The sequence below is a fragment of the Lynx rufus genome, unplaced genomic scaffold, assembly GCF_022079265.1.
Source record: "Lynx rufus isolate CCGP_SWC_20201006 ecotype Redwood Valley unplaced genomic scaffold, mLynRuf1.p SCAF_12, whole genome shotgun sequence".
NCBI classification, from domain to species: Eukaryota; Metazoa; Chordata; class Mammalia; order Carnivora; family Felidae; genus Lynx; species Lynx rufus.
In genome coordinates, this window is record NW_025814826.1 from 52,743,797 (window position 1) to 52,815,885 (window position 72,089).

The 72,089-nt window shown below is 37.3% G+C and overlaps 1 protein-coding gene across 1 annotated transcript; it reads right to left on the bottom strand.

Moving 5' to 3' along the window:
• Positions 1–478: 478 nt before the first annotated feature.
• On the bottom strand, positions 479–53,478 carry TMEM65 (transmembrane protein 65). The gene is made up of 7 exons (XM_047074155.1): positions 52,754–53,478; positions 17,371–17,415; positions 14,640–14,707; positions 13,259–13,313; positions 12,115–12,157; positions 10,155–10,260; positions 479–3,259 (listed from the first exon to the last, which is right to left on the bottom strand). Exons 1-7 carry the CDS (start codon positions 53,037–53,039, stop codon positions 3,158–3,160), a joined length of 705 nt encoding a protein of 234 aa, XP_046930111.1. The 5' UTR covers positions 53,040–53,478; the 3' UTR covers positions 479–3,157.
• Positions 53,479–72,089: the final 18,611 nt, after the last annotated feature.

Genomic DNA, 72,089 nt, shown 5'->3' on the forward strand with positions numbered 1-72,089 from the left:
CAGCACAATAATGTCCATGGGGGTCACGCATAGCCACTAAGGAAAGGGTGACATTACATTTCATACATTCTTTTAAGAAGAGAAGAAAGTATAATTCTAAAATTAAGAAGATTTACTTCAAAATGGTTCACACAAACTATCCGTGTGAAAGATAAACCTCCATCAGCTTCAGAATTCACCTCCTACAGAAAAGGATAAATGAAGCCTTACTATACAGAAGGCTTGGATATCTCTGCTGTCAAGACCCATCAGTGTGATCTATGCTGATCTCTCTAGTGCTATTTTTGACATCCTATTAAAGGTCAAATTGTCTCAATATGGGATCATTCTTCTCTCATAATCTGTAGTGGATCTCCAGTATGGACTTCAGTGAGGCAGTAAATAGTTCCATTTCACTGTGTCAGTGACACTGCTACAACCATGTAAAAAAAAAAAAAAATCTGCACTTATTAAACCTATTTTCTTTAGTGACAGATTAACCAGGGCCCTCCCTCAGAGATTAGGAAGAAAATCAAATTTCAAAATCAAAACCACATTCCAAATTTCTTAAAAGATATTTTTTGTTCAATTCCTTTGTAAAAACATTGGTCACCATTTAACATACAGTGGCAACAAAATGCACCCAATTTACATGCATCAACAAGTCAATAAATCGTAATACACAGACAACATGATTTTCAAACAAACGGTACTAAAGTAGCTCATGTTCCATTTAAGTATAGGTATGGTGCTTCCAACAAAGAAGTAGCTAATATGAGAAATAAGATTCCAGTTTCAATCTCAAATAAGGTTATTTGTGACAAGTACCATGAAACAATGATTTTATGACGTCATTATCTTAAAGGGAACCATTTTTCAGAAGTCACGTTGTGCAAAGCACCAATACTCAGGTAGAATAAGATCTTGAAAAGATGTGAACTTAAGTTAAGGACAAAGGGCTCCATTTTTTGAAAACTAATTATCTGAATGATTCGAATGTTTATTATGTCCATAAATTAAAAGATCTTTCAACATGAAGGCTATATATACTACGTTTTGACACCTTAAATAATTCTGCAGACATTCAGCTAAGCTGAAAGCTTCTGTAGGACTACTTCCAAGAGCAAAGAGTGGAAACCAATAATTAAAAGCCCCTTCTATACTCACAGGCAAGGTTTCTGGATATGGGATTTAATTAATAAGAAGAAAATTTAAGCACCACAATAAAATACTTTTTAGAAAACAGAAAGGACTGGCAATATACAAGTTAGGAACAAAAGCACTTAAACGTTTACCCCCCGCCCCCCCCAAAAAAAAACTGTTTAAATAAGCACTTGAATCCTATCAGCTGAAGTAATAAAGAAATTCTTTTTGGTGTGTGTGTAGTACTAGGTGGAAGGTAAAACCACAATTCTGTTTAAGGAGTCAACTTCTGTAATTCTAATGTGATCAAATGAGACTATGGTATTATTTGTACATAATAAGAATGTTATATATTTTTACATTATATGATTTATTTTCTTCTTTTCCCTCAAAACCTATGATTGAAGGATACCTTTAAATTATTTTGAAATTCACAGAGCATAATTTTGAAATTCACAGAGCATAATTTATGACAAACTGCTTCGTGGGAAAAAGCAGCCCCTCTGAAAATAAGAGGTCAAAGTAATCATGTGCAAATAAAACTTCAAAATAAGGTAGCTGTAAATACAGCCATCTTAGAAGTTTCCCTTCGTTTGTATCTATTTAGCAATATAAATAATTTCAGTGGCCCAAACAGTAATTTTAACTTCAGTTTTTCTCCTCCATGATGTGTTTACTCTTAACAAGTAAGAGTAATTTTTTAGCATATGGTGTTACAGACCATATGCTAACAAACTTAAAGGTTCATAAAATTAAAATTTATGATTCATATATAGTTATACTATGTATGTCAGATATAGAAGGCTGAACATAAGTAGTTTCAACCTAGAATATTATTTGAACACCACAAAAGAAGAAAAAAGACAAAAAACAAAGATTTCTCCTCGCGTAACTTTTGACTACTAGACTATTCATAGCAAAAAAAGGCAAAATATAAAATATGTAGTTTTTAGCTCAAAGTGAGTTATCCCAAAATAGAATTCACTAAATGAGACAAGACATCAGGATTATGAGTATGGGGTACTCAGATTCATTCAAATCAGATGAGGAGACACTTTGGGGGAAAAGAAATCCATCCCAAACAATATAATTTGTATCTCATTAACCCTCTAAACACCACAACTTTACCGCTTATACCATAAGCCTTCTCGACAGTTCCCATTTTCTTCTTCTCTAAAAAGATGTTCTAGCCTCTTAGTTTCCAAGTGTCATGTCGAACCCCTTATTTTACCCTACTTCCATACTCCTCATTTATAAAAGACCTTAAAATAATCATTTTCTTCCCCTAAGGAGTTAGAAACCACCAGGTAATAATTCAAAATTGAGAAATTAAAGGTTAAAAAATCAACCGAAAATACACTTATTAACATTTGTGGTTTTATGTAGTAGGGACACCACATAATTACTCATTCTGATTAACCTCTTGAGACAGTGAGGTCAGAAAACTGAAATGAGTAACAGATACTTAAAATGCTTGAAGTGTGGTCTATCTTGAGTAGAATGAGTTAAAAAGGTGACTGAAATTATATGATTCTAAGTGTTTACTGTAAAACAGTACAAAATTGATGTTGCCAAATAGAGTAAAAAGAAAAGCCTTTAACTTATATTAAATATCGTCCATAATTTGGAAAAAAGTCTCAAGGCTGAATTGTAACTAGAGAACAACGGCCACAACAGAAGACCCTTTCATGCATGCACACACGTGAAATAACAAATAGGCAAACCCCAACTGAGTACAGTACACCAACGACTGATACTTAAATGATATTTTGATATGTAAAGAAAAAGGTAAAATGTTGACTGCTACTGATGAAAAAGCATTTCAACAATTTACACAAAATGATACTAAACATTTTTTTAAAAAGATGTCCTAAGAAAACCAAGCCACAATAAGTTAGTGTTTTCCATAATACATGCTGAATTATTTGATCCCGTATCTATACACTGTTATTGTCTTAATTCCTAAATGTTGTGACAGCATATTTAGTAATTGAGGTACATTAGTTTACATCTTTTTATAGATATTCTAAGAGAGTTAATTTTTCTTTTCCAGTTTTTCATCTTCTTCACCTCCTCCAAAGAAAAGCAAAGGAAACATTCCTAGAATGCAGCCAATAGTCACCCCAACAGCTTTGCCCTAAGGAAACAAAAGAAAACATTTTTTGAAAGTTATTTTATCCCTAAAAGAAGAATCCTTGCCTAAGTATCTATGATAAACAATTACTATGTATTATAAAATTCAACTGTAATTGCATTTCTTTTGACCACAATAACTTAAATATAAAAATAAGCAACATATGGGGCACCTGGGTGATTCTGTCAGTTGAGCGTCTGACTTGATTTCAGCTCAGGTCATGCATGATCTTGAGGTTCATAAGATCAAGCCCCACATTGGGCTCTGCGCTGACAGCTGGAGCCTGCTGGGGAATTCTCTCTTCCCCCCTCTCTCTCTGCCTGTCCCTCGCTTATGCTTTCTCTCAAAATAAATAAACATTTTTTAAAAAGTAAGCCACATATGACAAAGGAGGTAAGAATACACAATGGGGAAAAGACGGTCTCATAAATGGTGCTGGGAAAGCTGGTCAGCTACATGCAAAAGAAAGAAACTGGATCAATTTCTTACACCATACACAAAAATAAACTCAAAATGGATTAAAGACCTAAGTGTAAGACCTGAAACCATAAAAATCCTAAAAGAAAACACAGGCAGAAATCTCTTGGACATCAGTCTCAGCAACATTTTTCTGGATCTGTCTCCTCAGACAAGAAAAAACAAACAGAAAAATATACAATTAGAAACTACTTCAAACTAAGAAGATTTTGCACAGCAAAAGAAACCATCAACAAATGGGAAAACAATCTACTGAATGGGAGAAAATATCTACAAATGATATAACCAATAAGGGGTTAATATTCAAAATATATAAAGAACTACAACCTAACACCAAAAAACCCAAAATGATTTAAAAATGGGCAAAGGACCCGGAATAGACAATTCTCCAAAGAAGACATACAGATGGCTGACACGTGAAAAGCTGCTCAATACTACTAATCATCAGGGAAACGTAAATCAAAACCACAATGAGATATCATCTCACAACTGTCAGAATGGCTGAAATCAAAACCACCAGAAACAAGCATTGATAAAGATGTGGAGAAAAAGGAACCCTCCTGCACTTCTGTAGGAATGCAAACTAGTGCAGCCACTCTGGAAAAAAGTATGGAGGTTCCTCGAAAAATTAAAAACAGAACTATCATATGATCCAGTTATCACACTACTAGGTATTTACCCAAAGAATGCAAAAACACTAATTTGAAAGAATATATGCACCCCTATGTTTAATGCAACATTATTTATAATAGCGGAACTATGGAAGCAGCCCAAGTGTCCACTGATAGATGAATGGATAAAGAAGATGTAGTATGTATATATGTATGTGTGTGTGTGTGTGTGTGTGTGTGTGTGTATCATTCAGCCATAAAAAGGATGAAATCTTGCTATTTGCAACAACATGGATGGAGCTAGAGAGTATAATGCTAAGCAAAATGTCAGAGAAAGACAAATACCATATGATTTCACTCATATGTGGAATATAAGAAACAAAACAAACAAAGGGGGAAAAAAGAGACAAACCTTAAAATAGACTCTTAACTCTAGAGAACAAACAGATGGTTACCAGAGGGGAGGTGGGTGGGGGATGGGTGAAATAGGTGAAGGGGATTAAGAGTACACGCATCGCATCGTGATGATGAGCACGGAGTAATGTATAGAATTGTTGCATCACTACATTGTACACCTGAAACTAATATGGCACTGTATGTTAATTACACTGAAAATTAAAAAACAAAACAAAACAATAAGTAACAAATATTGGTGAGGATGTGGAGACAAGGAACCCTTGTGCTCTGTCAGTGGGAATGTAAATTGGTGCAGCCACTATGGAAAACACAATGAAACTTCCTCAGAAAATTAAAAATAAAAATACCATGTGATCCACAATTCCACTGCTGGGTATTTATCCAAAGAAAATAAAAACATGAATTTGAAAACATATACCCACCTCTATGTTTAGTGCAGCATTATTTACAATGGCCAAGATACGGAAGTAACCTGAGTGTCCACTGATAGATGAATGGATAAAGAAGATGTAGCGTGTGTGTGTGTGTGTGTGTGTGTGTGTGTGTGTGAATGCATACACAAACATACCTACATGCATGTGGATACATATGTATACATACACGTATATGTGTACATGTATATGCATTTGTATACTAGCATATGTGTATGTACACATGTGCACAAATATACACAATGTAGTGTTACTCATAAAAAAGAGTGAAATCTTGCCATTCGTGACAATGCAGATGGATCTAGAGGGTATTATGCTAAATGAAATAAGTCAGACAGAAAAAGACTAGTAACCTACAATTTCACTTACACATGGAATCTAAAAAGCAAAACAAAACAAAAAACAGAAATAGACTCATAAATACAGAACACAAAGTGGTGGTTGCCAGAGAGAAGGAGGTGGGGGGACAGGTGAAATAGGTAAAGGGCAACAAGAGGTACAGTTTCTAATGATAAAATAAATGATAAATGATAAAATAAATAAGTCATGAGGAAGCAAAGCACAGCACATAGTAAAAATATACAGCACATAGTAAAAACTATTATAGTAACTTTGTATAGTGACAAATGGTAACTATACTTCTTGTTTTGTAATATACATAATTGTTGAATCACTATGTTGTACACCTGAAATTAATATAATATGTCGACTACACTTCAATTAAAAAATAATAAGCTACAAAAAGGTTCTAGAACAAGTAATATTTGAAGTTCAATGCAACTAGGAAGTTTTTTTAAATGGCCACAAAATATCACCAAAGAAATATTCAAGTATAAAAACACTTTTTAGAAATCATACATATATTTTCATGTCTGAAGATAGGAAGAAAATAGGGAAAAAAAAAAAAACCTCACCAAATACTCTCAATAGATTTGAATGTGCTCCTTTTTGTATATATTCCTTTTCCATATTTATCCCCATGTATACCTAATTATATGTAGGTCTAACCATTATAGAAACATACCTTTGTGTTCTGCCCCACCCCTCCCCTAACAGCCACACATGTTATATGAGCTCTTTTCCAAACTGTTTCATAATCTTAATATAAAAACTTTTAAATTCCCCTAAACTGATAGCCCACAATCTGCTTAAAGCTCTCCTTACACCATTAAAAATCACTGCTATTTTTTCACCATTATAAGTGATATTACAATAAACATTTCTGTCTATAGTTCTTCCCTAATGGCTTATTTAAAATCAAACAGCATGAATACTTGTGCATATTCATAGGGTAATGAATGCCATGCTGTCTATTCCGGGCAAAATTGACTGCAAATTCATATATACCAGTTGAAATACAGTTGACACTTGAAAGACACTGGTTTGAACTGTATGGGTCTATTTATATGGGGGTTTTTACAACACAGTACTGTAAATGCAGTTTCTCTTCCTCATGATTTTCTTAGCAACATTTTTTTCTCAGCTTACATTATTGTAAGGATACAGTATATAATACACAAAATGTGTGTTAATTGACCATATATGTTACTGGGAAGGCCTCCAGTTAATAGTAAACTATTAGTAGTTACGTTTTTGGAAGTTGAAAGTTATGCGTGGATTTTCAACTGCACAGGGAGTTGGGACCCCTAACCCCTGTGGTGTTCAAGGATCAACTGTGTATGTATATACACACATCAATTTTTCTACAACCATACCCACATTATGAACATCTAAAATTTTTATTTTTGTAAATAATTTTTAAAATTTGCATTTCTACAATGACCATCAAGGTTAAATATTTTTCAATTAAGTTTCATTTCTTCATACAAACATTTATTGAGAATCTACTCTGTGCCAAATTCTGTGCTAGATACCAATGAGACAAAGACTAATTAGATGCAGTCTATCTCTCTCTTCTAGGAACTTCCAGTTAGTTATACACGGAAAAGCAAAGAAATAAATTAAGTTCTATCAAACATTACAGGTATATGATAGCTACCTAATCCAAAGTCTTGATTAAAATAAAACACATTTTGCCTATACAATGTCAATTTATCTATCAGACCCTACAGTTTTTCTAATAAATTTCAAGAGTAGCCACTAATGTTTTGATAACAGCTTGCATAAAAATTTTCAAGTCTATTATTTTTGGGTTTTGTTGGTGGGGGTAGTGATAGTGGTGGTGGTATGTCCATGCTTTGTATTACTAGATTTATCACTTTCATACCACCCCACTTAGAAAAGTATCGGTTCTACAGAGTTTTAATAAGCAGAAATTTTCTTCGTTCCTGATGCTGAAAAAGTTAAGCCTAGACCCTTATTTTGACCTTCAAGTTTGTATTCATTTATATTTATTTATATACGCATTGAATATTTTATTTTAGATTCCTGACTTCCCCATATACATGAAGTGACCACGGCAACAGGCTCCATGTCCACTTTCCACCCATTTGCTAGAATGCCTGTTGCAATATATTGTCTGTGGAACTCAAGCCTTTCCTCCCCACTCACTTTAGGATTGCCAGTTAATGAGTTCCAGCCCAATCATCTCAATGGCGTGTAAAGTCAACAGGGCAGAGAGGGAGGAAAGAAGTGAGATATCCTTTTCTGGCTCCATGATTCAGGCAACATTTTTCCACTGAAAAATCAGTTAATGAGGCACCTGGGTGGCTCACTCGGTTGAGTCAGCTCAACCGTCAGCTCAGGTCATGATGTCAGCTCAGGTCATGATCTTGCAGTTTGTGAGTTTGAGCCCCATGTCAGGCCCTGTGCTGACAGCTCAGAGCCTGGAGTCTGCTTCGGATTCTGTGTCTCCCTCTTTCTCTGCCCCTCCTCTACTCGTGCTCTGTCTTTCTCTCTCAAATATAAATAAACATGAAAAGAAAAGAAAAGTTATCAGGGCTTATGATAGTCTAGGCCCTATAATTAACTACACTGGAACTAACCCAAGAACTTGAGTACATCTGTAATATGGTTCTGCAAGAAAATATTTTCTGAGTTTCAAACAGCCAAATCATAAATGAGGTTTTAAAACACAACCTGTATCAACAGGAACCTGCATGTGTATTTGCATATATTGTATTACGGGTAAATTTCAGAGTTAGCTTATGTCATGAATAAATTACTGACCACTAACTTAAATTACTTCAGGCTGTTTGTTAACCAAATGTTATGTTACAGAGTAGATTTGACCCTAACAGAAAATAAGCAGAGTCAACAACTAAGGGACAGAATCACCTCATATACTGGTGGAAGATTTAGCAAAATATACAAACACACAAAATGCATTTATAAATGCTAGTTTAATAACTAAGGTGCTTTTATAATAGAAGAGGGGAATGGACCTGCTTGTAATACAGAAAGAAAACAGAATTACCAATTATGTGAGAAGAAATCCCAGGAAAATATCTTCTTTTGATCCCAACTGTACTGCTAAAATGTTAAGCCAAGCTGCTAGAATGTTAGAATATCCTGATTCCTCAATAACGCTGGCCGACATTAGCCAGCTAGTCTCACTTCCATTTATTTACGAATTGCAGGATATAGACACACACATGATTTTTTTACAGAAATAGGTCTAAGGAGGAGGTTGAGATATGCATTTCTAACAAGTTTCCAGGTAATGTTGATCCTGTTGGCCCTGGCATCACACCTGGGGGGAACCAGTGCCCTGTCTAATCTCACTTTCCCCCATGGTTTTAACTATCACCTTTTCAGTGTGGCCTACAGTAACCCTCCTATCTAATCCTGCAATCTGTCTCCATCTCAGCACTCCCAACCTCTTAATCCTGCTCTGCTTTTTTTCTTTAATTCCTGTAACATTTGCAAACTTCTAACACATTAAACATTTTATTTGTCAGATTGTTTTAATTGTCTTCTTTCCACTGCTAGAATGTAAGATCTACCAGAAAAAAAGATCTTGTTTTGTTAACCAATATATTCAAAACTCCTACATATGTACTGGACATATAGTAGGTAAACAATAAATATTTGTTGAATAAATGACTGATAATACTCATCATCTCTAATTCAGATCTCTCCAACTCTTCACTTTTAATCTAAATGCCTACTCAGTATTACCACTTCAATGTCCTGTTAGTCTCAAATTCAACTTATTGAAAACAGAACTCAATACCTTCCCTTACTAACTTGTTCTTCCTCCTTTTCTTCTTGACTTAATTAGTAGCATTGTGATCCATCCAGTTTCCTTCCTATTTAAAATTCTTCACTAGTACTCCATCAGCTAGGTATGAGATTCAAGCTCCTTAGCATAGCTTATACAATGTCTTTCCTGTCTGATCCATTTTACTTCTCCAATACTGTTTTTCTCCTGCTGCTTCTATCCTCAACTACTACATATTATAGTCCAGCAATGCCTAATTTCTTACTTTCTCTGAACATACCCTGTTTTTATCATGCCTTTCTACTTGCTAGTCAATGTATTTGGAATTCTCTAATGTCTCATCAATAATTCAAAAATCAGCTTAGATCCAATAATTGCCAAGAAATATTCCCACCAAAAGAAATTCCTCCCCACAAAATATTCTTACTTAATGCTATTTCTAGTGCATAATTCTATAATTGCATATGTCACACCAAATTATAGTTTGTTTACATGTTACACCTAAACAATTCGTAAAAATAACTAGTTTATATTCATTTTATATCCTTCAGTTTCTAGCACATGACAGATATTCCTTAACATTACCTGAATCATATAAAGAATACTTCAAAAGTCAGTTACACTATAAAAAATAGTCAATACAAAATTACCGTTCTCTGAAAACTGCTAAGGCTTACACAATTTGTGTTAAAAACTCCACTCAAAACAAGCAAACAAACAAAAAAACAAAAAAACTCCCCTCAAATAAATTTGGTCTCAAATTTCTCAGAGGACTGAACTATCCAGTGTCTTGGTCTGGCTACCTGAATTCATGATCATAAACCATATAAAGTACTTACAAAATGTGTACTAACACGTGTTTGCCACATGTCCACTTGTTTTGGTGTAAGATCAGGAATTGACAAGCCTAATCTGGAAGCCAAAGCTTCAACGTAGCCTGCAAGTCTTTAAAAAAACAGAAGGACAGAATATGAGTTTTTAAAGAGACACACAAATGTCCTCAAGATAATGAACTAGTTACTACAAAAGGAAACAAGATAATCTCACACCTGTAACTGGCACTCCAGAAACGGTGTAAATGTTTTTTACAACTTCCATTTTTATTGTGCATAAATATATCCAACTTAAAAATATTTAGTATTAATATATTCGATACACAGGTAAACACGTTGCCTTGGAGCAATTATTCTCCACAATTACTTTAAAAAGACCAATTCAAAGTATATAAAAAATTTTTGCAGCAATTAACAGTTAGGCGCTTATTCCAAATTCAAAGCAAAGCACTTTAACATACGATATAAATTAATAACTGTCACCAGAAAGCAAAAATTTCCAAAATTTATCAGATTGATATACTAAGATTGATATACTTGAATTTTCAAGGCCATCTCAAGTATTTATCAGATACAAACTTACTTTATGAACTGTAATAAAAAAAGAATTGCCAACTCATCTATGCATACATCAATTATAAGATGGATCCCAACAGCAGATATATTAAGTTCTAAAAAAAAACTTAATCTGTATATCTAAGAATCAATAAAATGTAGTATCTGTTATTTGATGATATTTTTTAAAGGCAGAGGAGAAATAGTTCTTAAATATAAAGACTCCCAACAAAATCTTTATCTCTGATCAAAAAGAACTGTTTCATGATGCAATCTAAAATTAAACGGCTTTAAATTCTATTAGATCATTTGGTTGTATTAACTATAAAAAGCTATCACAGTAGCTATAATATTACCATTTTTAACGTTAATGTTGGAAATGGAGAAACGGAACGTGTAAGGGGTGATATCATTATAAATTAATGTCACAAATCCCAGGAATATAAAATTTCTGCCTTGGCCCAGAAGCAAAGAAACTTTGTGTTTAGCAGTAGCTTTGGCCCTAAACTCCAGTACAGAACTCTAATAGACAGGGTCAGATCACTTATGAAGCTGCCTTTTCCGAGATTATAGGGCTAAGTAGACTACCACTAGACCCAAATCCAAATCTCAAAACTGACCACTCTAATACATGAAGAAAGGAAGAAATAGAGCCAAAGACTGGGCAAAAGAGAGTATCTTTATCACAGTAGTTAATGTCACCTTAGTCTAATTTATAATTTCCAGGCTTCCTCAAGCTCAAGAGGAAGCCCAGGCCACGTGTTGCTCAGAAGAGAGAATGTAAAGAGAGAAAGAGGAAAAGCTGGCCTTTTCTAAGTAGACATCCTCACTTTGTTTCATCATTCCTGCCACATGAAATAAAGGGAGCAAAAACTGGCCAAACCCTGTAATGCTCTGGCCATTCCCACATATGCTTCAGCCATCATGTCTTTTGAAAGTTTCTCTCTCCGGAAAACATGCCCAGTCAGTATCCTCACATTTGAGCCGTATCTTTTATCTTTGGGCTTAGTGGGAGAAGGGTGGGGTGAAATAATGATGGGGATTCTTGCTATTAATCCTGCCTCACCTTGGAAATGTCTATAAAAGACATATAAATACCTCAGTAAATGAAAATTAAACTCTGCTTACATTGTGGTCATCTTAGAAAACTTTTTTGCATGTATCAATCTCTTGAAAGGATTTTAAACACAAATTCCAGGTCCCTAATTCTGAAATGCAACCCAGGCATTCATATTTAATGTACACCAAAGATTTAGCACCACTCATTTAGAAAAAATAAATTTAAAACGTTAGTTTGAAAACACACCCAATAAATATCCCATTTCTTAATTCTTCTCAATTAAAGAATGGAGAAGAGAAAGAGAGCAAGGTCAGTACACACATGCACAAACGAATGAATAAATGGACCTACCCGAGTCCAGCTAAATCTGACACAAGATTTCCCAAAGCAGCAGCTAAAAAATTGAGAAGTGGGTAAGTGAATTGTTATCTGGAAATCAGAAAAATCCTTATAATACATCACTGTCTCATCAATAAAGCACTGATCTGGAAGAGTTATCACAGCTTCTGAAACCACAACAACTATATCCAAAGTAACTCACTGGATAGCTCTGAGTCAAGATTTCAAAATAGAACACAAGTCTTTCGAGATTACAGTGCTGTACTTCCATCAAGTAGTGGGTTTTTTTCTGTTGTGGCAGCCAGTTTCCATTCTGGTGTCAATACCCATACAATATTTTGTAGTTTTATCTTTCATTATATTTAAGGAAATTTGGATATTTGGAAGTTAGAGCAAAAGTTTTATGCATAGGTCTGAAATTCAAGAAAATCATATAGGGAAGAAATGTCTCTTTTATTAACTCATCTACTTCATACTTTTCTACATAATAAACACACCACTGAACCATTCCCAAATTTCACCATCATAAAAAATAGAGTAGTAACTGGGGGAAAGAAGGTAATAGAACCAAATTAGATTTTTAAACTTGTACTTCCTTCTTTGATTTTTCTACCCTTAAAAATAAATAACAGTAGAAATAAGGGTAAAAAGGTTTTAGGATAACACTGAATTAAGAGAAAAACTTATTGGGGCACCTGGGTGGCTCAACTGGTTAGGTGGGAGACATGATTTCAGCTCAGGTCATGATCTCAGAGTTCGTGAGATCGAGACCCACATCAGGCTCTGTGTTCACAGCTTGGAGCCTGCTTTCGATCCTCTACCTCCTTCTCTGCCCCTCCCCACTCGTGCTCACTCGCTCTTTCAAAAATTAAAAAAAAACATTTTTCAAAAAATTTTTAAAAAAGAGAAAAACTTATTTTAACGTAGTCAGTACAGCACTATTACCCATTAGCTAAAATAAAGTACCTAAAATTTCTCAGGAGAAGTGCAACATATACAAAATTAAGAATCAGAAGAATAGGATTAAGGAGATAAACTAATAGACATCTCAATGAGTAAACTTATTCAGATTAAGTATCTTCTTCTAAACCTAACCTACTGAAATGTTTTATAAGTATACAGACAATGGAATAATAACATTAATATTATTAAATACCTGCCATAGTTGAAATTCCCAAAATAATTCCAATAGACATCTCAATATGGGTGCCCTGAAAAATGATTACGAAGAAATTAATCTTAAACATTAATGAAGTGGCTACAAAAAATAGCAAAGTAGTAATAAAAAGTTAAAATAGTTAAACATGTTATTGCAACAAAATTATATACATAAAATATGCAAAAATATTCACATATAATATAGTAATGCACTTAACTATTAAATATATGCATTCACACAAAAATAACATCGATATCATTTTATTCATTAAAATTAGGCTTTCATAGAAATAAAAAATAGTAACAAATACAATTATAATATAAAGAGCAATATAATCCATAATTAAAGATCTAGAATTTATATTTTCCAACCACAAAGAAAGATGCTTTAAACCTCTTGGAATACAGGGGCATCTGGGTGGCACAGTTGGTTTAACATCCAACTCTTGATTTCAGCTCAGGTCATGATCTCACGGTTTTTGAGTTCAAGTCCCACATTGAGCTCTGCGCTGACAGCATGAAGCCTGCTTGGAATTCTCTCTCTCACTCTCTCTCTGCCCCTCCCCCATGTGTGTGCGCGTGCGCACGCTCTCTCTCTCTCTCAAAATATAAATAAACAAACAAACCTACCTCTTGGAACACAAAGAAGACCAACTCACCTAATTTTAAATTCTGAATGATACATCTATATAGATATCATTGTTATTTAGTCTATCAAAAACAGAGTTAAAAAACTAGTTTCTAGGCAACCAAGAGATCACAGACTTCAAAAATTACCTTTATAACCACTTTGTTCTTTAACCATTCAGTAGTGAGACTATATATGGTTCATTTATAAGCAACAACAGCTTCTTGTACAATAGATAGAGCCGCAGCGAAACAAAAGGCTCTAGCGCTACTGCATTTGCACTGAATTTATTGAGAGTTTCAGACGTGGAACGTCCATCCCATTCTGAAGACAAGAAGGACTCATATTTTTACTTCCATTTTAAACAGAAGAAACTGAAATGAAAAAGATTAAACTATTCTAATGGGTTATTACATAGAATAAAGAAGAAATCCTATGGTCTATTGTGCTAATATTGTGCTAATTCCATTCTAATACTTGGGCAATGCTGCCATAAGTAGACTTAGGTTTCCTCCTGAATACTGATGCTTGAAAATTTCTAAATAATTTTTTTAATGTTTATTTATATTTGAGAGAGAGAGAGAGAGAGAGAGAGAGAGAGAGAGAGACCACAGCAGTGGAGGGGGAGAGGGAGAGGGAGACACAGAATCCGAAGTAGGCTCCAGGCTCCAAGCTGTGGCACAGAGTCCCGACTCGGGGCTCAAACTCATGAGCTGAACTCAAAACAGAAGGGGTGAAAGAAAGAACTTACTGCAACAATCATAATTGCATTATCCAAAAAGCCAAACCCTATGAAAGGTATCGCATTGTGGATGAATACTGAAAAACACCAAAAAGAGAAAATATATGTTAAGATTTCTATAACCTAAAATGATAAAAACAGACCATATGACTAAAGTCTCCTAAATAGATCTGATAACCTTTGAAATTTGCTTTTCATTCCCCACAGCCAAAAGATTCTGCTCCTGCAGTAAGTTCAACTACTTCGTAGAAGCTATACTAGGGAAAAACACCAAAATTAAAAACGCTGTTACATGTAAAAATAATTGTGTTAGACTTCTGGGTTGTTTTCTTACTAGCTACAAAGTACATACAGTTAATGGCGGAACAAATAAGTAAATATATATTACGAGTACCATGTTTTACCTGTTTAATTGCTATTAATATCAATCTACTTCTTATACTGTAAAGACTGATATCATAAAATTAAGCTCCATATTAGAAATAATAAAAAATACGCTGAATCAAATTTCATGGAAACTATATGGTCGCTTTTACTCACTAAACAGTTTTTTGGACAAATATGATAAAAATGTTACTACCTCATCTATATTAGCCATCTATATCCAGTCTTTTCCCCCCTCACATCATCAGTATCCCTGAAAGCTTTCACAAACTATAAACAAACTATTTGATTTAAATCAAAATGTAATTTGATCTCTTCCTAACAAAAGCATACCTTACCTTATCTATCTAACATAAAATCTGAAAGACCTGACATAATAGAAGTGTAACTAGGAAGAACTAATACCTATATATTTTTTATACATTCAGCCTCATTTTTTTTTCATATTTGCATCTTCAGCATGTTGCAGAATGCCTAGTGCATAGCAGATACTCAATGAACATTAGTTAATTAAGTTGAGGACCACTAACCTGGAAAGGAAGAGAATTCCATATTAAGAGAATTGAAGGCAAACTGTGAAATAGATTAAAAGCTGGAATAGTTAAAAGATTTTATTCTAATTCATCTATAAAATTGCCAAGATATAGTCAACATCAATTCAACTAAGGACTTTTTTAGATAAACATCAAAACTGTGAATTTTATACCATATCCAAAAAATAGTCCCTTAAAACAATTGGTGGTATGTGTTCGGTGACTTTAGAGTGTTTTTCTTCTTTTAATGTAGTTAAGTCCACAGAAAGTATAATTAAAATATAATTCAGAAGTTATGAAAGTTTGATATTGCTACAGTCAGTTCTGCACCAACCCAGGGAAGGCTAATAAGCAGTGAACAGAACAAAACAAAAAATGCCTCTACCCAAAACAACTATCGAATACTAACATCACAAGAAAAGGGTATATATACATCCCAGATCATTTCAGATTTCTTTTTGCTATCAGGTAAGAAAGTTCAAGATAAAAAGCAGCATTTTTTAATTACAAGGAATATTATTTTAAAAGTTATTAAAGATGATAAAAATCAAATAGTGTATTAATGAAATGGGATTCTTCAATTAAAGAGTCTAACCTTAGCTCTTTGACTTTTTGCCTAAGTCTAGTTACTTAACTACTAGACATCCAAACTTCTGTAATAAGCAACTCCGAAATATAAAATATATCATGTTTTTATGCTTAGACCTAAATAAATGTGTCCGATATATTAAAATTTACTTTCAACACAAAGGAAAAAATACAATTTTCATGTTGTTAAGTAAACATGTACTGGCCACTCCACTGGGCATGAGATACAAAGATAAATAAGATTTGGTTACCAGCCTTCAAAAAGTTTGGGTATGGTAACACACCATACAAATGGCTCATTTCAATATGACAAAAAACTGATAGCAGTATTATACGGTGCTTGGATACAAACTGCATGAACCTAGGCTAGGAGAATCACAAAAAATTACCTGGGGGAAAAAAGTCTTAAAGAATTCTTAAATGTTTTGGTATTTGGGAAAAGTTACTTATTTCTAATATAAATTGTATTCTACCTCTGAGAGAAAAAAGAACTGGCTATTAATTTTTAAAAGTTATGTAAGTTTACTCTCCAGTATGTAATGATCTCCTATTAATTTGTGATTTCTTCAACTTCCTTTGGAAAATACTATTCTATAACAGCAAATCACATCTAATATTTAGCTTTCACTTACAATCTACTCAAATTTACTGCACCATTAAGACATTCTCTTCTTTCATTGTCTCTATAATAAGATCCCAAACTGTTTTACATTATGTCAGTGTTAGCCTTGACTATTTAATTCCTATCATAACAGTAAAGAAAGCACACCAGCACCACTTATAAGCTTCTTCTTCGTGGCAGTGTTAAACAAACTTAACTTTCTTCATCATTACAAACAGCACACCGTAAGTATTTTCTCCACCAGAGAACAGTTCTACCCAGCCCTGAGCTCAGACTTTCAAGTTCTGAAATTACCCAACTTAAATCCAAACTAAAGTAAACATATCCTTTTTACTGGGAATCAAGGAAACCTTACCATAAGCATAATTTTATTTCTACATGGTAACTACAGTTTAACAATGTTAGATACTGTTACAAATGTCGAAATTCCCTAACATCGTAATATGTCTTAAACCAAGTTTATAAACTTTTTGTTTCAGCATGATAAATAAGATAATCTACTCTCTCTGGAAAAATTAAATTTACTGACTCTTCTATACTATCAGTGAATGATACAGTTATTTCAAGTCTAAAAGACAGATGCGCAAATATTTAACAATTATAGAACCATTACCATATCTCAGCTGTCCTGGTGTGGGTGGTGGTGCTTCCAATTTTTCTAAAGGGGAAAAAAAGGGTTTAGGTCAAGAATTAGTTACCACAGCATGAGTTCTTTTTTATTACAGTGAAGAAAATACCAGCAGATTTACAAAGTGGGAGAATATCAAAGTTTATTCATACATTTTTGTAGGATAACAAACCAAAGTTATCCATACAGAAAATAATACTTGGTACGGATTACATCACAAGGCTAGAAAACAAAACTGAACTTTAGTTACAAGTCTACCATAGACCCTATGGCCTTGGGTAATCATTAGCTTTTCATTTTTCTTTTTTTTTTTTTAAATCTTTACATCTATATAATGGGCCTGATTAGTTACAGTAAAAACAAAACAAAACAAAACAAAACCCACCAAAAACACAAAAAACAAAAACCTTTGAAATATAGTTACCCTTCTTTAAGATGGCAATGATAGATGTCTTAAGAAATATATATACAAACAAACATTGATAGCAGAAAAAAGAATATTCAAATAGACCTAGATATCCTTAAAAAAACAGAAAATAATATTTTTAAAGCAATGTATTTCAACAATGACTTCACCGGATTGTGCTCTGTTCCTTAATCTCCCTTGATAATATAACGAAATATTTTCAGTTTTGGAACCTATACTATTGGATAATATAGAATATTCTACACAATAAAAAGTAGAGTGCTAGTCAAAATCACAAGTAACAATAAACTATTTATAATATATATCATAATAAACACACCAAATTTTCCCAAAGTAATATCTTTAACTGCCATCATTTAATCTAAAAATTAACAATTATTATAAAGAAGCAACATACCTCATCTCATAACAATAACCATCTCACCATTTGTGTAAGTACAAGAGTGAGCTCTGGTAAAATGGCAGAGAACTGTACTTTACCCTCCTCCTCCAGTCCAAAAAAATTAACACCCACACCATGGACCACACTGCTCTAAAGGTTTAGTACAACCAGACTGTCCAAGGAAACACATTACAAACTGGATATATATTTTCTAAAATTTTTATTTATACTCTGTGACAACATAAGAAGTGAAGAATTTAGCTTTAGAAAAAGTAAAAAGCAAATGTATCTCCATTGGTAAACTATGTAAAAAAGTATTGTCCATATTTGTGAATGGTATTTTACTAAAAGCGCATACAGTACCAAAATGGTTTTACAATAAGTATGCTAAAACCTTGAGTTTAATCAACGATCATATTATTCAGACAGTTCTAAGAATGCAAGTTTAAGTTTTCTTTTCCCCTTTTTAGAAGAGTTACGAAATGAAGATATACTAATCTTTGCAGAATTTCCCATCTGATTAAAGTATATTCGCCGTCTGTTGACTAACACCATTACCTCAAGATCTATTTTGAAAGCATGCAAATGGTTTTCCAAATTTTAACAAGGAACATAGGTTACTACATACTCCAGAGTTTTCTGCTGAAGTAAACATGCAAGAGTGGTTACATACCAGAACTATTTGCTAGATGCATTACTCTCATCATCACTACAGTTCTGACACTGTGAGGAGAAGTCCTTGTCAGTTGACTGGAACATCTTGAAATACCTAAAAATTCAACAAGCAGGACTTTCCCAATAGAATGAGAGTATACAGAGTCCTTGCTTTTACTTCTTCAAATTCCCTACATCTTCATATTGAGCAAAATATTTAAAATATTTTACAACTCCTAAGAAGAAAGGGTAAGAGGTAGGCAAATGTATAATGTGCAGCAAAGAGCAAACAATCAAATAATATAATCAATATTCTTCATCTCTCTTTCCTATTACACATACGGATTAAAAAACTAAAACTAATGAAAAAATAACTTTTTTAAAGACTGAGAAAGAGAAAGAAATATAAAGTAAAGGAGACAGAGCAGGAAGGAAAACCACTGGCACAGAGATTAAAGTAAAATCAAAGCAGAGACTTTGCCTCCTGCTTCACAAAGAACCTAATAAGCAGCAAGAGGAAACATGAAAGGAACATTTCCTAGAAAGTGGAAATTTTATTGGAAAGTATCTGTCAAGTGTTTTAAGCCATAAGTTGATCATTTTGAGGACTTTGACGCTGTTTATTACCTTATTATGTTAACTAAATCAAAACTATATATATATCAGAAGTGAAAAACATTAGAGGTTCAATGCACAACAGAACTCAATCTTGGAAGTAAGCCCACGCAATCTTATACAGGTTTAAACTGTACTGGCTGTGGGGCACCTGGGTGGCTCAGTCGGTTAAGCACCCACCTCTTCATCTCCACTCAGGTCATGATCTCACGGTTCCTGGGATCCAGCCCCACATTGGGTTCTGTGCTGACAGTGCGAAGCCTGCTTGGGATTCTCTCCCTCTCCTTCTCTCTCTACCCCTCTCCCACCCTCTGTCTCTTGAAACAAACTTAAAAAAAAAAAAAACCACCAAAAAACTGTAGTCGCTGCTAACATAACCTCCCTCAAAACAGTCACAATAAACCCCAGAAGCTTTTTATTTCCCTACATATGTATCTTAACCTTAAGAATTATCTTTTTTTATTAAAAAAAATTTTTTTAATGTTTTTTATTTTTGAGAGAGACAGAGACAGAATGCGAGTGAGTTAGGGGCAGAGAGAGGGAGACACAGAAGCAGAAGCAGGCTCCAGGCTCTGAGCTGTCAGCACAGAGCCCGACGCGGGGCTCGAACTCACGAACTGTGAGATCACGACCTGAGCCGAAGCCGGACGCTCAACTGACTTAAGCCACCCAGGCACCCCAAGAATTTTCTTTTTGAGGGCACCTGAGTGGCTTGGTCAGTTAAGCAATTGACCCTTGATTTTGGCTCAGGTCGTGATCTCACGGTTTGTGAGACTGAGCTGGTTTGTGAGATTGAGCCCCACTGTGGGCTCCGTGCTGAGAGCAGCACAGAGCCTGCTTGGGATTCTCTCTCTCCCTCTCTCTCTGTCCTGCCCCCTGCTCGCACTCTCTCTCATTCTCTCTCTCAAAATAAATAAATAAACTTGAGAATTTTCTTTTGACATATAGTAAACTATCGACACTTACATTGGAAATATATCCTAATCTAATGTTTCATTAAGAAAACTTTGGAGTTAGAAAAACCTAGTTCTTTCAGTTTGGGTGTGTATGTGTGTGTGTGAATGTATGTGTGTGTGTGTGTAATATACACCATTACTTTTTTCTTTTTCTAAATATCTTGAAATAATAAGATAATCATTAACACTAGACTGTATTTTACCATATCATATTTTCCAATGATTTTAACTTAAAAAATTCTGGTTCTACTTCCACTACTGGCTTCCTAACCTCCTGTGAGACCAATTTTCCTGCATAGAATATCTATAAACTATAAACAAATATGTAATAAATATATAACTACCTAAAAGCACTAGAAAATGTCCAAAAACAGGTTGATTCTGGAAAGGAATCAACACTTAGAAAAAGGAACGGAACTAAGTGAATTAGCTGCTTATTGTAGCTTTTGGCCTAAGGGCAGACCTCACCCACAATATTGGGGCAACTAAAACTCCAACAAAATATCTTCAGTCTTTCTGGCCTGCAGAAGCAGTGGCCAGGGTGCAAGGTAGCCAAAGCCACTAGAAAGTGAAAGGGGAGTCCTGGAAATGATAAAGACAGAAAGGAGGAGGAGCCCTAAATTCTGTATATACAGTAAGTTCAAATACATGGCTGACCTGTGAACCACACATGTGTGGTAAAAACCAAAACAAATCTCAGCTAAGGGTAAAATAACTGAAGATTTGAGCTGTACACCAAGATACAGTTTGTAGTATGAGCCTAACCATCAACTGCCTGCTAAAACAAGTAAAGAAAAATCAGTCTCTTTTAGAAGAATAAAGCACAATCCAGAGTCTCTACAACATGATAATTGCAGCAGTGACTAAGATATAATCTAAAATGCTTCACAAACAAAGAAACAGGACAAAATGACCCATCTTCAGGAGAAAAAAACAATAGACGAAGATAAATTCTGAAGTGACTCAAGTGTTAGAAGTAGCAGACAAGGTCTAATAAAGTAGCAATTAAAATTATATTCAAAAACATAAATGAAAACATAGTCAAATAGAAACTATAAAAAGAACCAAACTCATATGAAAATTATCTGAAATCTTAAAATTAATTGGATAGGCTTAAAAGCAGAATGAAGAGCGAACATGATAGACCAATAAAAACTATTCATCCAGGGGCGCCTGGGTGGCTCAGTCGGTTGGGCGTCCGACTTCAGCTCAGGTCACAATCTCGCGGTCCGTGAGTTCGAGCCCCGCGTCAGGCTCTGGGATGATGGCTCAGAGCCTGGAGCCTGCTTCCGATTCTGTGTCTCCCTCTCTCTCTGCCCCTCCCCCATTCATGCTCTGTCTCTCTCTGTCTCAAAAATAAATAAACGTTAAAAAAAATTATTCATCTGAAGAACAGAAAATAAAAGGATTGAGAAATAAAAAATCAGTCTCAGAGACTTGTGGCTAAATATCAAAAAGTCAAAACATGTATAACTGGAGTTCCAGAAAGCAAGAAGAAAAAAAACAAAAAAAAATGTTTGAACAAATAATGTCTAATAATTTCCCAAATTTGGTGGAAGACAAAAATTTCAAGAGTCATGAAAGTTCAGTGAACCCCTAGTAGAATAAACATGAAGAAAATCAATGATAAAAAAGAATCTTATATAGTCACAAAAAAATGACACGTTCACTAAAGGAAAACAATGATTTACATGATTCAAGAAGGGGGGAAAAAAAGCTATCGGCCATTATTCTGTATCCAGAAAGATTATCCTTCAAGAATGAAGGCAAATGTATTTCAGAAAAACTAAAACTATGAGAATATGTTGCCAGCCAACCTGCAATATAGGAAATGTGAGAGCGAGTTCTTCAGACTGAAGGGAAACGCCAGTTGGGCAGTAGGATCTTTAGGAAAGGATGAAGAGTATCAGAAATGGTTATACAAAAAACTACTTGTTCCCTGGTAATTTAATTTAGGTAGACCTGACTACCTATAGAAAAAACTGTAACTCTGCCTTATGGAGTTTATAACATACGTAGATGTAATACATATGACATCAAAGCATAAAGGATGAAATAGGTTACAAATGGACCAACTGGGTAATTTGGTTGCGATATTTCTACAATGTCTATTAAGTAGTACAATATTAGCTCTAAGTAGTCTATGAAAAACTAAGAATGAATATTTGTTTTTTTTAAAAATATTTATTTATTTTTGAGAGAAAGTGAGGGAGGAGCAGAGAGACAGGGAGACAGAGAATTGAAGCAGGGTCAATTCCAAGCTGTCAGCACAGAGCCCAACGCGGGGCTTGAACCCACGAACCGTGAGATCATGATCTGAACCAAAGTTGGACATTTAACCAGCTGAGCCACCCAGTGCCCCAAGAATGCATATTTGTAATGCCTAGAGCAATCACACATACAGACAAAATTTAATGAGAATACGATTAAAAAGCTAGTAAATAATTTGAAAGGAATTTTTAAGAATTAAGTAAAAAAAATGCAGGAAATGAGAACAGAGGGACAAAAAGCAAATAGTAAAATAGCAAACCTATATCCTACCATGTCAGTAATTTACATCCAATGTTAATGGACTAAACTAAACGCGTCAATGAAAAGGCAGAGTTTGTCAAAATGGATAAAAAAGCAAGACCCAACTATAAGATATCCACAAGAATTACACTTTAATAGGTTGAAAGTAAATGGATGGTAAAAGATATACTTATTATACAAACACTAAGCTTATAAAGGCTGGCGTGGCTATTTTAATATCACATGAAGTAGACCTAAAGAATATGACCAGAACCAGGGACATTTCAAAATGATAAAAGAGTTAATTCATCAAAAGGCAAAATAATAATTTGATTATGCCTAATAACATAGCTTCAAAATGCATGATGCAAAATCTGACAGAATTAAAGGGCAAAATAAACAATTCCACAGTCATACTTAGAGAGATAGAAACCTCTTTCTCAGCAACTGACAGAAAACTAGGCAAAAATATCAGTAAGATACAGATTATTTGAACAACACTACCAATCATCCTGATCCAATTAATATTTAAACAACACCCAACAACTATAGAATACATATATTCTTCTAAAGTGGAGATGGTTCATTCACCAAGAGAGACCATAAGCTGATCCACAAAACAGATGTTAATAAATTTATGATTAAAATCATAAAGAATACATTCTGTGACCAAAATGGAATCAACAATAAGGTATCCAGAAAAAAAGTTTTGGAAATTAAATAACATTTTCTAAACACATGGGCCTGGGGTGCCTGGGCGGCTCAGTCAGTTAAGCCTCTGCCTTTAGCTCAGGTCATGATCTCACGTTTGTGAGTTCAAGCCCCACACTGGGCTCTCTGCTGTCAACACAGAGCCTGCTTCAGATCCTCTGTCTCCCTCTGCCCTTCCCCTGCTCACTCACTCTCTCTCTCTCTCAAAATAAATAAACATTTTAACATAATTAAATACATGGGACAAAGAAGAAATCAAAAGGGAAATTAGACTGAATATCAATGAAAATACAACGTATCAAAATTTATGGGATGCTTAAATGGGATATGAATGCTTAAAGGAAAGCTTATAGTTTGAAATACTTACATTAATAAGAAGAAAGGTCTAAGATAAATGGCTTACAGTTTTATCTTAAGAAGCTATGAAAAAAAGACCAAGAGCGAGTTAAATCAAAAGTAAACAAAAAGGAAATAACAAAAGAAAAGAGCCGAAATCAATAAATAGAAAATAAAGGAAATAGACAAAGACAAAAGTTGGTTCTTTGAAATGATCAACAAAATTAATAAGCCTCTAGGTACACTGATCAAGGAAGAGAAAACACAAAATACTAATATCAGAAATGAAAGAAGGGACATCACTACAGATCCTAAAGAAATTAAAGAGAGTATTACCAGTAACTTTATGCCAACAAATTCAACAACTTTGATAAAATGGACAAATTGTTTGAAAAATACAATTTACCAAAACTGACATAAAATGAAACAAAAAATCTGAATAGTTCTATCTATTAATAAGATTGAATTTGTCACCAAACACTTTTCCATAACATATACACACAAAAATCCTCCAGGCTCAGATGGTTTCATTGGTGAATTTTGTCAAATGCTTAAACACACACACACACACACACACACACACACACACACACAAAATCTTATATAAACTCACAAATTATTTCAAAAAACAGAAGATATGAAAATACTTCCCAATTTATGAGGTCAGAATAATCCTAAAAATAAAACCTAACCAAGAAATCGCAAAAAAGAAAAATCTGCACACCAATATTCCTCATGAACACAGACACCAAAATCCTTAATTGAATGATGACTCTTCTGCTTTCTTTAAGTGTGTTTATTCATAATAGTGGCGAAAAAATAGCATCCATACTCCCTTGCATTTTCCCCTTTTTTTAGATATTTCTCATTATTGGAAGAAGTTGCTCTTACTAGAGTTCCATGTTTAGAAATACATAGGTTAGGGGGTGCCTGGGTGGCTCAGTCAGTTAAGCATCTGACTCTTGATTTCGGCTCAGGTCATGATTTCATGGTTTGTGGGTTCAAGCCCTGCATCAGGCTCTGCGCTGACAGCATGGAGCCTGCTTGCGATTCTCTCTATGCCTCTCTCTCTGCCCCTCCCCTTCTCTCTCTCTCTCTCAAAAGATAAACTAAAAATAAAATTAAAATAAAAAAAAAGAAATACATAGGTTAGGAAAATTATCTGCAAGCATTTATGAGGTAATATTTATATATAGGATTTTTTTCCTTTGGATGGTGCATTTAAAAGTCTGCCTGAGGAAGGGTAAATAAGAAAAGACAGTTGTTGCAAACAGCTAGTTTTTACTGTATCAAATCAAATGAAAATTATTTGAAATGGAACTCTCTCTTCCTCCAACATATCCTTGAGAATTTAAATATATTAAAGTATTATAAAACATAGACAAATCTTTTCCTAATATAAAAATATCTGAGATACTAATTACAAATCTTGAGAATATAAGAAAAACACTTGGTATGTTTAAATATAGGATTTTTTTTAACACTTTCAACATTTTGTTTTGCTTCAGCAACCCAGCAAGACTAGAGAAAATGATTTAAAATGTAAAGCAATTTTACTTTTTTTCTAAATGCAATGAAACTCTAACTTTTTAGATTGTATAAAGCATGAGGTATTCAGTTAGTTTGCTAATTAACTGAAGCAACCAGAGACCTGTCGTAGCTTCTAAAGATGCCGTTATTGCCTACGTAATGTTAACATTTTTTAAAAAGGAATTATTTCTTTGATGTATTAGAATACTATAGTGCATCACAATCATTTTAATGCTCAATTAATAGCTCTTTAGGAAGTATAAAAGTGAGGGCACTATCATATAAAAAAGAAATGAGAAGAGAGTCAAAAGAAAACACAAATTAAGAATTTTTTTCTCCTATTTCAGGAATAATAATGTATTTAATCCAGCTGTGTTTTATATTTTCCTACATAAATATAAGTATAAATAAGTTTGGTACTGTATTTACTTAAAGAAAGAGGAATGTTAGATTAGGAAGAGAGCAGCAGAGGGAGGAATGAGAAACAGAACACGGTAAGAAAAACAGATGAGCAACAAATGCAGAGATTTTTTTTTTTTTTAATGGAGAGGGAGGGAGGGAGAGAGATTATTTTAAAGGGAGCCTCAGAAAAGGCGACACAAGAAAGAGACTCCCTAGATCTGGGCAAATTAATTGCTGGAACATGGATTTTTTTCAGTCTCTCTACTGCGATGCTTTGTTGATCAGTCATCCAGCACTCTAAACTTGGTATCTTTGGATCAGACTCCATTGTGCACACAGAGAACTAATACACAGCACAATGCTGAGCACTATGAGAAAAACAGATGAATAAAAAGCATCTCAACTGTGCCAGAGGTTCTCAGGTTTTGCTGTAGGGCACAGGTCTAAATGTTTCTGCATCCTAGGTCACATTCTAAAAGCTTATTTTATTTTTTAAAGTGTATTTATTTATTTTGAGAGAGAAAGAGTGCACAGGAGGGGCAGAGAGAAAGAGAATCCCAAGCAGGCTCTGCACTGTTAGCACAGAGCCCGATGCAGGTCTTGAACTCACGAACCCTGAGATCATGACCTGAGCCAACATCAGAGACTTAACTGACTGAGCCACCCACGTGCCCCTAAAAGTTTATTTTAAAATAAATTCCTGAGTGGGGCACCTGGGTGGTTCAGTCAGTTGAATGTCCCACTCTTGACTTCAGCTCAAGTCATGATCTCATGGCTTGTGGGATCGAGCCCCATGGCCGAGCTCTGTGCTTATAGCACAGAGCCTGCTTGGGACTCTCTTCCTCGCTCTCTGCCTCTACCCTGCTCACGTGTGCACATGTGTGTGCACATGCACTCTCTCTTTCAAAATAAACATAAAAAATAAAATAAAATAAATTTTAAAGTAAATTCCTGACCAATTGTTTATCATTACCCTTTTTTAAAACCTTAAAATGGCATTTAGTAGGAGATAAGTTGGCTAATTGTAGGTTCTAATAAATTAATTTCCAGTTAATCTTTTTTTTTTTTTTCTTTTTCCTGTACTGGACGGTAACCAATAATAGTTTATTAGTAAGCATCAGGAGAAGCTTTTCCTAGGACATGTATTTGGGACAGTAATCCTACAACCAAACCTATATTATTGCAATGACAACAGGACCTCTAACCATAGAAGAACAACTATTACCACTTTAAAGCTCATATTTCCTTTAATCCTAGAAAATTCCTAGTAGGTTTTACTAAAATATTTTATACTACTTCATAACTAAAATGTAACTTTTGTATTCAAATATTTTTATCAGTGTTATAAGAGTAAATTTACACACATGTGTTATACTCTATAAGAGTAAAATTTACTCTTTATATTAGTGCTTAGAATAAAGTAGAAAATTTGTTTAAATTACACTTTTCAGGAACATACAACATGCGAGTTAAAAACAAATTTTTTTAATGTTTTATTTTTGAGAGAGCACAAGCGGGGGAGGGGCAGAGAGAAGGGGGCAGAGGATCTGAAGTGGGCTGCGCACCAACAGCAGCAAGCCCGACGAGGGGCTTGAACTCATAAACCTTGAGATCATGACTTGAGCTGAAGTCAGATGCCCAACCGACTAAGCCACACAGGTGCCCCTATATGCAAGTCTTAAACAGAGCCTCTGGAAACAGAACAACTGTCTGCAGCCTGGCCATACAATGCCTTGTGCCTCTGATTGTGCTTTTCAAGCAAAATATATTGCTTAAATAGGAATTTACTGTAAACATCTTACATTAAACAAGCCATATTTATATACACACATGCATGCATTATGTATATGTATACATAACTTACACAAATATTTATTTATTTGTATTTACATATATTAAAGAGATGTGGATATTGAGTTTGTTTTTTTTTGACTTAGGAATTTTTAAGCAAAATTAGAAAATAACATTTAAAATACTAATTATCCTTTGCCTTGTCTAAAGGAAAAAGTTACACTTTTCAAGTATGAAGATCATACATGTTTACTGCAGGAAGTTAATTGGATTCAGAAAAAAAAATTAAGTACCTATAACTTCTCAGAAATAAACATTTTGATGTATTACCCTTTGATCTTTTTTCTATAGAGATGTATACATAAAACATATTCTGCCATTTTTACAAAAGCATTATATGGTGAATATTTTCCCTTATCTTCAATTTTTTTAAGGTAATGATTTGATTGGTGGCATTTTTTTTCTATTTGGCCATGATTTCTATTTATGTTATTTTATTTTAATTTTTTCTTCCAAGTTTTTATTTAAATTCAAGTTAGTTAACATTTAGTGTAGTATTGGTTTCAGGAGTAGAATTTAGTGATTCATCACTTACATACAACACCAAGTGCTCTCCTTAATGTCCATCACCCATTTAGCTCATCTCCCCACCCGACTTGCCAACAGCAGCCCTCAGTTTGTCCTGTGTAGTTAAGAGTCTCTTATGGTTTATCTCCCTCTCTCTTTTTATCTTATTTTATTTTGCCTTCCCTTCCCCTGTGTTCATCTGTTTTGTTTCTTAAATTCCACATATGAGTGAAATCATATAGTGTTTGTCTTTCTCTGACTGACTTATTTCACTTAGCATAATACACCCTAGTTTCATTCACCTCGTTGGAAATGGCAAGATTTCATTCTTTTTGATGGCTGAGTAATATTCCACTGTAGTGTGTTTATACGTGTGTGTGTGTGTGTGTGTGTGTGTGTGTGTGTATTTCTTTATCTATTCATCAGTTGATGGACATTTGGGCTCTTTCTATATTTTGGCTACTGTTTGACAGTGCTGCTATAAATATTGGGGTGCATGTGCCCCTTTGAATAAGTTATTTTTGCATCCTTGGGATAAATACTTAGTAGCACAATTGCTGGGTCCTAGGGTAGTTCTATTTTTAATTTTTTGAGGAACCTCCATACTATATTCCAGAGTGGCTGCCCAGTTCAGATTACCGCCAAGAGTGTAAGAGGGTTCCCGTTTCTCCACATGCTCACCAACATGTTGTTTCCTGAGTTGTTAATTTTAAGCCATTCTCACAGGTGTGAGGCAGTATCTCATTATAGTTTTGATTTGTATTTCTCTGATGATAAGTAATATTGAGCATCCTTTCATGTGTCTGTTAGCCACCTAGACATCTTCTTTGGCAAAGTGTCTATTCATGTCTTCTGCCCATTTCTTCACTGGATTGTTTTTTGGGTGTTGAGTTTGATAAGTTCTTTATAGATTTTGGATACTAGCCCTTTATCAGATATGTCATTTGCAAATATCTTCTACCATTCCAATAGCTGCCTTTTAGTTTTGTTGATTGTTTCCTTTGCTGTGCAGAAGTTTTTTATCTTGATGAGGTCCCAATAGTTTATTTTTGTCTTGTTTCCCTTGCCTCCAGAAATGTGTCTAGTAAGAAACTGCTATAGCTAAGGTCAAAGTCTCTGTTGAAGAGACTGTCTTTTTTAATTGGATATTCTTCTTTAATTGGATATTCTTTTGTGGTAGATTAGTTGACTGTATAGTTGTGAGTCCATTTCTGGGTTTTCTATTCTGTTCTACTGATCTATGTGTCTGTTTTTGTGCCAGTACCATACTGTCTTGATGATCACAGCTTTATAATGCAGCTTGAAGTCTGGAATTGTGATGCCTCCTGCTGCGCTTTTCTTTTTCAACATTACTTTGGCGATTCAGGGTCTTTTCTGGTACCATACAAATTTTAGAATTGTTTGTTTTAGCTCTGTGAAAAATGCTGGTGTTATTTTGATAAGGATCACACTGAGTGTGTAGATTGCTTTGGGCAGTATAGACATTTTAATAATATTTGCTCTTCTAATCCATGAGCATGGAATGTTTTTCCATTTCTTTGGGTCTTCTTCCCAATTTCTTCCTCAACAATTTCTTTCCGAAGTGTTCTATAGTTTTCAGTTACACATCTTCTACCTCATTGGTTAGGTTTATTCAGAGGTATCTTATGGATTTTGGTGTCATTGTAAATAAGGTTGATTCCTTGAATTCTCTTTCTGCTGCTTCATTATTGCTATCTAGAAATATTGGTGGCATTTTTTCATCATATGATGTATAACAGTTTAATCCCCTATCACTAAATATTTATTATTTTTTTCCACATTTACAAATAATATTAATATAAACTTGTATCTAAATCTTTTTATGTTCCTCTGAAAGTTCCTTAGGGTAGATTCCTAAATGGTAATACTGAGTCAGAAGGAAGGAAGGAAGTTAAGGATTCTTAAAATTTTGCAAAATTTCTCTCAGAAAGAGTATGTCAAATTATTCCCATCTTGCTTCATGATTTTTCCAATATAACACTCCATTAAAAATATTTTCATGTTTTCAGAATGTAGACACGTTTAATGTTGTCATTAAAGCAAATATTTGAAAGAAATTTCTAAGCCCTAATCAATTATCAATTATTTTAATTGGTATTTTAATTGGTAAAATATTGTAATAAAACAATCAGGTAGAGTGAGTCTGAGATATCTCCCTTTAACTATATTTTCCTTTGAAAATAACTCTTATAAAAAACCTTCAGTCTAATATTAATAAGTATTTATAAAATACTTTTTACGATAAGGTATGCCTTGTTTCTTTTTTAAACAAGTTACTCTACTTAGAGGTATATCTTAAATTGAAAATCAAAATGCTTTGGTAGAACTGTAAGTAGAACATTACTGTTTCTATGTTTTAGCTTCTATTATAAAATTATAAAACACATTTATAATGGTGATACTGGAAAACAAAACTAGACCCCTTGGCGTACAAAATGAGTTTTATTACGTTATTCACTAGAAACCATAATTTGTCATTTTAATAGTTAAACATTCCATTCATTAAATTTAACCATATTTTACAAAGTATAAATCCAAACTTAAAAAAAAATCTGAAAAACAAAAGAAGTGTCTTGTTTTCTATTATGATTTCAAGGCAATGATAATTCTAAATGTGGTAACTTATTTTAGTCTGTTACTATGGACATAATCATCAATATAAGATCACAAATCAAAGGAATAATTTAAAATCATTTATAATGTACTTAACAAGAAAAGTACTACTAAAGCAACTACACTGAGATAGTTTAATGCACACGTTATTCCTTCAATTACAAATAACTCAATAGTCTAAATGTCCAATTAGCTAGTTTTGATCTTTTGAGCACCTACTACTTGTTCCAGGCCCCACCCCAGCATCTTCCCCGAGGAAGTACAGGAAGTAGAGTTGGCAACACAAATCACACTTTGGTCTAATAGATTTATGAAAAGAACAGGGATGAAACTACTGTGTTTAAGCAACAATTTAGAGCCTGCAAGTCTCAGTTACTCTATTTATGAACATTATGAATAATGGTTTAGACTTTTAACAAAATCAAAAGTTCTAAAGGGTAAGGTGAAATTTGCAATAAATATAGAACACATTAAAGAATTTAAAGATTTAAAATGCAAACCATGCCATATACAAAATAATTTAAACAAATAGTATAAAATGATCAAACATGCACCAAACAGGATAAAGCTTTAAAAAAAGGTTTATTTTCAAAAGCCACAAAGCAGTATTTTCAAAAGACACGCAATCATATGGCTAAGTAATACACTTATAAAAACTGCCACTCAAAACTGAAAAATGGAAACATTCTTTAGAAGTAGCAAGGAACTAAACTTTTTAACTTAGTAAATTTAAATTATCAAGTCTTTTATAATAAAAGCTATAATTGTAAAAGTACTTTTTAATAATTTTTTTAAGTGCATGCTTAAAAAAAATGCATGCCTTAGCTAAGACCAAAGACAAAAAGCATTTGAGTGTGATTTTGTCATTTTATTTAGCATTTAAAAGTTTATTGCAACATGCACATTATGTAGAAAAGAAACTTCTACCTGGATGGCATAATAAACCTATTACCTCATTAACTTCTGGGGAACATAACATGGGACCTGGGGTTTCATTGTAACCTACACTGGTATCTAATTCACTTCACTGCAATTAACCCATTCCCGGGTTGAGGCAGGCCAGTCATGTAACAGCTGAGGGCAGGAGTTGGCCAGCAGTAATGATGAAGAAGACAGTGCCCAATTAATTATCACTTTTATTAACATAATTAGTGTATTAGCTTGTTAACTGCTTAACTCTGGCTTAAAAAAGAGTAAATACTAGAAGTACAATAATTTATTTCTCTCTTATCTGTCATTTCCTAGGATTTTTTTTTTTAGGATAATCAAACATTGATTTGTTGTTGCTTTTACATGTCTAACTTGTATATATTATATATACATATATATATGAATATATGTATACATACACTTATATATACTACTTAACACAGAGATTACGTTCCTTCCTTTCCTTCATGCCAAAGGAAGGCAGAAAAAGGAAACAATTATTACTATATATAATGATATTCCTTTTTTAAAAAAGGCTAAGATAAAAACAACAGTACAACTCATAAAATAATCAGATCTTCTTACTTTTACTTATTACATACAGACGATAGTATGTAACTTTAAGAAACTTTAGAAGATCATACGGCTAGGTATATTATACATAGATACATTGTATTATAGATGGAAAGCTTAAAGTGAGCTAGAAAAACATGATATTTCATCTTGGAACAGGATAAGTAATAGAGATATCTGTGGGTATAGTTACCTAGATTCCCCAGAGGACATTCATTTTAAAACAAAATTACTCAGGGGTGCCTGGGTGGCTCAGTCGGCTAAGCGAAGCATCCAACTTCGGCTCAGGTCACGATCTCAACAGCCATGAGTTCGAGCCCCACGTCAGGCTCTGTGCTGACAGTCCAGAAGAGCCTGGAGCCTGCTTTGGATTCTGTGTCTCCCTCTCTCTCTGCCCCTCCCCCCCACCGGCACTCTGTGTCTCTGCCTCTCAAAAATAAATAAACATTAAAAATTTTTTTAAATAAAATTGCTTAATACTAGAAAGGAGCTGAGATTTTTCATCAATGAATTACCTTTTTCCTTTTCAATCATTCTTCAAAGAATTATTTCACTGAATGTTAAAGCTGAAAGGATCCTTAGAAACCATCTGCTAGTAATTCTCAACATGGAGTATACCTCAACCCTTGTTCACAAATAACAGGGTTGCTTTTGGATGTGACAGTGACTGGGAAATGCTACTGGTATTAGAGATTCTAAACACCCTGCAATGCACAAGAGAGTCCTTCATAATGAAGATTTATCCAGCTCAAATGCCAGTAGTATACCCACTAAGAAATACTGAGTTAATTCTCCACTTTGAAGATGGAGCCATTTAGGCCCAGAGATGTTAAGTGACTTATTTGAGGCTACACAGCTGGATCTAGAATCCAGATTAACATTCTCTTGTTCTACTTCTCTTTCAATGAATAAAATCTCAATAGAAAAACATAGAAAACCAAGAATCACTTGTATATTAATACATACATTGGTCATATATTAATATTTGAAATTGAAGTAAAATTACAATTAACTAAAATATTAGTATCCCTTTCAAATTGCTATTTTCTGGTCCTAAGAAGTAATTTCCTTTCAGATAAATCATATTTCAAAAATCAATCACAGTTAAAAGAAAGAGGAGACAATGAACTGACATATTATAGTTACCAAAGAACATTTTTTGAATGGAAAATTACAGGGTTTCTGCTGGTTTCAGAACAATTTAATACCCTATAGTCTAGCACTAATCGTCCCTTCTAATCCTGAAGAAATTTATCATAGCAAAATGAACACTGACTTAAAAATCCAAAGGACTTGACGCTAATCTCTTTGTGATGTATATGTAACTAGTTGCCAAATCTTGAACGTAAACCCTCTAGATCTATTTCATGTTACAAAAAACGAGTTTAGGTCTTTGTGATCCTTGCCAGCTCTAAGATTCTCATTCCATATTTCTTCTTTATTGCATAATTAGTGGGATAAAAAAATAGGGGGTTTGAAAAATATATTCACGAAGAAGCATCCTACAGTGAGCAGAGATACAATTAAAGACTAAGTCTCAAAAGGTAACCATGGACAGGTCAAGTTCAAGTATTAAGTACTTATTGTTCAGCAGCATCTTACCTCCTACTGACATCTGCCATCATCTACAGAATCACTATTATTCCTTTTTCCCTACCTTGTCCTAAAAAATGAAGGCTAAGTAAACAATCTTCAGAATAATTCAAAATTAAAACTTTATTCTTAAAAAGACATTTCCATTAAACAGTTAACTTCTACATATACACAGAGATAAAAACTTTTTAATTTTAAAGTTACGTTAGAAATGGCCAAGTAGAATATACTGGGGTCTTTTTGCAGGAAATATTAATATGTGTGTGTGTGTGTGTGCACTACGCTTCTACGTATCTCTTAAGCTCTTACAGTTTGGTTTTTGCTCTTGACAGTATATATACAGCCTAAGAAAACTAAGTTGCATTTAACCTTTATTCTTATAAAATTCCAATCATTCCATAAGATATTTTTTATTCCTTTTCATACATGTGTTATGCTTCTTAGGCAATATATCTATATTAAATAGTAATCAAAAATAAATAAAATAGGGACAGAGAGTCAGTTATTTTTATTTCTCCCTCCCTCTCCATCTCTCTCTCGCATACATACACATATACATGCACACACACACAACATAATTCCTCCAACTAGCACATGCAACATAAGTTAGCTACCAAGCTGTATGGAAACTGAATCTGAAAAAAAAATTTTGTGTCTTGTTAAGGTCATAAATTTAATCCCTCAGTTAATTAAACATGCAATTATTATTCCATCATATCCACAAAGTCTAGGATTAGATAATAAAAATAAATACTCTGTAGACAGTCTAAAACACTGGTGCAAATAAAAAAGGGGGTTATCATTATAACCAAAACATTCTATTTCAAACAAGCAAGAAGTTCTGTCAAATAGATGCTTTGCTATTTGCAGTAACAGCTGACAAACACTCAATACTGTTAAGATTGTACTATACCAAAACTATCAGGGGTCTCTGCTGATGATACCTTCTTCGCTCGCTTCGCAATGGCAATCTCAGGTTTGGGATATCTGCATGCTAGAAATATTGTAAAATCAAAGTGTATTCAAGTGATAAAGTAAAATATGTATTAATAAAAAATTATGAAATTTTGAAGTGAAACATGTTAGAATAAAGGCAGTCCTTGCTTTGCACAATAGCGTGGTTAACACGACCAAGGACAAATTAAAATCATGGGCAAATGACACGATGAAAAAGAACAGAACACCACTTCTATATTATTCCTGTCAAAGATGCATAACTGGAATCTATTCATGAGGAAAGAGACAAAATCAAATTGAAGTACATGCTACAAAATAACTGGTCTATAAACCTCAAAAGTGCCAAGGTCATCAAGGCCAAGCTAAAGACTGATGGACTGTTTCAGATGGAAGGAAATTAAAGATATTTAATAACTAAATGCAACATGTGACTTTGGACCGGATCTTTTTGTTGTAAAGGCACATTGTTGGGACAACTGGTGAAAGTGAGCTTCCTGGGAGTACTTAGATGGCAGTGCATGTTACATTGTGGCTATATAAAGCAATGTTCTTGTTTGTGAGAAATATACACCAAAGTATTCCAGTTGTGGCCATTGCAATGCAGTCGGTCCTTAACGGTTGGAAGTTCTGCCAAGAGACAGCTCGTAGTGGCCAGTCACTATGGGAGACAGCCTCAGCCAAAGAATGCTGCCTCACCCAAGGCTCTGTACCCTGCCCAAGGCAGTCCGCATCCAATAGCTCATTTTTACAGAGACAGGGGCCCAGACCTCTCACCCAACTCAGAACAATGTTGTTGGGTCATCCCAACTGTAGAACTCTCTATAGGGTAAGCTGAGGCTTCCACCGAGACCCCATCACTTTACTTGCACCTCTGCCCAAACCTGCTTCCTTCCCCCCATTCCCTTCCCTTAGGAAGGGGAGGATGTCAACAGCATTCCCCAATAAACTTCCTGTAAGCTAATCTTTGTCTCAGAGACTGCTTTCTAAAGAACTCAACCTATGACAGGAATCATATCAGGAGCTTATTCTCAAATGTTTCAGGGGAAATTAAAAAAAAAAAAAAGCTTATTGTGCTATACTTGAAATTCTGAGATTTGTTACATAAATAGAGAGAGATATATAAAATTGAAGTTATTTCAAAATCTTAAAAGCAATTCAAAATTAAGTGGGGAAAGCAAAGGAAGAACAGAATGAAGGAAGGCAAAAGAACAAGACTAGGGGCATGGTTCACTGAAGAAATGAAACTAACCAATGGACAGAATATTAAAGATGTTAATGGATAATGAAACAGATGAGCAAAAAATAATGTATCTATCACACAGCATTTGTAACCAAAAGTAATCGTTGTGTAACTATAAAATCAGTATTAGCAATTTACATTTTTTGCTTGTCTTTAAGAAGCCCCTTTAAGCAGGAAAAAAAAAAAAAGCTAGAATGTTTTTTAAACCGTAAGATCTTAGTCACAAATACAAAATTCTGCCAGCTCACAAAATGTGCCACATCTTACATTATCATGCTCACATCTGTTGGCCTGTTATCTTTTTTTTTTTTTTAATTTTTAAGGTTTATTTATTTGAGAGAGAGAGAGAGAGAGAGAGAGCACAAGCTGGGAAGGGGCAGAGAGAGAGGCAGACTGAGAATCCTAAGCAGGCTCCAAGTTGTCAGTGCAGAGCCCAATTCCAGGCACGAACCCATGGATCATAAGATCATGATCTGAGCCAAAATCAAGAGTTGGATGCTTAACCAACTGAGCCACCCAGGCACCTCAACCTGGTTTCTTTCATAATTCAAACATGCCTGAGTTTATCTATATGACTTCAACTCTTTCCAACCTGAAAAACATAAACAAAAACACCTTCTATAACCTTGCTCCTCAATGGACCTGTAGCACTGCCATCACTACAAACTTGTTAGAAAGGCAGAATTTCAGGTCCCACTCCAAACCGACTGAAATAGAACCTGTATTTCAATAAGATTTCCAGATGACTTTGTATGTACATTCAGCTTTGTGAAGCAGGGCTCTAGTTTCCACTACGGGATGTCAAAAGCCGTAAAGAGTACTGCTCCCACCTTTCGGGTGAAAACAAAGTCACACTAAATTCAAATTCCTGACTTATTTTGAACCTGGAAGAGAACTCAAGTCACAGAGCAAACAAGAGGCAGACACCTGCAAGGACAGAGGGGACATTAGCACTTGCTTAGTTGCGACAGACGCAACTAGATACCACAAGAGCATAGCTAGAACAGTAAGGGAACTGGTGATGGCACAGTGAAGGCTGGAGGGACAGTGTGAAGGCACAAGGGTATGCATAAATGAGAAGACTCTGCACCTTCTGGCAGATTCTTTGACCAGAAATCCTACCAGATGCAAAAAAGATGAGAGAAAGCTAAAGTGTTCATCATGGTGCAGACTTGGAGGAGGGGAAAAGCAGTCGTGCAGGGAATATGAAACTCTACCTAGATCCTTTTGCAATCTGTCCTATGAGTCAAAAGCCTTAATCTGCAAGAAGGGGAAAAATAAAATACTCTTATTTTCCTTAGGGCAGGTAGGGTGATCAACTGCCCAGTTTGCCCAAGACTGTCTCAATTTTAGCAATGAAATTCCACATCCCAGGAAAAAATGTTCCCCCAATCTCTTAGGTATTTTAATTTGAGAAATAGAATTTCCAACCATCTTTTTGATTTCTATGAAAATTTTAATGACACTGAAGAAAAAGTAAGACTGTGGATAAGTTGTAAGAATCTATAACTGGTAAGAACATGACTTTCTGAAAAAATGAAATAGCTAAAGCTTTATGAAATATAAGAAAACATAGTTTCAATTAAGATATATTACGATTGAAATGTGTTAAAATGACAAAAGCTGGTCTCTTACAGGCATTGGTTCTAAGAAAATACAGATGATTTAAAAATTAAATGAATCTATAAAAAAGTTTCCATTAGTAAAGTTTAAAGTTACAATATACAACACAGTTCCCCAAAAACTGCTTATTAATTTAATCTTATCTTGATATATGGTGAGTCAATTTTTTTGGTGCCATCTGAAAGTGGCTTTTGGAAATGTGAATTCATACAGCATGAGAATAATGCCCCTATTTGACTAGAATTCTACACACGGCTGTAAGAAATGAGTATACTAGTAACAAATATTCAAAATAAATTCAGACTTCTGATTTATAAAAGATAGTCTCAGATAAAGTTAAGCTACTACCCAACATCTCCTGCCCTCCATATCCAAAGTTCCTGTTAAGAGATGAATCCTTCCTTATTTTTTTTTTTTTTTTTAAATTTTTTTTTTCAACGTTTATTTATTTTTGGGACAGAGAGAGACAGAGCATGAACGGAGGAGGGGCAGAGAGAGAGGGAGACACAGAATCGGAAACAGGCTCCAGGCTCCGAGCCATCAGCCCAGAGCCTGACGCGGGGCTCGAACTCACGGACCGCGAGATCGTGACCTGGCTGAAGTCGGACGCTTAACCGACTGCGCCACCCAGGCGCCCCGAATCCTTCCTTATTAATACTCCTGCAGCCAACTAAAATCTGGTTTCTCCCCACAGAGCTTTTTATAAGACTGCTTCTAACAAAGACCTCAGTCTCTTTCATGCTTTTAAATCCAACAGACATCCTCTTACCAACGCCCCCCACCCCCCCGCAAAGTCTTCCTCTTACTTGACCTATCCAAGGCATCAGATTTTTCTCTCTTGAAATACTCTCTTCTTCACTTTGCTTCTGGGATACACTATTCTTGATACTTTTCCTGTCTTTATGAACATTCCTTCTTGGTCTCCTCCTAGTTCTGGTTCTTCTCCCTCTTCCCTTCCAGCCAACTTTGGTGTTTTTCATAGTTCTCTCCTGGATTTTCCTCTCTTTTCACTCTACTTAATCTCCCCAACCTTGCTGCTAACTATATGGGTATGATCCCAAATTTGCATCTTACTCTGGAGTTCAGGGTTCATACAACTAATTAACTAATGGGTATCTTTATATGTATCTCATATCTCACAAATACCCAATATCAAAGAAGCTAAACATGAATGCACCTCTCCATTCCAAAACCTGCTTCTCCCCCGCACAGTCCCTTCCATTGTAAAGAATATCACTATCTTGTCAATGGCCCAAATCAAAAATCTGATTTTTATTTCATACCCCTGTCATCAAATACATATTCTACTGTTCGGTTAACAGTTTTATTATTTAACTTCTAAATAAACTCTCTTGAATATGTGTACCCCTTTCTACCTTAACTTCCACTAGCCTAGTCCAGATCTCTACCATCTTTCCTTGATTTCTGCAAAGTTCTCCTAAATATTTTCCTTTCTGCCTCTAGTCTAATTCCTCTACTATCCATTCTCAGTGCTATATGCAGAGTGATCTTTCTAAACTGCAAACATGTTGGCATTATTCACGATAGCTTACCTCTACAACCCACATACCCCTGATCCACCTACCTCCTACTGAGCTCTAGATTTCAACTTGTTACTTTCTGTAAGGTGACATTGTCCCCTCTTCATTTCCCAGCTCCCCTGCTATCCCTCCCATGCACTTCAATGCACTGTACACCCTTTCATAGCACTTAACACACTGCATTATAATTTCAAACTAAACTGTCTCCTTCTTCCCTAAAATATAAACTTCGTAATTTTAAGAACCCTATCAATTGCCTCAATAGTGTCTGGCAAGTACACAGTTGAAGCTCAAATTGTTAAATAAAAAAAATTTAATAAAATATCAAGCGCTACAGTGGTGAAAACTGGCATTTTTCCAAAATGTTATGACTTTTGTAACTCGTAGTAGTTACCCAAACAAAAATAACTTAATGATTACAAAGTTGTATAATTAGGTTCCACAGAGAGTTACAAAGGAAGTGGAAGATAAGGCCCTAGCATTCAAGGAAGTTATAATATACTGATTTCATAGGATTTTTTAAAAAAGGAGACTTGTATATATTTTAAAATGTACTACAGAGCTGGTAGAGATCTTAAAGATTGTATAATTAAACCCATGTGACAGTTATGATGGAACGAGCCTAAAAAAAAATTAGTGACTTATAAGCCCAAGGTGTGCTTTCCATTATGGATAATACACTACCAGGAGGAACTGAGATATACCTAAAACACAGTGTAGTGGAGCAAAAATTTCCTGTCCCCTTCTAGGTCCTTTAAATGTTTCTTTAATGTTTATTTATTTTTGAAAGAGAGAGAGAGACAGAGTGCAAGTGGGGGGAGGGGCAGAGAGAGAAAGAGATACAGAATCTGAAGCAGGCTCCAGGCTCTGAGCTGTCAGCACAGAGCCCAACGCGGGGCTCGAACTCACAAACTGTGAGATCAAGACCTGAGCCCAAGTCAGACGCTTAACCCACTGAGCCACCCCTCCCCTTCTAGGTCCTTTTAGCTGGACTAAGAACCAAATTGTCATGAGACAAGTTAACAGAAGAAAATTAAAATTAATTTCATTATATATGGGGAATCCACACAGACATGGAAATTCCAAAGATAGGCAAAGTGAGGTATACATGTCATTCTGAACTCAGAAGCAAAGGGTAAGGGTCTGGTACTTTAAAGGGAAGTAATGAAATTTACAGAAAGATAAAAAGAGTAAATGTCTGGTAAACAAATGTTTGCTGGGTCACTCAGACACAATGGGACATAAAGGACTTAGAACAAACAGGCCTTGCCAGGTTCCTGTCCACCACAGGATAGCTCTGTTCCCAGAGTAAGTACTCTATCTAATTTTTTTAGGAAGTTGTGGGGGAGGTAAAGAGCTTTATCCTGAATCTGCTGGGTTTTAATTGCTTTCAACTCAAAAATAACCTTCATGCCAAAATGGCCCATCATGGAAGGGCCTGCCCTTGGCCCCTAACACACAGACACACAGACACAGAGACAGACAGACACACACACACACACACACACACACACACACACACACACACACATTTCATGCTATTAAAACAATTCCTTTCCTTTATATTACATACTATAATGTCCAAAGTTTTCAATAAATAAGTTACAAATAGGTGTAGGGGTCAGCAAACTATGGCCTACAGGCCAAATCCCACGAGTTTTTTATGCAGTCAGTGAGCTAGAAATGATTTTACATTTTTAAATAGTTGGAAGAACAGCCCTCAACCACTATCAAACACTGAATGGCTACAGAAATTAGGTGTAGCCATGGAAATATTTCTTAATGAATTAAATCTCAAACAGCATTTAAATATGAAATATACCACAGTAGTCACTGGAAGACTAATGATGTTTGAATCACAAGTAATGTTGAGCTGCTTTATATACTTCCCTTACTGTTAAAAGTTAAAAGAGGCAAGATCTTCATTTCCACACAAATATGTAGCGGTTTCATTTTCCTAGCTCAAACCACGATTCCAGCAGCATTCTACAAACCTCAGAGCAAGATCCGTATTTCAAAACCCTTTTAACTGTGTGCAGTTGAGAAGCTTCTGCCTACCACAAACTGGAAGGGATTAATATACAATGTGAAAAGACAAATATCAGGAGAAGAATCTAATAGAATTCTATAAAAGTCTTCTAAGCAATCAATATGTTCATTTAAAGACAAAGGCTTACAGACTCATGTCAGTATTTGGAGGTACCTATCTTTGTGAAAAAGACATTTTCAAAGACAAAACATGTCAAACCTTATTACAGATTGGCAGTAACACATGGTATCTACAATCAATTTTGACAATGAGAGACACTAATATTGAACCCCAATTCAACCAAATGTTATCCCCCCAAAAGAATTCCACCTTCCTCATCAGAAGATCTGTATTGAAAAAAAAAATGTACTGGGGCGCCTGGGTGGTGCAGTCAGTTAAGCCTCTGACTCTTGATCTCAGCTCAGGTCATGATCTCAGTTTTAGGGTTCGAGCCCTGCATCGGGCTCTGCCCTGATGACATGCAGCCTGCTTGAAATTCTGCCTCTCCTTTTCTCTGCCTCTCCCCCCACTAGTGCTTGCGCGCGCACTCTCTCTCCCAAAATAAATAAACTTTAAGAAATTTTTACAGGGGCGCCTGGGTGGCGCAGTCGGTTGGGCGTCCGACTTCAGCCAGGTCACGATCTCGCGGTCCGTGAGTTCGAGCCCCGCGTCGGGCTCTGGGCTGATGGCTCAGAGCCTGGAGCCTGCTTCCGAGTCTGTGTCTCCCTCTCTCTCTGCCCCTCCCCCGTTCATGCTCTGTCTCTCTCTGTCCCAAAAATAAATAAACGTTGAAAAAAAAAAAATTTAAAAAAAAAAATAAATAAAAAAAAAAAAAAAAAAAAAAAAAAGAAATTTTTACAAAATTGTACTGTTACTTTATTATATTTTTAACTTTTCCAGCAAAAAAATATCTGTGGAAGTTTGTTTTCTTTTATATAAATACTATACAATATCCTCAATTTTGCCTTTTGGCCGATAAAGCTTAAAATTTTTACAATCTGGCCCTTTACAAAACATTTGCCGACCGACCTCTGTTCTGTAAAGAAGCTAAATACTTTTTTTAATTTCTAAAAGACTAGTACCAAAATTAAGAGTAAGAAGTATTTTAACTAATTCTCTATTCAACCTATTCATGTATGTCCCCCCACCAGAGATCTTTCCAAAGTCGCCAGTGACCTCCTTGTAAACAAATTCTATCTTACTTGCCCTCTCAGCAACATATATCATTGAAGGTCATTTCCTCGTTCTTGAAACAGTTTCTCTCTTGGCTTCAAAACTCTTTGGTTTTCCTATTTCACTGGACGCCCCTCCTCACAGCCTTCTTGGCTGGCTCCTACTCTTCTGACTTTGAAACTTTGGGGCTTCACAGTCTCAATTATGGACTTTTTTCCTCTTCTCTATCCAAAGGTCAGCAAATAGTTTCTGTAAAGGAACAGATTCTAAATATCGTAGGCTTTGGGGGCCATATGTCACAACTACTCAACTCTGCCATTCTAGTGCAAAAGCAGCCATAGACAATACATAAATGAATGAGTGTAACTCTACTGCAATAAACTTAATTTACAAGAAGTGGGTGGCTAGATTTGCCTGTGGCCCCACCCCTGACCTAGACTCTCACCTTTGGTGCCTTCCTCTCTCCCCTGACTAGGTAGCAATCTATATACAACTGTTAACACCCACACTTACATCTGTAGCCTAAACTTCTCCTGTGAATTCCAGGTTTATGTGAAAACACACAAACACAAACACCACACACACACACACACACACACACACACACACACACACCCCTAATCTATTTTTCCCCAGTCTTTTCCCTGGCAGTTAATAGCACCACCTTTTATTCAATTACTATAGTCAGAAACCTAAGTCATGACTTACTGTTTCCTTTCCCTTAATTACCTGTCCCTTTCCAACTCATCAGCAGTCCTACCAGTTCACTCTCAAATATATATCTTGAATCCATCTCCTGTTCTTCATCTCCATGGCTGCCTAGTCTAAGCCACCAACTTCTCTAGACTAAACTGCTACAACAACTTCCTAACGGTCTCCTAGCTTATGCATTTGCACCCTCTAATTTGTTCTCAAAAAGCATCCAAGTGCTCTTTAAATTCCATAACTTCACTCTCCTGTTCACACCCAGGAACGGCCTTCAGACGGTTTACCTACAGAGGCCCTGACTAACTTTGCTTCTGCCTACCTGCCTATCTCCTCTCATTCCACGCTCCCCCTTGTTCTTTATGTTGCACCTATGTCTGCCCTCTGTCAATCCCTACACCTTGCAGCCTCTTCCTGTCTCAGGGTCTTGGTATTTGCTTTTCCTTCTCAGAATGCTCGTCCTTCAGCTGTCTGAATGACAGCTTTTCCCTCAATCCTTTATTTTCAGCTTAAATATCACCTACAAAAAGGCCTTCCCGGATTACATTATCTAAATCAAGTATCATTCTGTTTATTCATCTAACAGTACACACTATCAACAATTATCTTGCTTATTTACTTTACTGCTCATATCTTTCTTTCCTCAAAATAGTAAGCTTTATGAGTATTTTGACAAATCAATTCTCTGATGTACCCCCAACACCTAGCACAGCATCCATTATATAGCAGGTACAGTAACAAATATTTACTAAATAAATAAATTTTCAAAGCTGGAAAGCTTTCCTATGAATAATATGTTACATATTTAAAAATAAAAATCCAAGAACTCATTCACAAAACCTAAAGGAGGGGCGCCTGGGTGGCTCAGTTGTTTGAGTGACCGGCTTCGGCTCAGGTCATGATCTCACGGTCCCTCAGGTAATGATCTCACGGTCCACAAGTTTGAACCCGGAGTCGGGCTCTGTGCTGACAGCTCAGAGCCTGGAGCCTGCTTCAGACTCTGTGTCTCCCTCTCTCTCTGCCCCTCCCCTGCTAACGGTCTGTCTCTCTCTCTCAAAAATAAACATTAAAAAATTAAAAAAAAAAACTAAAGGAATTTTAAAATTAAGCTTAGAAATTTACATCAGAAGTCCCAAATACTAGTTTGCTAACTCTGCCAAAATTCTCACCTATAAACTTTTTAAGATGTTTATAAACTTTTTTTGCATATTGATTTTACTTTGACTCCCCTTATTTTCAAAGTAACAATGCCATGTTTGCTTTTGTACTGATGTTGTATATTGTGCAAATATATAGAAGATAGACTAAGATATGTTACCAGCACATGTCACTTTTATTATTTCAAGTATTACTTTTTTTTCCCAATGTGTGTTAAAAAACCCAAGTTTGAATATCCAGAAAGGTGCAATAGTAAGAAACAAATAAAGCCAAGTTAAAAATTACTCTGCCACACAGGTTGTAGGATCTTGGGCAAACTACTCCTAGGTATCTTAGTCTATAGAAAAAAAAAATTCCTTCTCTAAGAGAAATAAACAAAATAATTACATGAAAATTCACTTAGTTCAGTATGGCACATAACAAATACTCAATTGCTAAGTAATAGTAATAAAGATGATGTTAGCAACAGCAATAGTGGCAGTAATAGGATGTTTTCTATAAAATATAAGAACTATTATACAATAGAAATTCAGAAGTTAAGTCACAAAATGCCAGACTGTTTTTAAAATTATAAACGTTCCTAATAACACAAAGTACTGAATAATCTACCCTAAAATTCAGAAAGAAGACAGAAAATGTAAACAAAGGGCACCATTCTAATTTAAATTTCCCTAAAACTTTAAAAATAGTAATGCCTCAGTTAACTACCTTTTATGTTCTTAAGACAACAATCCTTTAAGTAGCCACAATCAGACATTAACAAAAATACTCACAAGATCTTCAATATGAGAGCTGAAGAGTCAAAAGATTAACAACTTGATAGATGCAACTGGCTTGCTAAAAAGACAAAAGAGAGCAGTGGTGTAATGACCTTGAAATGTCTATCAGGAGTAAACCCTACTGGGAAACATAGAGGTATCAAAAAGGGGGTGGGGGGTGGGTAATGAAAGAGAAAGGAAAAAATAAAAACACTACGGAAGAACGACACAGACTAGACATTAGAAAAAATAACAGAGGTATCAATAAGCAGACCTCCTTTAGGTAGTAGAAAAGAATTTAACAGAACCACAAGAGATGAATGAGAACAGAACAGTCTGAGGGCATGAGGGAGTGGGAGGAGGGGCACAATAAGCCCCACACATTTCACCATCACTGTGACAGAGTCTAAAGAACATGCCAACTGCAATGGCACAGCGCTCTGGAGGCATTTGATGTGATGACTCACATGCCTACAAACAGAAGTAGCCCCCAAAGAAGCATTAGAGTATAGTATATAAAGACACCAGCATCTGGTAGAAGCTAAATTGTGCTCATTATGCTTTTACTAAGGTAGAGAATAATGCAATACGTTCAAATATGTCACCACCAAAGCCATCAAAGTAGAGCTTAAGGGGAACAACATCTTGTTACCTGTAAAGTCCTTTATCTAGAAGAGTCTCTCATTTACCAGATGATCTGGGGTAACTAACTTATTATATTTTAACATATACCAACTTGTTCTTAAGTGATTGTTTTCATTAACTTAAGATAGACATAAACCAATGAGTCAAAGACAAGGCTAGACAGAGTCCTATAAATCTACATTCTAATTAATTCAGCTGAATTGAGCAAGATGCTAATAAAATCTACACTCAGGGATTTAGTCCCTATTTGTTCCAGTTACTTTTACACTATGACCTGCCAAAGAAAACCAGACAAGAGTGTGGTTATGCAAACTCATCACTATTTTTAGAAAAACTGAAACAATCTTCACTAATAATGGTTCAATATCAGATCATCCCCAACACTCGAGATCATCCATTTAGTTCTACCTACCTTTCTAGATGGCCCTATAAATTGCAGATATATTATTCCAATTTTCCTATCTACAAAATTGTTTATAAAAATTTGCTTGTCATAATTGACACAAAAATTAAGCAATATGTGACTACTGAGATTACTAAGACAGACACCACAAAATTAATGACTGGTGAATTAAACTGAAGCAGGGTTTCACTTTTCTGAAGCCATATTTTCTAAACATCTAATATTTAGAATTTGGTCAAGAATTTAGAAGTTAAGAGGTACCACAATCAAGGAAAACAGTTATCATAAAACTCATTTTATTTGATAGAGAGGCGAGGAGTTGATAAGGAGGTGAGGAGTTACTTCTCTGTCCTTATCCAAAGAAAAATAAATGTATAATAAAGGAATAAGCTTGAAGCAAAGATAATATACTGATAAAAGCAAGTACCAATGGATAACAGAAGAGGAGAGAGAAGACAGAGGACTGAAGAAGAAACAGCCATATAGCATTTCATATAAAGCAATGGCTCTCAACCAGGGCAATTTTGCTACACTCCTCTCCTTTCCTCGACCCACAATCTCCTCCAGGGAACATGTGGCAATGTCTGGTGAAACGTATGCTTGACACACTAGGGGTGAGGAAGGTGGGTGGGCACTATTGGCATCTAGTGGGTAGAGGACAGGGATGTTGCTAAACACCCCAGGTAGAGGACAGTTCCCACAACAAAGAATTGTCCAGCCCGAAATGTCAGTACTGCCCAAGGCTGAGAAATCTTGATACAGAAGGAGTCCTCTACATCTTATAAAATGAATCACTGTACTACCACTCAGTACAAGAATGAATGTTCTAAAGTCTTAAACAAATACCTGGCATGTTAATTGTATGCATTAATAGAGAAAGATAAAAGATTTCCAACAGAAATGATTAATTTTTTTAACATACTGATATAAAGGAATAAACTACAATTAGGCATGGTCACGTACATAGAATACCTCCTGATTTCTCTTCCCTGAATCTAGACTTTTAGCGATATGCTTAACCAACAACATGCAGCAGAAATGACATTCTGGAACTTCCAAGACTAGGTCATAACAAGTCTGTGGTAGGCTAAATAATGTCTCCCCAAAATGTCCACATCCTAATCCTCTAACCTGTGAGTACCTTATTTTATATGGCAGAAGAGATTTTGCAGGTGTCACTAAATTAAGGATTCTGAAAGAGTGAGATTACCCTGGATTATCCAGGAGGACCCTAAATGTAATCTTGCGGGTCCTATATGGAGGAAGCAAAAAGGTAAATGAAGGAGATGACGTGTCAACCAAAGCAGAGATTTAGAATGATGTGGTCAGGAACCAAGGAATACTGCAAGCTGGAAGAGACAAGGAACAGATTCTCTCCTGGAGCCTCCAGAAGGACTGAGCCTTGCTGACACTTTTATTTTGGCCCCTTAAATCTCATTTTGGACTTCTGACCTCTAGAACTCTAAGAGAATAAATTTGTGTTGTTTTAAGCCAATAAATTTGTGGTGATTTGTTACAGCAGCAACAGAAAACTAATACAAAGTCTTACAGCTTCTACATAGATAACCCTCTTGGAACTTTTTCTCTGTGAGTCATGACCAATCTTATAAGTACTACAGTCTCCCCGAGAATGTTGTGCTAGTGAGGTCATGCGCATCTACTCTGGTCAACCATTCCAGATGAGCCAGCTTCCAGCCACCTCCACCAAAGTACCAGGCATGTGAGTAAAACCATCTTGGACCCTGCCACCAGCACATCTACCAGCTGACATTTATGGAGGGACCGCCACAGACGCCACATGAAACAAAGTCATCCAGCCAAGCCCTCCCTATATTCCTGAGCTGCAAAATCATGAAATATAAGAGAACAGTTGTTGTTCTAAGTCACAGGTAACCCTGAACATCCAGTTATATATGAGTGATGATTAGAGATTGTCAAACAGCATATATACATTTTATAATGGAAGAAAAAAATCCTATTATGTTAGCTATGTTCTGCTGGCAATAATCCCCAGTGATAAGATTACTCCATTATGCCAGTAATTCTAAAGTGTTCAGAATTAAGTTTTGTTGGAATATACTGCTGTAACTAGGCTCTTTCCATATTGGTAAATAACAGATTATAGCAAAGCTTCATAACTTATCTGGGCCCAAGAAATAGAAGGTCTCAGGCGAAGAAGAAGGAAAAGATGAAGGCAAAGAAGAAGGAGGAGGAGAAGGAGGAGAAAGAGAAGAAGGAGGAGGAGGAGGAGAAGGAAAAGCAGCCTCAGCAGCTCTCAGCTTATTAGAGATCTTTCATTCCTCTTGACTCAATTCACAATTCATAGCCCCATCCTGGTTCTTCCTCTCTTGCTGGGTCTAGTTTGGGCTACACCTCCCTTATTCTTCTTTTACCATTTCAACCAAGCCTCTGAAATATATTTATTCACACATCTTAATTTGGAATATGAAATGTTTTTCTTGCCCTTTTTTTTATTCTCTTTGAGCAAAAGCCACAATTATCTCCAATTCATCCCAGAAACCAATAGCTTAGCTGAGTTGCTACTTTCTCACATAACCATGGGCTGAGAAAAACGGGGATACTCTTGTTAAGAGTCCAAGATCCCCAGTGAATCAGAACTCCATGAAAAAAGTCTTGTTTTTAAGCATTCTCGGTATCCACTTCAATATCAGATTTTAATCTTTTGGCCTTTCATTCTGCCAAAAGCCTCTTGTTGTATATGACAAGTTCTCACAATGAAACATCCTACCTTAAATGAATATCCACAAAAGATGAGAACTGTAAGACTGAAGTTTAGAATTATATGGTGTATCTATATGGATGTAGATAAATGGCAAAAAAAAAAAAAAGCAAATTTAAAACATACACAATTACCACTTATACAGAGAAATAGAAAGAAAAATGCAAGTGATTAAGATCTAACATTAATAGAAAAACTGCTCTTTTCACCTCCATACATTTCTTATCTACTATTACGTAAAAGAAATCTCATTTTAAAAAGTACCTCGAGTACACATTTAACAAAAATAATTCCCTAAGAAGCTCCTTTTTTTTTTCAGTTATCTTTCACTGTGCCTTCCCCAAAGCCAGTTCTTATCTTGCTGTGTAATTCTCCAATAAACATTAGTTATAACACTTTTAAGTAAGTGCGGAAGGCAGCCTCCAAGATGGCCCCCAGTGATTTCTACCTCCAGGTATTTGCACCATGCATACATGTACACCTTCCCACAATGTACCAGGACGAAACAAGTGGACTCTCTCTTCTAAGACTGGGTTATGAAAGATTGTGGCTTCCAGCTTAAGCGCCCTCTCTCCGCCTCCCATCACTCATTCTGGAGGAGGCCAGCTTCCATGTCTTGAGAACACTTAGGCCGTAGTGAGGCCCACAGGGCAGGAAACTGAGACTTCCAGCCCACAGCCACGTGAGTGAGCCTTCTTGAAAATGCATCCTCCAGCCCTAGGCAAGACTTCAGCGGATGCAGGCCCCGCTAAAAACTTGATTACAAAAAATAAAAATAAAAGCTTGATTATAACTTCATGAGATACCCCGTCAGAAACATGCCACAAAGCTGATTCAAGATTCCTGATCCCCAGAAACTTTGAGAAAAAACATGTTTGTTTTAAGCCACTATGTTTTACACAATAATGTATAACTAACACAATGAGCATCGCCTGTCCTTCAAAAACCAACTCATATGTTTTGAAAGTTAAAAACAAAAACAAAAACAAAAAACAACTATGAATAGAAATAATAATTGCAAAAACTTAAAAGACAAATTTGCTTTAAAACTCTTGGCTAAGATTGAAAGGCAACTATACTAATGTCAGCTTGCCAGTCCTGTCATAAAAACAATGAACCAACAGAGAATTATCGGGAAAATATGGACTGTCTCTAGAAGAGAGATTAGGTTGAGCATGTACATTGAGAACACAACATCAACTTTTTTAAAATTGAGAAGGAAATCATTTTGTAATTTGAAAATCACAATTTTCAACTATTTAACTATGATAAGACATCCCACACAGCTCATCTTATCTATTTAGAATCATGTAAAGCTTTATCTTGTCACAGATCGTATCACATGTCTACTGATAAGCACTAAGAACGATGAGGGCAAATGTACCAAATTTCAACAACAGATTCCACTGCCATATCAAAGCATAGATGATTTTTTCCTGTAATGTTTCCACACCAAATCCAAAACACTTCTTTCGATTATACAAGCACACTTTCCAAGAACACGTAAGACTTCCTATAACAAGAAACAGTCCTTTTAACATAATTTATTTAATAGAAATTATGTTTAGTACACATACATTTAGTACATGAATCAGGTATTTAAAAAGATTCAAAAAGCAACAATAAAAGAAAAACACGGGAGTTACTCATTTGGGGAAAAATGATTTCACTGATCTCCATAGGAACTGCATATATTGATATTGAACACAATAAGGAACACTAAGACTGTACTAAAAACTAAAGCAGCAGCATCAGTAAGTATCCTCTGAGTCAAAGAGCAATGATTTAGTCATCAATACTGGCAAAAACAGTTGATTTAAACTTTGAAGTTCTTTAGCTTATGAACAGGAGACAAGCATTTGACTACCACATCACTTCCTATACCTTTCCCTTTGTATCTTAAACAAAGGAGACAAATTACTGATTTCTTCCTCCTATAACTTCCATACTGATTAAGTTTAACCGATGCTAAGTAACCTCCACTGACTGAAGTTTATAGGTTCTTTCTCAAATACTTCAAACCACGTCAAATTTAAAATTATCTTCCCAGGAGAACGTAGCATCTCTACTGCCATGAGCTAAAACAATAAGGCATCAGGTAAAATTTACCCAGTTGTATCACAGGATATGCTTTTCAAGAATTATCATAAAATTATATTAATAAGGCCCTTGAAACTTGTAACAATGTTAACGCAGAAGAATTTCTAAGTTACTTAGACTAGGCCAAATATATGTTCAAAAGTGTTGCCCATGGAGAAAACATTCCTAATATTAATGTTCCAGCATATATGACTGTCTGTATTCTCTCAGGAGCACATTTTCAGAACTGAATATCTTAAACCACACAATGAATACAAACATACCTTACAAATCACTAGTATTTGATTATTATTTCATATAATGGCATGGTTACACATTTAATAACTGAACTGATTATGAAGTTACATTTCTCCTATAAATGCCCTAGGGGTGGACATTGTCTGGAATATCCAGTACTATCAATTGTTCTGCAATTCCCTGCATCTAGAAAAAAAAGCAGTTCAAAGGCACAAGTAAGAGAAAGTTTCTGAAGAAGCCGTATAGGTAAGTCACACTTATATGACTTTCTTCCATTCCTGTATTATTGGCCCAAGAAGCACTTTCAAGTGCCTCTGGCTAATCAAATGCCATGTTTCAATCAATGTCCTTTAAACTTCGGAATCTATGGGATGTTTACGCACCTACCAACTTGGGCAGGGTGGGGAGGTAAACTTGCTAAAAAATGTCAAACACATCGTAATGTGAAATAAAATAGCTATATATTTTGTCTGTATTATGTATTTTGTCTGTACTACTGTATTCAAATTGCAAACATATTTTAATATGGAATTAAATCATTTAGTCCTTTCATCCTTCTGATTTTCTGAATTTTTAGCTTTTTTTTTTCACCTGCTCTCAAATTCTGACCTACAGCACTCTGCACTCGTTTTTAAAAATATCCTTTTTTAACATGTTAGCTTAAAAATAGCTTTGCTTTCACCATTCCACATTACTTTAAAGCAGAAGTCTGCTTTTTATTGTAGAGCCACAGATTGCCAGAAAAATACATTCTTACTACATTCTTTCAACCTCTGGGGAAACAACTGGCGTTGAACTTGTGCAGCGCCGAACCTATACGGGCTTGCAAGTTATGTATCTGCAATTGCTGGTTTGATTCATTCTTTCCATTTCCCAGGAAAATGTTTCCTTTGGCTGTTTAATACAACTAGAAGTGTGTGCAATCACACAGCTGAGAGCATCTCTGCCTTAGGAAGCAATATCCCTTCTTTTGGACACCCGTACAGCTTGGTTGGATAACCTTTCAAGAAAGTTTCTTCCTGCCTCTCGGGTTTTGGTAGCGCTTTCCGAGCAGGCACGGCATGCACCTGCGTAGCTGCACGTTCACAAGAAAGCAGCAAGGGCTTAGGGGGGACAGGAGGGCTGGGGAGGGGAGGCGCACAATAAATCAAAGCACAATCGAAACAGAATCGTTTGACAATCTGGGCTGAAGCTCCGGCCTCTGAGGCTGGGGAGGAACCAGCCAAGCGTTGGTCCTGGCTGCCTGGCACGATCTGCTCCTGTCCTACCTGCCCTGGGGACACTCAGGAGGCGGAAAGTAACCCCCCCTCCCGGGCCCGGACGTCCCAGGCGCGAGGCCAGTCGGGCGAGGGGGTGGGGGCGGGCCGAGGGGCTGGAGGGCTCCAGGGGCGCAGGCCGCGGGATGGGGACGCCGGGCCCCGGGCTCGCCCCTCACTCGCCCCCTTACCTTGGGCGATGGCAATGGACTCGAAGCGGTGCAGCTCCTTGAGCAGGCAGCTCCTCTCGGTGGAGTGCAGGCTGTAGATGAAGTCGCGCGCGCCCTGCGCCGTGTTCAGCGCTTCCATGGGCTCCTTCTTGGGGTGGGTGCCCAGCCCCCGGGAGCCGCCGGGGGCCGAGAGCGCCAGCAGCCCCCGCCCGCAGCAGCACCAGGACGGCGGGCGGGGCGCGGCGGCCGGGCCCGGCCTCAAGCTGCTCGCGGTCCGGCTCCTCAGCAGCGGCAGCAGCCGGGACATGGCGGGCTGAGGAGCGGGGACCCCCGCGGCAGTCCGGGAGAGCGATTTCTGGCGAGGCGGGGGGAAGAAGGAGCTCGGCTCAGCCCGACCCCGCCCCGATGTCCTCCTGACTGGCAGCCGAGGCGCCGGGCACCATGCACTCCCCGGGCCCGCGCGGCGGTCGCCTCCTTTCCTGTCCCCCTTCTCTTCCGAAAGGCCCGCGGCGGCTCGGGTCCCTCCGACAAGAAAAACTTTCTCCGAGGCTGCCGGGCCGGGAGAGGGCGGGTGGGCGGTGCGGGCGGGCGCCTCCCGGCTGAGGAGGGGTGGCGCGGGCGGGCGGGTTTGACGAGGGTTTGTCTCCGTCAGTTAGATCTTCCAGAGGGATGAGTCAGCCACGCGCCGCCCTCCTCCGGCGCCGCCCTCCGCTCCCGCCGGCTTTCCCACCCTCTTGCCTGCCCTCGCCGGCGCTCGTTACGGCTCCCGCGCCCTCAAAGCCGCCGCGCTCTCAGGCCGCAGCAGCACCGATACCCCTAGCGGCGGTATAAGGGCTAACAGGACGGGGCGAGGGGGGGTGGGGGGGTGGGGCGGGGCCGCGCAGGCGCAGTCCGCGGGCTCCCGGGCTGTGCTCTCTCCAGAGTTAGGAGGGTGCACAAGAGTCCCCGCCCCTTTCGGTGCGTGACGGTGGAGGAACCGAGGGCTCGCGTCCTCGGTGCTGGCGTCCGCCACCCCTAAGTCCAACGCAAAGAACGGGAAGAAACAGATCTGGAGTTCTTGCTCGACAGGCTAGTGCCGCTGCCACCGGCCCGTCCTAGCGCCATGCGTAAACCTGGGGCTCGTGAACGGTGCCGCTGCGTGCGGCCCCTCTCGCCAGGCACGGGCCTCGCCACTTCTCGGGGGTCGTCTCACCGTCCTGCTCAGGCTTTTGAGGATTGAAGCGCCTAAGCCGCGCCCTTTGGCAAGACACCGCCCACTGAGGCCTCGGCCAGACACTCCTTCCAGTCTTTGAGGCACCCGCTCTGGGAGCTCCAAAGGGAGAGGGCAAGGCCAGGGTTTGAGACTGAGGCCGTGACACGGAAAACACGCTTCCTCGTTCTGATGCCAGCAGCTTGCAGATCGTTAATGCTGGAGCGGGAGGCAAGAATGTCACAGACCTTTTCCGGGTGTTTGTCAAGGTTTGTTTTGTTTTTGTTTTTGTTTTTGTTTTTCTCTTTGCCGAGGCGAAAAGAATCCTGTGATGCAACACTGTTTTCCACGTGTCCAGGACCTAGTTCTCTTTCAGGACCCGGCTCGAAGGGTCTCCTACTCCAGCCTTAACTTTATCTCCTCCAAAGAAAGGAGATTGCCCCTTTATCCGAACCTATCTAATGATACTTAGGCTTCCTGTCTTAGAGAATAGATCCACTTAAAGAGTAAATCTGCTCAAGCGCAATCAAGATCCAAATCTTATCCTTATCGTATCCGCTGTAGCACCAGCCCAAGACCTTGTATGTCGTAAATGTGCTATAATCATGGAAGTGCAGTATTTTTTTTTTTTTTAAAGGCTGGGTCATTTAAATTTTTTTTTTTTCTTTTCAATGTTTTTATTTATTTTTGGGACAGAGAGAGACAGAGCATGAACGGGGGAGGTGCAGAGAGAGAGGGAGACACAGAATCGGAAACAGGCTCCAGGCTCCGAGCCATCAGCCCCGAGCCTGACGCGGGGCTCGAACTCACGGACCGCGAGATCGTGACCTGGCTGAAGTCGGACGCTTAACCGACTGCGCCACCCAGGCGCCCCTAAAGTGCAGTATTTAAACGTGAGTCAGTGTTATCACTAAATCATCCTACTGCTCTCAGTGGTTCTCAAAGTGTGGTTCCGCACAGCAGAGCTTGTAAGGTATGCAAATTGCCCTAGTCAGCTCTAAACCCCTTGAATCAGAAACCGAGGATTGGGCAGTCATCTGTGCTTTAACAAGCCTCCCCCCCCGCCGCCCCGTTAATATGGCTGCACACAAAAGTTTGAGAACCACTGCTAACTTAAACATTAAAATTATTTTTAAAAAAATTTCAAGGCAGCATCTCTGCTGTAATTATGACAGTTAAGAATGTGCTCTGTGAAGGGTGTCTGGCTGGCTCAGAAGAACATGCGACCCTTGATCTTGGGATCATGAGTTCTAGCCCCACCTTGGGTGTAGGGATTACTTAAAAAAAAAAAAAAAAAAGAATGTGCTCTGTGGGAAATGAAGTTGCGTATTGAGACTGTCTTGTTTTTGAAACCCTCTGTGCTGGAATCCTCTGCGGAGTTATTTCAGTCTGAAGTTTTGGGGAGTACCACCACCTTCTCTCCTGTAGCTGTTACCCCTCAAGAGATTCTGATTCATTGGGCTTGGGGTGGGGCCTGGGAAGTGAGGTTTGGAGAAGCTCTTGACTAAGTACCTGTTCCTAACAGCCTCGAGGACACCAGTTGTGTGTGGGGGCTCCAGAAACAGATTGCTGAAAGTTTGACAACTGGATCAACCATTGCCTAGCTGTGTTAGTGGTACATTATTACAATGGTGGTCCAAGTGAATCATGTCTTATGGTGTCCATTCCCTTGTGTAGACCTGTCCCACATTGGGCTTAGCTATGTGACTTGCTTGAGCCAGTAAGTGGAACATCACAAACCTGATCTAAGTGCTTGTTCTAGGGGCTTGTTGTAATGTGTTTGCTGTATGATTTATGATTGTTCAAGTCTGCTGTAGAAAATAAGAAACTAAAAAGTAGACACAATTTGCTTCTGAGACATTACACATAGGATAAATAGATGCATGTTGATCATAGATAAAAAGGATGGAACAAATGAAAGTGCTACTTTAGATAGAAAGAGATAGACCAAGTGAACTTTAAATATTAATAAGGTAGAGATTATACTACCTCTAGACTGACAACTAAATTGGCCACTCACTAGTGACACCCATTATAGCCCCATTTCGGCCTTGTGTAGTCTGTACAAGAAAAGCAGATGGGGGCGCCTGGGTGGCTCAGTTGGTTGAGCGTCCGACTTCGGCTCAGGTCATGATGTCGCGGTTCACAAGTCTGAGCCCTGCATCGGGCTCTGTGCTAATGGCTCAGAGCCTGGAGCCTGCTTTGGATTCTGTGTCTCCCTCTTTCTCTGCCCCTCCCCTACTCAGTCTCTGTCTGTCTCTCTCTCTCTCAAAAATAAATAAAACATTAAAAAATTTAAAAAAAGAAAAGAAAAGCAGATAGACCCCTCGCTACTCAGTCAGCTAATAATGACCAGCTACAGTTAAGACCAGACACACTTGCTCCTTCATCTCTCTGACAGAACAGATATCTGTTGGTTCCAGGCCCCTCTCTCTTACTTTCCGCTCTGGTCCTTACAACCACACCATCTGCAGAGAAGACTGGCACAGCAGAGGACATAGGAACACTGCATAGTGTACATAGGAACACTGCATAAAACAAAATTCAGATACTCTGGTCTTCCGTCCTGCTATCCTAAGCTTGTTTATCTACCCCATCTCTTTCCCCTTGCTTCCCACTCTCTTCTAAATTGATGAATGGGGCACCTGGGTGGCTCAGTCGGTTACATGTCTGCCTTCAGCTCAGGTCATGATCTCACGGTTCATGAGTTCGAGCCCCACATCAGGCTTTCTGCTGTACACACAGAGCCTGCTTCAGATCCTCTATACCCCCCCACCTCCCCACACCCCCTTCTCTCTCAAAGATAAATAAATAAATAAACACACAAATTTAAATTGGTTGATAAATAGTTTGGGTTACTATTGCTGCTCTTTGAGTGAACATGTTATGCCAAACTTAGTGGCTTAAATAGCCAGTGTATTTTCTTCATGATTTTGTGGCTCAAAAATTCGGGAAGGACTTGCTAGGCAGTCCTTTTTTGGAGTCTCTGATCAGATGTCAACTAACTGCAGCCGTCACTTGAAGGCTGATTTGGGCCGGATACCCAAGATAGCACATTCTTGTGGTTGACAACTGATGTTGGCTGTTGGCTGGCTGCATGCTCAGCTGGGACTGTGAACCGGAGTACCTTCATACAGCCCCTCGATCCAGCATGGCAGACTTCTCACGTGGCAGCTGTCTTCCCTCAGAATGAGTGTCTGCAAAGAAACCAGGCTGTGACCTTCTCTGATGTATCCTAAGAAGTTGTGCAGCATCACTTCAACCGTACCCTACTAGCTACCGGAAAGCTACTAAGGCCAGCCAGGATTCAAGAGAAGGGAATATAGCCCCCCCCCCCCCCCCCCCGCTTCAATGGGAGCAATGCCAAAGCATTTGGGAACATGCTTTAAAGCTGTCACATAAACAGTGTAATTCAAGTGTCTGAATTTGGTCTATAAGCCTATCTGTCCTGTGACCTACCATACAGTCCGCGTGGGGTATACTTGGAGGCTGCCGTTACATCAAGGTAATTTTCCACATAACATTTACCCTTTGGAATTTGGCTGCCACATGAAGAAGTCTGGAGTATCCTGCTGGAAGGACCACATGGAGGACGAGGCAACAGCCCCAGCTAACTACCAGGCGCCTGTGTGAAGCCATCTTGGACCATCCAAGCCCCAGATGACAGCATTGCAAAGAGGTTGAGATCATTAGCTCTGGAGCCAGACTTCCTGGGTTTGGGTCCTCACTCCACCATTTACTAGCTCTATAACCTTGAGCTAATAACTCAGACTTTCCATGGTCACTCATCTGTTTGATGGGATAAGGGTATTGCTAAATTTGCTCATCTGTTAAATGGAGATAGGGCATCTGCTTTATAGGGTTTTAGTGAAACTAAGTTAATACATGTAAAGCATTTCAAACAATACCTGGAGCATGGTAAGTGCTCAATAATATTAGCTATCATTACAAAATTCCCATGAACCTCTCAAACCTCTAGGATTATGTCTTTTGACCCTAACTTGAGAAATACATACCTAACTGTCATTTAATACCCATTTAATGTGTACTAACTGGATCCCCTACCCATCCCCTTTCTCTGAACATTTGAATATCCTAAATGCGAATAAATGGAGGAGATGGGAGGGCTTGGGGCCTGTGTATAAAGCTTTGGAGAAATATAGGATAAGGCAAGTCCACGTGGGTGGCAGGAGGAAGGTTCTGAGGAAATTGTGGGCGTGCTAAAGAGGGAGAGCCAGCAGGTTGGAGAAGGTTACAGAAGAGGGAGAGCAGGAGGGCCTGGATTCAGCCAGCCCTGCCCTTCAGTTTTAAAGATGACAAACATCATGCCTCCATTAACAATCACAGTCTCCTCATGAAAAATTGCTGCTGAATCAACAGTCCACAATAGATTACATCATGCAAATGCTCTTCAGAGTTCCTGGCATCCCTCCGGCTGGCAGAGCACAAGGATGTTTGCTGTGTACATGTTATGATACATTATACACCCAGCTATTACCGTCCACTTTAAAATTCCTGAATTGGGTCTCCCGGGTGGCTCAGTCAGTTAAGCATCTGGCTCTTGATTTCGGCTCAGGTCATGATCTCATGGTTTGTGAGTTCGAGCCCTGTGTCAGGCTTCGTGCTGACAGTGTGGAGCCGGCTTGGGATTCTCTCTCTGCCTCTCCCCCTGCTCCCACGTGTTCTCTCTCTCTCTCTCTCTCTCTCTCAAAAATAAACTTTAAAAGGCATTAAGATTTTCTATTTTTTAATTTTTTTTAAGTTTATCCATTCATTTTGAGATAGAGAGTGCGAGCAGGGGAGGGGCACAGGGGGAGGGAATCCCAAGCGTGCTCCGAGCCACCAGCGCAGAGCCAGTTGCGGGGCTGGAACTCACAAACCAGGAGATCATGACCTGAGCCGAAACCAAGAGTCAGATGCTTAACCAACTGAGCCACACAGGCGCTCCCACTTCATTTTTAATGATTTCATCTACATGTTGGAAAGTGCCCTTCACAGGGAAGAAACAGTATCTCATGAAGGCAAGGTAGAAAATGGAGGGGCTATGATCACTGGACTGCAAAACTCCTCTGCTCAATTTCATACTCCAAGAAGCTCATATTTATCTGTCCTCAGGCATAACTCTGGGCAACAAGACTATGACTATCCCACACTCACCATAAAAAGGGCACCTGCAGGGGCAGCTGGGTGGCTCAGTCAGCTGAGTGTCTGACTTGGGCTCAGGTCATGATCTCATGGTTTGTGAGTTCCAGCTCCACATCTGGCTGGCTGCTGTCAGTGCAGAGCAGGCTTCAGATCCTCTGCCCCCATCTCTCTGCCCCTCCCCCACTTGCACTCTCTTGTTCTCTCTCTCAAAAATAAATAAACTTTATTAAGTGCACCTCCACACTAATACATGCACATACACACATGCACACACCTACCTGACTCTTCCAGGGCAATACTTTATAACATTTTTTCCTTTCCAGGCTTCCTATCATGTTTGAGGTTGGGGAGGAATATTGATCAAAGCAAATATAAACAATAGGGCTATGAAACGCCTCTTTGAAAACTTTAAACTTGAATTCTTAGTGAGGCTTCAAACATTTAGATGCTGCACGAACTATTTTTGAAAAATGACTCTATCTGTAAGCCCAGCAGAGAGGTCAGTAGAACGATTTTGAATGTTCCTATATTTATGACCAAGTATTTTCAATGCTATAAATTACTACTGTTCAACAGTATCCAATTCTCAGGGCCAGAGGGAATTATTCTCTCCTATGCCCTTGAAGTTAGGGGTAACTGTGTGACTTACTTTGGCCAATGAATGGAAACCTGACATACTTATTCCGCCCCCCCCCCCCCCCCCCGCCGATACAGGTACTTAATTGCCTGTGCTCAGGTAGGCAGTTCTCTCCCCTGATCTTAACATGGCAAGATTCACAACATGTGCTGAAATGGGAGTTCTATGAAATTGATGAGGCTGGGAGTAGTGAGCCAATGTAGGAAAAAAGCTGCCCTGCAGAGTTGCCCCAATCCATAACACATTTTGCATGACAGAGATACAAACTTTTTTGTGTTAAGTCAGTGTGATCTAGAGATTCCTTTTTACTGCAGCAAAAGCTCCACTATCATGACTAACACAGCTCTTCTTTGGCTCTTTCTCTTACATTTTATAAAGTTGAATGCCTTCTTTTCATTCCTACCTATTGTTCTAAAAGGAGGACCTGTTTTGGGTCCAGTGTGTTTGTTTCTCCTGAGTAGGATGTAGGGAGACAGGTCCTCTTTTCTTCTGGTTTCTGAGCTTTATGTGAGTCTGGAGCCACAGACAGATTTGGGGGTCACCAGCATTAAGGAATGGTTCAATCCATGCAAGTGGATGAAATTGCTATAGCAAATGTGTGCATGAAAACATAAGAGGACAGGGGCACCTGGGTGGCTCAGCTGGTCGAGCATCTGACTCTTGACTCAGCTCAGGTCATGATCTCATGTTTTGTGAGATTGAGCCCCTCTTTGGGCTCTGTGTTGACAGTGCAGAGCTTGCTTGGGATCCTCTCTCTCCCTCTCTCTTTGCCTCTCCCCTGTTTGCATGCACGTTCTCTCTTTCTCTCTCTCTCTGTCTCTCAAATAAACATTTTAAAAAAGAAAAAACATAAGAGGACAGAGACATGGGAAGCAATAACGGTTAAGAGATAAGCAGTGGAAGAAATAACCAAGGAAAGAAGGTGAGATAATGTGGTAAAGGGGGAAAATATCTGGCCACAGAAACCAAAGGATGATGAAGTTTCTAGAATGAGAGGTCTAGAGTTCCAAGTGCAGCAGCAAAGTAAAGCAAATTAAAGACAAGGAAGTACTTATTAGAGATGGTGAGTTGAACACATACAATTATGACCACTTTGTAATAAAAGTGCACTAAAAATGAATGTAAATGGGTTAAAAATAAAAAGCCATACCCTCATAAGCACAGAGTTCATGGGAGAAGAGGACGAGGTGACAGCATTACAGAAATACAAGACGGAAAGTGGATGGAGGAGTGTTGATTAACCTCACGGATCAGAGAAAGGTGAAAACTAAGCCAGAATGGAGCACCTACAAGAAGGTTAATTCGAGCAACAGTCTCGAAAAAGTACCAGAATCGGAGGCACCAGGTACTTCTGAAGGTAAAGATATAATCGAGCTAAAAACAGAAGGTCCAGGTGAAAATTTTTAAGGGGGTGTTTATAAAGCCAGATCCCCTTCCACATGCTATACAGCTGGGAGAATGGCACTTCCTCACTGCAGCAGGAATCTAGTTTACCAGTGGAGAGGCAGTGGATTTGGGGCACTAGAAACACCCGAGGGCAAGGGAGGTATACCAAACACAAGAGAGTAGGTGAGTACCACATTCTGACTCATGGGGCCCTTGTCACTCTTCTGCTCTGCTTCAAGAACAGTATGGTAGCCATACTATTGGAGGATTCCTCTCTAGGCCCCCAATAAAACAGCTCAGCCAGATCACCCTACCGTAAAACCATCAGTTAACCAGCTCTGCCAACCACAGAGATTCCAAACAGCTTTTTGTTGTTTCACGCTTAAATACAAAATATGAGCCAAGAATTTAAAATCACAAGTCAGTTGAAGAAAGCCTTCAAGACAGAAGAAAAATGGTTAGCATTTAAAAAAAAAAAAAAAAAAAAAAAAAAAAGGCACCCGGCTGGCTCAGTCAGTAGAACATGAGACTCTTGACCTCAGGGTCATGAGTTCAAGCTTCATGTGAAGCATAGAGATTTTAAAAAAGGATAGGGGGAGAAAAAGGATCTTAGAGGACATAGGAGCAAAATAAGACTTTTGAAAATGTGTAATACTAACATATTTACGAAATAAGAGAAGACACAACACCTATGGAAAAATAGGATTCTGTACAAGTAGGAACAGCCAGAAAACAAAAAATATTTCTTGAAATTTGAAATATGATAGTCAAAATGAAAAAATTAGCAAAAAGACTGGAAGATAATATGGAGAAACATTTCTTTAAAAGCAGACAACAGGTAATATATAAAATAGAAGATAAGTGACAGAATTAAAGAATCAGGCCAGGAGGTGCAAGAAAGTTGAAGATAACACAGTCTGAAAATGTAAGAGAGAAAATTGTCAAGTGTCTAAAGGAGAATTCCTCAAACTGAAGGTCATTTGTTCCCAGACCAGGAGAGTTCACTGAGGGCTCAGAACACGAGATGAAAAAAGACCCACTTTAAGGTATGTCATCACACTTTGTTGTCATCAGATTGCTAGAGAACAAAAAAAGATCTTAAAAATCTCCAGCAGCAAAGTCAAGGGATGTCAAGGGAAGTTCAGTAAAAAAGGATCCCACTTCAAATATAGTCAATGGTACAGTAATAGCGTTGTGTGGTGACAGATGGTGGCTATGCTTGTGGTGAGCATAGCATAACTTATAGAATCACTATGTTGTACACTTGAAACTAATACAACATTGTATGTCCATACTCAATGAGTATGCAACTCATTTGCATATACGACTGTACTAAAAAAAACTTTTTTAAAGGATCCCATTCCAGAACCATTTCAGACATCTCAACACTAATGTTGGAAGCCAGAAGACAAATGGAACAATAACTTCAAAATTCTGAAGAAAATTACTTCCAATCTATAATTCCATATCCTGCAATCCAGCATGAAGGTAGATTATAACCTTTTTAAACATTGAAGTCTCAAAATATTTATGTCCCAAACATCGTATCAGGAAGAAACTGGAAGATGTGCTCCATCAAATGGAAGGAATAAAGCAAGAGATCCAGGAGATGGGAAGTTGCAGGACAGCAGGTCTAGAGAACTCCCAGGCTACATGGGTGCAAGGCAATGGAAGGCTTTGGGAGTGTGCCTCTGACAAAGAGATGGACTTTATAGATTTTTGTGATGTATTTGAAATATTGAAAGGAGAATTACACTTCTGGGGGAGAATTTGGGAATGGATTAGTGATAGGTGCCTAGAAAATTAACCAAACAAAAACTGAGGCAATTAACTCTAATAAATATTTTTTTATTATTTTATTCCAGTATAGTTTACAGTGTTATATTAGTTTCAGGTGTTTACTATAGTGATTCAACACTTCTTTTTTTTTTTTTTTAAACATTTATTTATTTTTGAGACAGAGAGAGACAGAGCATGAACAGGGGAGGGGCAGAGAGAGGGAGACACAGAAACTGAAACAGGCTCCGGGCTCTGAGCGGTCAGCACAGAGCCCAACGTGGGGCTCGAACTCACGGCCCGTGAGATCATGACCTGAGCCGAACGCCCAACCGGCCGAGCCACCCAGGCGCCCCGTGATTCAACACTTCTTACAGCACATAGTGCTCATGACAACAATTAAGTGCACTCCTTAATCCCCATGACCTATTTCCCCATCCTCCCACCCACCTCCCCTCTGATTACCATCAGTTCTCTATAGTTAAGAGTCTGTTTCTTGGCTGCTCCCCCATCTCTCTCTCTCTCTCTCTCTCTCTCTCTCTCTCTCTCTCTCTCTGTCTCCTTTACTCTGCTCATTTGTCTTGTTTCTTAAATTCCACATATGAGTGAAATCATAAGGTATTTGTCTTTCTCTAACTTATTTCACTTAGCATTATACTCTAGCTCCATCCATGTCATTGCAAATGGTAAGATTTCTTCTTTTTATGGCTGATCTACTAAATAGAAATTACATTAGGGAGAAATTATAATAAATTAAAGGATCACAGGTAAATAGTATTCACAAGATTATAATAATACAGAATATTTATTTAACCAAAAATTGTGATATATCTTAAGTAGGGCAGATGTGGGGAAGGGAAATGTCTTACCTCAGACTGCCATAACAAAATTGCATGGCTTACCAGGAGTGTATTTCTCACAGTCCTGGAGGCTTAAGTCCAAGATGAAGGTGTGAGCAGGTAATTTTCATTCTGTAGCTTGTAGGCAGCATCCGTCTCACTGTGTGCTCATATACCTTCTCTGTGCAAGTGTGGAGAAAGAGGGAAAGCAAACTTCCCTCTTACAGGATGCTAATACGGTCACGAGGGCCCCATCCTCATGACCTCATATGACACTAATTACCTTCCCCAAACCCCTTCCCCAAATACGAATCTTGCATAGTAAGTGTACCAGTCAGGGTCTAGAGAGCAGTACACTCTAAATGGGATGATTTGAGGGGGGTTTATATACAAAGGTGTGACAGTTGGCAGGAAGGAACAAGAGATCGTGCAATATTCCAGGGCTTAGTAGCAATTGCCTTGTTAGCAACCCTAGGCCCAGAGAGCTAAATGGAGTACATGGGGACCACAGTCTAGAATGAGAACCAAGCAGAGTGACCCTTCTAAAGAGAAGCAGTGACCTCCAGTTGAGGACATAGCCAGCTAGAGCAGATGGTCAAGGAGGGAGTCAGGGGGATAAATATTCTCATCTCACTGTCTTTTATCACTTGCTTTCTCTAATCTCCTCTCCAACTTCTCCCAACTAGAGGGAAAACTCAGCTGGAAACCAGAGTGCCTATTCATAAACCCATTGCTGTGGCCCAGACAAGTGAATTTCTCTGAACAGAGAGGAAGGAGAAGAAGAGTAGATCCCAGAGACAAATGGAAGATATCCAACACAATAATAAAAAAAAAAGAAGAAGAAGAAATAATAGGCATGTAATTCTATTATGTATCCAGAAGGAACCTAAAGCAGTTGAAAATAAGTGCCTATCCGAAATGAAAATTGGAAATAGGGAGACACTGGAATGGGAACTTCTTCTTTTTCTTTTTCTTTTCTTTTCTTTTTTTTAGTATATTTTGTAGAACAATTTGACTTTTATAACTAAGTAGAACTTTGATAAAAATATTTTTTAAGCGTTCTTTGTATTTGTAATGAGAAAATCACTGATGACCTTTTGCCCTGCAATTTCAGTTAAGTGATGGGAATTGAGGTCAGATTATAGTGGGTTGAGAAGAGAAGCTGAGATGCTTGGGAAATGAATTCTAAAAGCCAACCGGGGGTGCCTGGGTGGCTCAGTCGGTTAAGCGTCCGACTTCAGCTCAGGTCATGATCTCTCGGTCTGTCGGTTCGACCCCTGCATCAGGCTCTGTGCTGACAGCTCAGAGCCTGGAGCCTGCTTCAGATTCTGTGTCTCCCCCTCTCTCTCTCTGCCCCTTCTCAGCTCATGCTCTGTCTCTGTCTCTCTCTCAAAGATAAACATTTAAAAAAAAATTAGAAGCCAGCCAAACTGTGTTAATCAGATGTTTAGTGAATGTCTGCAATAGCTAGTCAGTTAGTTTAGGTAGATGGAAGGTGTGCCACATGTGATTTCTCTGCCTATTAATGAGCTCTGCATCGAATACTTTGGACCCACGTGTATAATCCATATGTCCTATATGTTCTTACACAGTTTTAGGATTCAGAATATCTTTTTGAGCTTTTAATTATTAAAATGGTTTCTGGCAGTTATTTATTTTTTAAAAATATTTATTTTTTTAGAGAGAGAGTGCGAGTGCATGTGGGAAAGGGGCAGATAGAGAGGGAGAGAATCTCAAACGGGTTCCTTAGTGTCAGTGCAGAGCCCAACGCAGGGCTCCATCTCACGAACCGTGAGATCATGACCTGAGCCCAAATCAAGAGTCAGATGCTTAACCGACTAAGCCACTCAGGCACCCCCTGGCTATTATTTTTTAACCTGTCCCCAGAATTTCTTGCCTCTAACACCCATTCCTCCTGCTGTATTTCCTTTATATACCTTCCAAACTCAAACTCAAAAGTCTGACCCATCTTTGACCTCCTTGTTCACTTCAAAAATGTCCTTGCTAAATTCCATACATTCTATCCATTAAATGTGGGTTTTTAAAAATATTTTTTATTTATTATTTTTTAAAGTAATCTCTATATACAATGTAAGGCTCAAACTCACAACACCAAGATCAAGAGTCACATGCTCTACTGACTGAGCCAGCCAGGTACCCCTATCCATCAAATGTTTTTAATTTTTATTTCCATTTCTCCATCCTGGCTGGCTCTGACAGAGGTTAAGTTATCAGGATTTGTTGACTGTCACTATGCATTATCTCTCTGTGCCTCAAAACTGTATCTCCAATAGCACCCTTTATTAATTTATGGATTTTGTGATCTTATTAGAAACTGCTTTTCTAGCCAAATGACTTACTACTTCCCCTTTCTTGAACCAAACATGACTCCCTTAGTACTCTCTAAGATTTCCAGTCTCCACACTGGTGCTCACATTGTCACCTCTGTTTGCAGCACCTTCACCCTCAGTGTCTCCATGTCCAATCTTTCCCATTCTTCAGGGCCCAGCTCAAATGCCTTCTCATTCCTGGGGTGGCTCTTGAAGATGCTTTCATGGAAGATATGACCTCTTTTTCTGAACTCCCTCATTATTGTCTCTGAACCTTCTTGTGTTCTAGTATATGGCAGGAGTGGGGGCTGGTTGGTGGGGTAGGCCTCACTTATAACCAACTTGAAGGAAGATTCCCTGTCTAATTCATCTTTGTTTTCCCTGAGCAGCTAGCATAGTATCCTGTAAATATACACAATATACAGTACATTTGTTGAATTTTTAATTAAGTAGCTAATCCATATTTTTTCCTTGCTTTATTGAGGCATAATCGGCATACAAAAGAACTGCATATAATTCATGTATATCATTTGGTAAGTTTGTACATATGTATACACTTGTTATACTATCACCAAAGTTAAGGTAATAAACATCTACATCACTTTCAAAAGTTTTATTGTGTCCCTTGTTTTTGTTTTGGTTTGGTTTTGGGTTTTGTTTGGTTGAGTTTTTTTGTAAGACTACAACATGAGATAGACTTCTTAACAATTTTAAGCACATGATACCCTATTGTTAACTGTAGGCACTGCGTTATACAGCAGATCTCTGGAATTTACTCATCTTGTATTAACTTTATACACTGAACAACTTCCCTATTCCTCTCCCCCATCCCCTGGTAACCACCATTCTGCCAATCCATATTTGATTTTATGATATACTGCCACTTGAAAAGCAAAAAAGAACAGTAATCTTAAGGAACTGTCATCATAAGACCAACTTACTTTGCCCTAAGTTCCAGCAAGATAAGAAAATACATATGATTGTTAAGGAGAACATGGAGGGTGCATAGACTAAAAAGTCCTAGTAAAATTGAGTCCTAGTAACCCAATATTGTATCCACTGTGTACATAGAACCTCCAGAGGTATTGGAATCACATTAACCTGGACTAAAATCTTGCCTCAGCCCCTTACCAGCTGCATATCCTTGGACCAATTATCCTCTTTGACCTCCAGTGTCCTTCTTAGCAAAATTTAAATAATAATGGTACTTACCTCCCAAAGCTGTTTGTATAATTAAATGAGATAATCTACACGAAGAGTTTTGCAGAATGCGTAGAATACATCATATACACTCAGCAAATGATACCTTCTCTTTTTATTATCAGTGGTGAGAGCTGTATTAATCAGTTGCCAAGGGCAATAGCTTTGGAACCAGACAGAGCTGGGAGTTCTTATCATTAAAAAATGATGAGACAACACTTCCAAACTCCTTTTATTAGGCCAACATTAAACTCCTACCAAAGCAAGATAAGGGCAATACAAGAAAGGAAAATCACAGGCCAGTATCTTTGATGAACATAGATGCAAAAATGCTCAGCAGACCCTAGCAAGCCACATTCAACAGCACTTTAAAAGGATCACACACCATGATCAAGTGAGATTTATTCTTGGGATACAAATCAATAAACATGATATACCACATTAACAAAATGGAGAATTAAAAACCATATGATAATCTGAATACAGAAAAGGCACTCGAAAAAAGTAAATATCCTCAATTAGGTATGGAAGGAATGTACCTCAACATAGTAAAGGTCATATATGACAATCCCACAGCTAACACACTCAACAGTGAAAAGCTGGGGGCGCCTGGGTGGCTCAGTAGGTTGAGCATCTAACTCTTGATTTCAGCTCAGGTCATGATCCCAGGATTGTGGGATCAAGCTCCATATCAGGTTCCACACGGAGTATTCTCTCTCTCCTTCTGCCCCTATCCCCTGCTCACTCTCTCTCTTTCTTTCTCAAATTAAAAAAAAAAAAGTGAAAAGCTGAAAGCTTTTACTTTAAGATGAGCAGCAAGACAAGGATGCTCACCCTCACCACTCCTATTTAACATAGTACTAGAGTCTTAGAGCAGTTAGGCAAGAAAAAGAAATAAAAACATGCAAACTGGAAAGGAAGAAGTTAAATTGTCTGTTTGCAGATGATATGACCTTATATATAGAAAACCCTAAAGACTCCACCAAAAAACTGTTGGAACTAATAAATTCAGTAAAATTACAGGAAACAAATCAATATACAAAAATCATCTGTGTTTCTATACACTAAGAATGAGCTATCTGAAAAAGAAATCAAGAAAGCAATTCGAATTACAATAGCATAAAAAACAATAAAATATTTAGGAATAAATTTAAATAAGGAGGTGAAAGATCTATATAATAAAAGCTATAAAATGTTGGTGAAGAAATTGAAGAAGATACAAGTAAAATGAAAGATATCCCGTGTTCATGGGTCAGAAGAGTTGATATTGTTAAAGTGTCCATACTACCCAAGGCCATCTATAGATTTAATGTAATTGCTATCAAAATTCCAATGGCATTTTTCACAAAAGTAGAAAAAAATACTAAAATTCATACAGAACCACAAGAGATTCTGAATAGCCAAAGCAATCTTGAGTGAAAAGAACAAATCCGGAGGCATCATACTTTCTGGTTTAAGCTATATTACAAAGCTATGGTAATCAAAACAGTATGGTACTGGCATAAAACAGGCATATAAATCAATGAAACAAAAATAAGCCCACACATATACAGTCAACTAATCTTGGACAAAGGTGCCAAGAATATACAATGGAAGAAAGTATAATCTCCAACAAATGGTGTTGGGAAAACTGGAAATTCATATGCAAAAGAATGAAATTGAGCTCTTATCTTACAGCATACACAAATTTCAACTAAAAGCAGATTAAAGACTTGAAAGTAAGACCTGAAACCATAAAACTCCTGGAGGAAAACATAGGGGTAAGCTGCTTGACATTGGTCTTGGCGATGATGTTTTTTGGATATGATACCAAAGGACAGGCAACAAAAACAAAAATAAACAAGTGGGACTACATCAAACTAAAAAGCTTTTGCATACCAAAGGAAACAATCAACAAAATAAAAAAGCAACCTACAGAGTGGGAGAAAATATTTGCAAACTATATATCTGATAAGGGGTTAATATTCAAAATGTATAAAGAATACTCAATGCAAAAACAAACAAACATAACTCAAGAAACTTCCGGGGAACAAACTTCAGTGAAAATCAATTTAATGGAGACTGCTAAACATTTAAGATGTTATATACAAACCCAGTTGTAACCACAAATCAAAAACCAGTAATAGATATGCAAAAAATAAAGAGAAAGGAGTCAAAATATATCACAAAAAAAAGTCCAGAAAACTGTGAGAGAAGAGAGCAAGAGAAAAAGGAACAGAGAAAAATAAAAACAACCATAAAGCAAGTAAGAAAATGGTAATAAGTACATACCTATCAGTAGTTACTTTGATTGTAAATGGAACAACACTTTAATCAAAAGACATAGAATGACCTAATGGATAAAAAAGCAAGACCCATCTCTATGCTGCCTACAAAAGACTCATTTCAGACCTAAAGACACAGCATGCAGATTAAAAGTGAAGGGATGGAAAGGCATTTATCATGCAAATGGAAGTGAAAAGAAAGCTTAAATTGGACAAAATAGACTTCATAATAGACTGTAACAGGAGACAAAGACACTATATCCATAAAGGGAACAATCCAACAAGAAGATACAACAATTGTAAATATTTATGCTTCCAACTTGGAAGCACCCAAATACATAAAACCACTAATAACAAACATAAACAAAGTAATCAATAGTAATACAATAATAGTAGGAGACTTTAAGACCCCACTTACATCAATAAATAGATCATTCAAACAGAAAATCAACCAAGGGATAGTGGCTTTGAGTGACACATTGGATCAGATGGATCTAATATATATATTCAGAACATTCCATCCTAAAACAGCAGAATACACATTCTTTTCAAGTGCACATGGAACATTCTCCAGAATAGATTACATATTAGACCATAAAACAAGTCTCAACAAATTAAAAAAGATTGAAGTCATATAATGCATCTTTTCTAACCACAACACTATGCAACTACAAATCAACCACAAGAAAAAATCTGGAAAGAGCCCAAAACATGGAGGTTAAATAACATGCTGCTAACCAATGAATGGATCAACAAAGAAATGCCAAAGAGGAAATCCAAAAATACACGGAGACAAATGAAAATAAAACCCAGTGGTCCAAAATCTTTGGGATGCAGCAAAAGCTGTTCTAAGTGGGAAGTTTATAGCAATACAGGCCTACCCTAAAAAGCAAGAAAAATCTCAACCTAACCTTACACCTAAAGGAATAGGAAAAAGAACAAACAAAAACCCCCCAAACCAATAGAAGGAAGGAAATAATAAAGATTAGCACAGAAATAAAGAAAATAGAAATTTAAAAACAATAGTGATCAATGAAACCAGGAGCTGGTTCTTTGAAAAGATTAACGAAATTGATAAACTTTTAGCTAGACTCATCAAAAAAAGGGGAGGGGGAGAGGACTCAAACATCAGAAATGAAAGAGAAGGAATAGCCAACACCACAGAAATACAGAAGATTATAAAAGAATATTAGGAAAAATTATATGCCAACAAATTGGACAACCTAGAATTAATAAATAAATTCTTGGAAACATATCCTCCCAAAACTGAATCCAGAAGAAATAGAAAATTTGAACGGACCAATTACCAGCAATTGAAAAGTAATCAAAAAACCCCGACAAACAAAAAGCATGGACCAGACAGCTTCACAGGTGATTTCCACCAAATATTTAAAGAAGTAATATCTATTCTCAAACTATTCCAAAAAAATAGAAGAGGAAGGAAACCTTCCAAATTTATTCTATGAGGCCAGCATTACCCTGATAACAAAACCAGATAAAAGCACTACATAAAAAGAGAACTGTAGGCCAATAAAAAACCCTCAACAAAATATAGTAAAACCTTGGACTTCAAGTAACTTGTTCTGTGAATGTTCTACAAGATGAGCAAACATTTCTGATACATTTTAACTTGATAAACGAATGATGTCTTGCAGTACAAGTAGTACATGACAGTGAACATCACATGATCACAACTGAGCCAATGGTTCTTCTCTCTCTCTTGCTCTTTCTCTGCCACTATGGGATTGTGGGTGATCATCTCTCATGCTCTGATGCTTACTCTCAGGCCACAGTGTTTGGCAGAAATCCGTGATTTTTCAGAACATTGGAAGGTCCCCACAACTGGCACTAGTGTATTTTTTGTCACTTCCAAGCACTTATGGACATTCCTTTGCTTTTCCATACAAGAGTAACCTTAGCAATACTTTGCTTCATTCTAACTCAGGCTGCCTGCAGATATAGACCCTTTCATCTGCTGCCTTATTGCCAGTTACATTAAATACAGTGTATGACAAGAGTTAATTAATACTGGACTGTAGTCACCATCCATGCGAGCATATACAATGGCCCCCATGTGGAAAAAGATTCCACATGGAGAGAGAGCCAATAGGTAGAAGTGATTCCGTTAGTGAAAGCTGTCCTATGGAATATCCCTCCTCTCTCTTGTTTCCCTCACACTAGTCACGAAGGTTTTCAAGGTTAATTGTAGGTTAGTTTGTTTATTTTCTTTATATTTTGTATTTTCTTTATTATTTTGTATTATATTACAGTATTATAATCAATTTTATATGAATATTTTTGGGTTGTGGAGTGAATCATCTGAGTTTCCATTATTTCTTATGGGGAAATTCGCTTTGATATACACTTGCTTTAGATTACACACATATTTCTGGAACAAATTATGCTCACAAACTAAGGTTTTACTGTATAGGCCAACCGACTCCAACAATACAGTAAAAACATCATTCACCATGATCAAGTGGGATTTATTCCTGGGATACAAGGGTGGTTCAGTATTCACAAATCAATCAATGTGATACATCACATCAACAAGAGAAAGGACAAAACTGTACGATTATTTCAAGAGATGC

Coding starts and splice junctions, on each gene's coding strand:
- TMEM65 (XM_047074155.1), bottom strand. CDS start 53,039: ATGTCCCGGCTGCTGCCGCTGCTGAGGAGCCGGACCGCGAGCAGCTTG. Junction 17,416..52,753: donor GTCCATTGCCATCGCCCAAG/GTAAGGGGGCGA, acceptor TTTCCCCTTTAG/AAAAATTGGAAGCACCACCA. Junction 10,261..12,114: donor TCAGATTTAGCTGGACTCGG/GTAGGTCCATTT, acceptor GTTTTTTTAAAG/ACTTGCAGGCTACGTTGAAG.